This window comes from Hermetia illucens, chromosome 1 (genome assembly GCF_905115235.1).
Source record: "Hermetia illucens chromosome 1, iHerIll2.2.curated.20191125, whole genome shotgun sequence".
Taxonomy (NCBI): Eukaryota; Metazoa; Arthropoda; class Insecta; order Diptera; family Stratiomyidae; genus Hermetia; species Hermetia illucens.
The window spans coordinates 146,785,147-146,856,992 of NC_051849.1; the positions used below are offsets into that span (position 1 = coordinate 146,785,147).

General features: G+C 43.4%; 4 protein-coding genes across 4 annotated transcripts in view; 1 reads left to right on the top strand and 3 right to left on the bottom strand.

Moving 5' to 3' along the window:
• The window catches only part of LOC119646827 (farnesol dehydrogenase-like), an 11,885-nt gene extending 293 nt beyond the window's left edge, over positions 1–11,592 (top strand). The window contains exons 1-3 of the mRNA XM_038047446.1: positions 1–317; positions 11,356–11,493; positions 11,551–11,592. The exon at positions 1–317 is cut by the window's left edge and continues 293 nt beyond it. Of these exons, the coding sequence (XP_037903374.1) occupies positions 1–317; positions 11,356–11,493; positions 11,551–11,592 (497 nt within the window). The remainder of the gene's footprint in view (positions 318–11,355; positions 11,494–11,550) is intronic.
• Positions 11,593–21,838: 10,246 nt separating this feature from the next.
• On the bottom strand, positions 21,839–22,920 carry LOC119661382 (farnesol dehydrogenase-like). Its single transcript, XM_038070700.1, has 3 exons — positions 22,297–22,920; positions 21,952–22,089; positions 21,839–21,899 (listed from the first exon to the last, which is right to left on the bottom strand). The coding sequence occupies exons 1-3, from the start codon at positions 22,867–22,869 to the stop codon at positions 21,858–21,860; spliced, it is 753 nt and encodes a 250-aa protein (XP_037926628.1). The 5' UTR covers positions 22,870–22,920; the 3' UTR covers positions 21,839–21,857.
• Positions 22,921–43,864: 20,944 nt separating this feature from the next.
• On the bottom strand, positions 43,865–53,291 carry LOC119658440 (farnesol dehydrogenase-like). Its single transcript, XM_038065846.1, has 3 exons — positions 52,699–53,291; positions 44,102–44,236; positions 43,865–44,036 (listed from the first exon to the last, which is right to left on the bottom strand). The coding sequence occupies exons 1-3, from the start codon at positions 53,263–53,265 to the stop codon at positions 43,980–43,982; spliced, it is 759 nt and encodes a 252-aa protein (XP_037921774.1). The 5' UTR covers positions 53,266–53,291; the 3' UTR covers positions 43,865–43,979.
• Positions 53,292–63,477: 10,186 nt separating this feature from the next.
• LOC119653441 (farnesol dehydrogenase-like) lies at positions 63,478–67,995 on the bottom strand. The gene is made up of 3 exons (XM_038058034.1): positions 67,306–67,995; positions 63,618–63,755; positions 63,478–63,566 (listed from the first exon to the last, which is right to left on the bottom strand). Exons 1-3 carry the CDS (start codon positions 67,876–67,878, stop codon positions 63,525–63,527), a joined length of 753 nt encoding a protein of 250 aa, XP_037913962.1. The 5' UTR covers positions 67,879–67,995; the 3' UTR covers positions 63,478–63,524.
• Between the last annotated feature and the right edge of the window lie 3,851 nt (positions 67,996–71,846).

The following is a 71,846-nucleotide window of genomic DNA, read 5'->3' on the forward strand; positions in this document are numbered from 1 at the left end:
ACGTGCTCATCAACAATGCTGGAATCATCTGCCGTGGTACAAATTTAAGTAGTCTTGACAGCACTAAACCTGCTCGTGATACACTGGACACTAATGTTATGGGTGTTTTCTATTGTGTTCGGGAGGCGTTTAATTCCATGAAAAAGCGTAATTTTGATGGTCATGTTGTCATTGTGAATAGCATTGGTGGACATAAAGTTCCTATAATACCTGGAATTTCGTATAATATGTATTGTGCAACGAAGTATGCAGTGACTGCTATGGTTGAAACCTACCGTCAGGAGTTCGCGGATGCTGGAACTAAAGTTAAAGTGACGGTAAGTTATCCTTGAATTCAGAATCAATCAATATCATTCATTCGTTGGTTTGGAGCTTCTTGTGGTTGCTAATGAAAATGGCGAACGTAGAGGCAGATTCATTTCAGAGTATTGTTTGATTCTAAGCTTTTCTTACATTGTTCTTAGTCTCTAGACAACCCTTTATTACTTAAAAACTGACCTATAACTCGTTTGTTTAGACCAAACCTGTAACAAAGTTATCATGAAAAGGAGTATGAAAGGGATATCATATATTGTCGTCTTTTGACAATTCCTTTATGCAGAGAAACTGTCTCCATTTCATACCTAATGAAAGTCGGGAGTAGGGAAAGAAAATTTAGAGTGAATTCACTATCAATAACCGCAAAACTAGGTTCGATCGCCGCTCTCAGGGCGGAGGGCGGATTTATTTAGGATTTATTAATTTAGTGGACGGCAACAAAAATCTTTTAACACTGAAAATGAAATTTAATATTTTAATCATTTTGAATCTTTCACGAACATTAACGTTTTCCGGACGCAATGCTTTTATTATTATACTTAATGTGTTATGTTCCCCATTATCACAAATTTATGAGCGTGGTAGCATTGCCCGCTCGCGAAGAGGGGGAGTGAGTACTGCCTTACAGTCTTCAGCCTAGTCACTTCGTGCTTACTGCCTAGTCATCTTCCTTGATATTGAAGAAGAAGAGGACGTATCAGTATCTACTTTCTGGGAAATGATGGCCCAAAAGAAATGACAATAAAGATTGCGGAACTGATGTAGTCACTCAAAGCGGTAGTTTGTCACACAATTATACCGTTGCGGGGCTGGATCAGCTTTTAACTGCCGCTCATTAACGTTCCCTCCCTTTTTTGTTTTTGTCGTAGTTCTTCCTGCTTAAGCTGTTGGTGAATAGCTTTCAGTTCCTTTACAACCTGATTCCAAGCATCCGTTGACTCCAGCATGAACTTCATAGTATTTTCGGGTGTTAAGCGCCTGCCTGCGACCGCTTCTATTCTTGTTCGGTGCGCTGTAAACATGGGGCAATCAAATATGACATGCTCCGCATTCGCAGCCACATTACCACATCTTGGGCAGCATAGTGACTCGTTATGACCAAATGGATGTAAATTAGCACGGTAACCCCCACGTCTACTTAAGAATTGCGTTAACTGATAGCTCAATTCCCCGTGGCTTCCTTCAAACCACCTTCGAATATTCGAACTGATGCCAACGACCAGTTTGTGACTCGTCCCATCTCTTTTTCCACTCTTCGATAGATTCCCACCGCGCTAGCTGCCGTCGAAATACGCTAGACTCCCCAACTGCATACGTTTTGTCGTAGATCCACCGGCCTTCATTCGCCAAGATGTCTTTGGGGAGGACCTCTATTAGTACATATGCTGCTTCTCCTGATGTTGTCTGATACGCACCCGGAGTTCACGGAGATATAGCATTCCAAATTTCTTTCAGTTTACTTTGTTCCAGAACAGTTGGAGCTACGTAGAGAAGCACGGAGTTGACTACCCTAGAAAGCAGAAGGCATCGACTTTGTCATAGATCATTAATGTTTGGTAGTATCCTTGAGATGGTTGCAGCGATGGAAGACGCTTTAGTTGTGGCGCACTCGATGTGTTTTTTGATGCAATGCAATGCACTTTCGTTGCAATCCACGATTAACCAACGTCTGTCAATTTGTCTGTCTGTCTGTCCGTCGCTCGCATTTTTCTCGGAGACGGTTATAGCGATTGACATCAACTTCATTGAAAAGGTAGGAAGTGTAAACTCTCACGCATACAGTGGCGTACATCATTCTACGTCGAATTTAAGGCGTGTCCCGCTACATGCAAAAGGAGAGTGTAATTTTTTTTTTCGCCAAGTGTAGCCATGTGGGGTATTAAATGAAAGGTCTCGGTTAATACTTTCTTCCGACTACGGTCTTAGTTTTGACATTTGTTGGAAAGTAGGGAGTGCGTGGGGTCCAAAGTGATCATTTCTTCAACGGACCCAATCAAGAGGCTTTCACTATATGATGCCTAGGCTCCGAAATAGCCTCCATACCAACATCTGTTCAAATAAAGTTAATAATAGTAAATAAATAGTATATGTCCTATAATTTTTAGTAATTGGCTGGAAAAGCCCCCTTAACTTCATCATAGAACCACGAAGCAGTATTGTAGGCTGTAACATATGATTCTACCAGGCTTGGTGGTTGCCGTATTATAAAACTCTATCCACTTGTTCAGTAACAGGTTTTTCCGGAACACCGACCGCAACATTTAAAGCTAATCATCTCGACGCGTAAAAATATCGTTGTAGACCTTTTCATTAACGCTAAATACGGTAGCTAGCACCTTTCCTAGCATTCCTCTTCTAAACCTAGTTGGTATGCTCAAAAGCTCATTGGAAAAGACATTTTTGTTGAAAAGTCAGATGCTTCGCAAGTTTACATCGGGTGGTTTAAGTTAATGCCGCGGTGTCGGTGCAGAATTCCAAGTTAAATACTGAGTCCATATCCTGATGGTCCTTCAGTATAGCCTCAATGGAAAAGTTGACATCCATCCTTGACCTACTTCATATGACTCTCACTTGATCTAGCTTTTCAACGTAGTACCCAGAATTGATTCTACATATTCGCTCGTAGTTATGTTCTCAAAAACGTCTTCCCAATCGACTCTAGTTCAGGGTTGTTAAATTAAGTAAGCATCGTGCTCAGCTGTGGATTGCCGTCTTAATATACCACCATTCTGGTGTTTACCTGGGATATAATTACTTTAGGGGGTCATGCCGTGTGAAGGCCGTTTTTTCGCTTCTTTTAGAATTTTTTTGTGAGGATTGGGATGAAAGTAAAAATACGAATTGTTCACCATATATTTATTAATATCTTGAGGATGCGTAGTAGCTTTTGCAGCTCAATAGCATTGTTCAATACTGAAATACACAGCAACTTATACACCCATCTTCAAAAAAGGTGTTTCTCTGCTGCCACGCCAGAGGGCACTGTGACTATCTTAAAGAAAAAATGTAAACAAGGTGGTGCCAGCAGATTTTTAACATGCAGTTTCGATAAAGACGCATTTAAAAAGTAGAATGCGATTTTCAACCATAAAATCTTAACGCAACGTTCCAACATAGCGAAGGGATCACCGTGTTGTTGGGAGCCTATTCTAACTGTTTTTGTTTGTGAACGAGGTATGTGGCGTTGTTGTTGTCGCTGGTTAGCGGTATCAGGATTAGCGAACCAATATCGGCTGATTGGATAGGCAGCTGATCAGCTCGACAGGGGATTGGAGTTGAGTGGTCAGGGAGATCGTTTTCGGCTGTTGAAGGAAGTGGACCGATTCGGGGTGGTGATTGTTGAGGAGATGATTGCTGACAGTTGAAGAGATGTTGCCGTTGAAAGACAACCAGAAAGAAGATAATAACAAAATAAGTGGTGAAGGTGAATTGGGGTGAATTTGTTCAGGAAAAATCTCCGCACACGAGTTTAGTTGATTGCGAGTGCATGTATTGACAAAAAGTGACTAGATAAAGGTTTTCACCCAAATCGAGAAGAAATCATTGGAAATTTATCTAGTTAGGAACTAGGCGTAAGTAAAAAGAGATCCACAGATCATTACATAATGTCTGGCGTGCAATATCGTGTTTTTGGATTTTCTGATGTGGTAGCGCCAGCACCCTCACTCTGAATCTGTTAGATTTGATCCGAATTGGGTTCGTTGCGAATGACTCACGAACGGCAGTTGTCCCGGGTTATCGTGGCTTGACATTTCGTGAAAGAGGAAAGAGGTCTTTGGTGATTTTGGGATGTTTGGGGAACCGTAAGCGTCTAGGAACGAGTTGTGTTATCTGTATAATAATGACAATAGTTTGAATACAAGTAGGGAACGTATTTTCATAAAACGTTTAGACGGAGTTATTATAGAATTAATACGGTCGTATACTTAGAAGTACTGGCATTAAAGACGTTTTTTGACGATTAATTTGTTAAGCAATCTTGGAACCCTGAGGTAGTACTTCAAAGCTTTTTTTTCTCTATTCTTTGTTTTTTTTTTGTTGATTAAAATTTAATTTATTTCACTTCCTACATTATTTTCGATTCTTTGATTTTTTTCTATTTATATTTCGTAAATTTTTTTCATATTTTTTTTTATTTTCCTTTTTTTCTTAATATGAATAATTGTTTTCCTTCATTCTGATTCTATCATATTTTATTACTCTCTTGTTTTTCTTTTGCTATACCTAGTACATAAGTTTTGGGTTTCTTGAAGAAACACATGCAAAGCATTGACGTCAAGTCTTATCATTTGAGCGAATTCATTCGAACATCATTTGGAACGATAAATACGCGCTCTCTTACAGCGATCGACATAATCCTGCCATGTGACATTTTACCTGTTTAACACTGTAACGACTCCGAATGTCAAAAAATCGCTTTGGTTATATATTCTACACTATATCTAGATAAAAGTGATACAAAAAAAATCGATTCCTCGGATCTGACACACGGGATGACCCCCTTAATTAACTTGATCGCTGCGGCAACCGCCTTTTCTATTTCTAAACCATACGCAAATTCTTCAATAGCTGGAATTATTTCCGTTTCGCGAAGTACACATTTCAGGCGCCTTTTAGCTAACTTCACGCCTGCCACCCAGAGCCTTCTGAAATGTGGTGTGCCTACAGAATAAAATTTACAGGTTATACGTCCTTTGTAGACATGGCTGCCCCAGTTACTACATCGGATTCTTGCTTCTGTTGAAGCATAATTCCGGACAGTCGTAACCCCTCCATGCAGGTTATTCTTATTCGACTCCCCAATTACTAACAATGTAACGTTATGACTCCTAAGCAACAAAATTGAGTCTTTGTGATAATTTGGGATGTCAGCTTTATGCAGCCTACCTCCTAAACTTAGTGGGCCCTGGTAGGCCGTTTACTGAAGGGCGGGTGCAGGTTTCGCACTTTCTTCTGTACAGATTTGGACTTTCCTTTTGTGATATCTTCAATTTCTTAGGTAAACGCCGTCCTCTTTGCTAATTGGAGTATCCGATTTCGACTCTAATCTCTAATTCTGGAGAAATCCGACCTCTTGAAAGCATAGTGATCCAAAGGGTGCAAACTCTTACCAGCTACGAAATTTTGAAAAACGCTCCAAACGCATTAAAATTAAATTATTAATAATAATGAAGCTGGTGATCTCCCTAGTCATCTCCAAATCTAGTAGTCGTTGGAGACATTTCTACCCTAGTGGATGCAGATGATGCGAGAACTTATGCCTCTGGAAGCACAATCTACTGAGTTGGCCTTTGACTTGACTTGATCCAAATTCAGGAATATCTACGAGGCCTTTCTAGTTAAGCTGTGGCGCGGCAGGATTCGCAGCATTCGAAATTTATTTCGATTTCGAAATTTATTTCGATTTCGAAATTTATTTCGAATGTTGCGAATGCGAGCAAATAGATGGCGCGACGAACTCTCTCCACTATTTAGAACTCGCCACGGGTGTGGAGGACTAGCGGTGAGAAGGTGCCGTTGGTTGGGACAGGAAAAGACCGCATGGAGATGAGCCGCTCTCTCCTGTCTTGACCACCGGCAAGTGCAACAACAAAATTCATCGATTATCCAAACTGAAGTATTCTTTTAATGTGTAGTGGTTTTATAAAATCAAGTTCAATTAAAATTAGTAACTAGCTAAATTCGATGTATCGTTTAATTTAAACCAAAGAAAAAACAGACGTAGAACTAAATTGAAATTGTTTAACAATTGATCTCAACTATAACAAAGCAGACAACGTGAAACTTTGTTCTGCCTAGCATTAACCGTAAAGGTTCATGAAAGATATTTTGAAAACTACGACCAAAGTGGTTAAATTACCAGCTGCGCTCGATGCGAAAGTGGAATTGTTACATTGAGGTGACACAAAGCATCTTGAAATTTGATTTTTGTATGAGCTGCCAAACGGCCAGCGAACGAATACTAATTGGTGATATTCCTTTTGCATAATAACGTTTGAGCTGAACGAGCCTGGCCCCAAAACTAGTTGCGTTGCGAAGAATAGCTAAAAAGCCTTATGCTCGCCGACATCTTTATCCAGGTTCGATAGGGCTTAAAATTAAATTAGCCCGAAACTATCGTTACCAGGTTCATGAGCTATGCATAAAGTAGCCCTTGCCGTATTCATCAATTGTCCTGCTATTGATGACCGCAGGATACTCTGATTCCGAAGCATCACAAAAACTAACTCGGACCACTTGATTTTTGCATAATATAATGATCCACTTTACAATACACATAAATTTCAGTTCTGAAGGCTCAACTTAACACCTTCTCCACTGTCCCAGAGTATCTGAGATGAACGTGGGAGGAGTTTTACCCAACGAAACTGTTGTGAAGACGTATTCTTGAGTGGTCATATTCTTTTTTGGAACATCTTCGCGATATTCGGTGAGAATCGGTATTGGCAATTTTTTCACGTTTTTCACCTATTCAACATTATCGACCCGAAATCATCATGCAATTTGGGCCCGATGTATAGATGGTCATTCAAGGTAATTTCAGTCGAAGTTTTCATCTGGGCTGTAATCAGCTGATCATTCTACTTTCGTTTTTAATGACCGATTCATGTGCAGATTAATGTACATCTTGTCGCGAGTTTTGTATGCCCCACATGTATTCCTATATCAATAGGCTATCTTCAGCTCCATGATCTTGTCAAACCGCTTTTCCAGCTATCGTAAACTTATTAACTCCTTATTACGAGAGTTTCCCTATTCCAGTATATTAGGATAATTTTTGAAGGGCAACGTAACTGCATGTGTTCCATCTGCTCCGTGACAAACTGTACTCTCATTAATAACTACACACTTATTAACAAACAGTGTCTTCTGGAACGTTTTTCGACTTGAAGAAGCATTTAAGTGCCGTGCTTCTCCTTGGCTTAAACAAATATTGCGGCTTCTGAATGTTGCCTAATGTCTGGTTATAAGCTGGTTGTAAGAATAATATCTGATTGAGGAATTACGGAAATTGCACGAATGGATACGCGATATAGCCTCTTCCGAACAGAGTACTCCAGATAAAGTTCCTACTGCCGTCGTCAAATTGCTTCTCGAAATCGATGGACAGTTAGTGAAATACATTCATGTCTAATCTCCATAGAGTACTAATGTGGTTGTTACAAGTCCCTGCAAAGCCAGAGCGAGAACTAGTCTGCTTCCTATCTGTGAGGTTTTCGGAATACGTTTCGATCTGTGCCAAAATTACCCTGATTATAACGTCTATGGAATGCCAGAATTTCTTCAACTGCAGGAAGAAGTTCTGTGTTGTGTTTAGATAACTGTATTTCTACATTTTATACAAGGCAGCAAAATGGTTTTTCTTCTGTTTGGAGGAACAGTCCGTATAACCAAATTACGATGGCTAGCCATTTCACCTACTTCACCGAGTGTGATACGGTTAACATGTGCGAGCAAGGTGTTGTCACATCACCCATTCACGATGACAATGTTATCTTTAGGAAACCTCTTCTGAACTGCGTTTAATTGTTCGTAGAAAGCATGTTTCCGCACTATATCAGAAATCTCGGTTGGTGCACAGCACTGTACAATTGTGATGCTCCTTAACCTAGAATCTTAGAGTCAGAAGTCTGTCAGAAACCGGATCCCCGGTGAAGAAAGCGCGGCGCCAAAAGCAAACTGAAACCGAATTCGCCTTCGCTACCACTCGGCTTTCTAGAGTACAAAACCGCATTGCCTCAAGAGAGAGAGAGAGTACTCTTTAGCGTTCTACCATCTCACTCTGCTTCGCCCCAAAATATCCAACTTATATCGTTGAAACTCTTGCTCGAGTTTGAGAAACCAAGCATTCTGGACACCCTTGTTACTGTTGTTGAGTAGAGATTTCTGATTCTGTAAGATCGGTTTTACTCTGAAACCCTAGGAAATCATCATCTCCCTAAAACAGTGTGCAATGCGCTGGATGTTGGATATTGCGTGTGACAGTGACGTCCATCCAACAAGAATAAATAGGGGTAGTGAAAGAGAGTCACGAAGCGATTTTAATACACCCGCCACACTTCGAACTCTCCTGTTCTGCGTACCAATTCTTCTGGCACTATGGAACGTGTTGCCGCAGAGCAATCCATATGAGTTCGTGTAGCACTCGGTCAAACGCCAACGCCCTCTCTAGATCCTGGAATGCAATGCAAAGGAAGGCGATGTTTCTCATAATGTTTGTCCATGAGTAACCGCCCAGCGTGTATTGTGTGAATAATTCCGTAGTTCTTGACAAACCTTGCTTGATTCACGGTTATTTCAATGAGTTCTTGAATCTGGTTGTCGAAAATTATCATTATCATCAACGACGCAAAAACCGATATTCGGTTAAGGCCTGCCTTAGTAAGGAACTCCAGACACCCCGGTTTTGCACCGAGGGCCACCAATTCGATATCCCTAAAAGCTTTTTGGCGTCCTGACCTACGCCATCGTTCCTTCTCAGGCAGGGTCTGCTTCATCTCCTTTTTCTATCGTAGACTCTCCGGGTTAGATCATCCTGATTCATATGGATTGAATGACCCGCCCATCGCAACCTGTTGAGCCGGATTTTGTCTACAACCAGACGGTCATGGTATCGCACATAGATTGAGTCGTAGAGGGCCAAAAATTAGTCGAAGGATTCTTCTATCGAACGCGACCAAGAGTTTGAAATTTTTTTTGTTTAGAACCCAGGTTTGTGACGATTGGTAAGATCATTGTCTTGTACAGTAAGAGCTTTGACCCTATGGTGAGATGTTTCGAGCGAAGCAATTTCCGTAAGCTGAAATAGGCTCTGTTGGCTGCCAACAACTGTTTGCGGATTTCATTGTCGTAGCTGTTATTTTCGGCCCTAGATAGGAGTAACTATTAATTGTCTCAAAGTTGTAGTCTCCGATCTTTACCCTTGTCGTTTGAACAATGCGATTTGATGTCGTTGATTAGTTGGTTTTTGGTGCTGACGTTGCCACTATGTACTTCGTCTTGCTTTCATTAATGTACAGCCCAAGATATCGCTCCGCTTGCTCGATCTGGATGGAGAAAGACTGTACATCTCGGGTTGTTCTTCTAATAATTACAATATCGTCAGCGTAGGTTGAACTTGAAGGGGATGGTGCCGCTCGCATTTATGTCTGCACCGCGGTTCACTTTCTCGGGGCCAGGTTAAAGAGGACGCATGATAGGGCACCCCTTGTTTTACACCGTTGATGATGTTGAATGGTCTTGAGAGTGATCCTGCTGCTTTTATCTTACCTCGCACATTGGTCAGGGTCAGCCTAGTCCGCCTTATTAATTTCGTCGGGATAAAGTATTCTCTCATGGCCATTTTACCCTGGCTATGCTGTCATAGGCGGTTTTATAGCCAATGAAAAGATGGTGCAGCTGCTGTCCATATTCCAACAGAAAATCTGATCTGTTGCTGATTTGCCTGGAGTGAAGCCCCTTTGGTATGGGCCAATGATGTTCTGGGCGTATGGGGCTATCCGGCCTAGCAAGAAAACGGAGAATACCTTATAGATGGTACTCAGCACCGTGGTACCTATAATTGTTGCACTGCGTGATATCCCCCTTTTTATGTATGGGACAGATAACGCCTCGTTGCCAGTCGTCAGGCATTGATTTACTGCTCCACACCTTGAGCGTCGGTTGGTTGTCAAGAATGCGTTAAAAATTTTTCATGGTAAGGGACAGTAACCGGACGGTCAGTAATTTGGACATTCTGTTGGACTATCTTTCTTTTCCACATTGGAACTCTGGTATTTTCTTGCCAGTCAAATGGTGTTTTACTTTCCTGAATAACCCGATTGAAGAATCCATTGCGCCATAGGGTTGGGTCCCTGGTCTTTGCTTTCCAGAGCTCAGACGTGATGTGATCTGGTCATGTCGCTTTCCCCAATATGATTTGATTAATCACTTCCTCGACTTCAGTCTCACTGACAGTTGTAATCACTCCAAATGGCAGCAATGCTTGCGGGAGTGGAGGAGAAACAAATTCTTTGGTTAAAATCTGCTCGAAATATTGTATTTTCGCCATCTATCCCTCGCTGCTCTACGGTCGGTAAGCAAAGTATCGTTCTTGTCATTAATGCAATCTAAGTGTTCGATATCCGATCTCTCTCGCCATCCCGAGAATCCGTTTTATCGTAAAAATCTTTGGAATAGACTACTCGGTTAATAGCGATCGCTTTCTTTGCTTTCCGATTGGCATTCTTGTAAATTTGCCAATTGCCCGGCGTTTTGCTGTCGAAAAACTTATGGAAGAAGCAATTCTTTTCAGAGACCTTCAATGCCAAGTATCTTAGATGATGAACCGCTTATCTGCCTTGGTGACCTCGAGGATTGCATAGGCCGCTGTATTGTGCTTTGTATTGTGCCTATGTATTGTGCTTTTTACTTGATTCCACGATTCTTTGAAATTCGTGGTGATCGACAATCGCTTAAATTTCTCCATTCTTTTCACGAAATAGCCACCATTTAATTCGCGGCGGGTCAGTGGGTTCCTCATGCTGTTCTATCTGCGGCTCGTTCCGCAAGACAGCAATCAATGGCCGATGTTGGGGGTAATGGTCTCATAAGGGACGGCTAGGTAGTCAGTGGTGGTGCTAAAATGTCTGCGTCATGCGAGGATATTGCCGACTTTGATTTTATTGTTCCCGCTATAGAATATGGGAAGAGGAAGCAATCATCCCACAGAGGTAGTAATACCAACACCATATTGAGTATGTGGCCTACAAAATAGAGAAATGTGTAGTCATTTTGACCGTCTTGGCAGTCTATGTAAATGTACATGGTTCTTGATAAATAGTGCACAATTGAATTTTTAACTATGTTCTAGTGTAACTGTCATGCACTCGAGGTTCATGATATGAGGAAACACAAAAGCTTTCATACGTGAAGCATCCAATTTCCGGGTTTCCGAATTATGTTGGAATTGGTTTCCTAAATTTAAATTATTGTGAACATTGACCCGACTTAAAAATATTAAAGCTTTTATTTGGTTTCTCATTATTTACTTTTCAGAGTATCAGCCCTGGCATAGTTGACACAGAAATAATTAGGAACAAGGAAGCAATGAAAAACGCCGGGGTTCCTTTTTTGAATCCTGAAGATGTCTCCAACGCTATTTTATATGTTTTGGGTACGCCTCCGCATGTTCAAGTAAGTGGAGAATTAGTGGAGATCATAGCAATATAATAATTAATTATCATATTTTAGGTGCACGAATTGATGATAAAACCTGTGGGGGAGACGTTTTAATGAATCTAAATATTTTGTCACTTTCAAATAAATCTTAGGCAATTATGTAATATTCGCCGAAATGCATATGAATATCTTTTTTGAAAATCGTTATTGTTGCGACTGTATTTCAGTTTTTTTATCATCACACTAAACGTTAAACAAATGATGAGCCTACAGCAATAGAAGAACACATGCTTGACGAACGGGGCTCCGAACCCGTGGTATCAAGATCGAAAAGCTGACACTCAACCTACTCCACCATCGCGCTGTCCTTTCTCATCTCATATTTCTAGTTTACAGTCCCTCAGGCCTTTATTTTATGATTTTTTGATGATAAAAAACAACGGGTCAACCCTTTGCAAAGAAAACGCCTTCCCACAACTGCTCGACACAAGGCGTGTGCCGTTCCCGCCCATAACTTTTTGGTTTTTCTGAGTGATCTACATGGTCATGTTGATGAAAATATTGAATATGATGTCTGAAGATGGCTACTAAACCTGCCCGTCTGAACGCCGATTTCTGATTGTTCCCATCCGTCTAAGTACCATAGAATTACGTAGCATTAATTGCTCGACTTGGGACATTAATGGTAGGTTTCTTACCCAGGACGATGTGTTCTGTGTATCCCTTATGGCCCCAGCAGTTTCTGCCTGCTGTGGGAGGTGCAGGAAAGGCGAAACTTTTGACCACTTAGATCCTAGTCGTTCATTGTATTCGATCCCCCCATCCAACAGAGTATCACCGATTCACAATGACCGGTTATCGAGGGTTGTTCCACCGTGTTGAATCTAGAAACAAAGCTCAATCGGTTTCTACATTCGATAACAGTTTTTGAAGTACTCAAAGGACTGGTCAACGCCCTCAGTGCAGCTTGACTATTGCTACAGATCGCGATGCGTCGGCCCTTAAGAACGCAAACACTTTAGTCTGAAGGTTCGTTGTATATTGCCCCAAGGGAAAAACTCACTCCTTGTTTTTATTCGAGAGGTAGACGCCTGCTCTAAAACTGCTCTGTTTCTGAGTCATCGCTATAAGAAACATCAATATATCCTACAAGACATTCTTCGGGTTCGCCCCAGTATTCTTTACGTTTGAAGATAGCTTCATATCTCCCAATAACTATTCCAGTGCTCTGTGCACTCCTCGTCCATTGTTTCCACATAGATCTAATCGAATTAGTCTATGAGTTGCTCTCATTGCAGTGCTCTAAATGAACAAATCCAAAGGGGTGCATTCACTAACGCATTTGGAGCTACGCCGGATGTCGTGCTTATGGCACCGGTAATACCCAGACACACAGTTATTTGCAACGTTACGTTAGTTTACAGCGAAAATTCTTTTGTTTCGCCATAACTCACCACGCTGCGGATGCAGCCCAATAATAGCAACAGATATCCACATTGCTACCTGAAGCCTGAACCTATAAGCTGCGAGATCTCGTTTCATCTTTTTCTCAGATGCTTCTTCCAAGGAAGCTTCCTGTCTAGAATAACTCCCAGATATTTCACTTCTTCGAAGAGTTGTACCCCACACCTGGGGGGGTATTATTTACAAAAAAGAGGAAACTCTTTTTTGTAAATATTATAATACCATTGTGGGTTAATTTGCATTTACTGAAATACCAACTGTCAATCAAATCAAAGGCACATTGTATATTTCCACACACCGTTTGGATGTCTGTTCCAACAACTAGTACGGCCACGTCATCCGCATAAGCTTGAGTGCAGTCAACATACTCCGTAGAAGTTACGATAGCACACCACCATGGGGCCAGCCTTTCGTCGCTTCCGTTGTTATGGATCTATCAACACCCACTTTAGCACACAGCAATATCTACGTTAGCATAGCATAAATCCACTTAAAGAAAATTTCATCAACAGTATGTTCTCTGGCGACATAACAGAGTTTTTTGAAAGGCGAGCAGTCATTGCCTCCTCAAAAGTCCATGAACACTCCCATCACGTCCTCCATCTTTGAAACCAAAGACTGAAGAACAAAGACTCACTGGACTTTCCACAATGGTAAGTACGTTGGCTTTTATTTAGTGGGTGCGTCTCTCTAGATTTTCATCATCTTCCCCGGGTGTTGGTATGGAGACTACTACTATTTTGCCAAGAGGGAGGAACGTAGCTTAGAGCAAAACATTCTCGGAAAACATTTCGTAGCAGTTGCTCTGAGTGTTCTATACCCTTCTCTAGCATCGCTGGATAGAAGCCATCCATGCCAGGTGCTTTGAAGTGTTCAAAGAATATGTTTGTATAGCAGCTCTTGCCTATTCATTTGTCATAACCGCTCCTACAGTGTCCTGATTTCTCTTGCAACATTGTAACACATTCGTGTTGAAATGCTTGCAAAAACTGTCAATTCTCCCTCTTCCACTACCGTCACCTATTCTCTCGAGTTGTTTACTTTCAACAGAGGCTATATAGATTCAACTCTAGAGTTCGTCAAATTTTCATCTGGTTTTGTAAGGAAGTCCAACTTGGCTGGCTTATCCTTTTTAAAGATTTTGCATTTTTCTAGTTCCTCACAGAATGCTCTAAACCAATCTCGCTTCGAACCTCTTACGAACGTCTTACATTCACTATGTGAGTTCCGAAACATTAACTAGTCTTCGTTCTTATTGTTTTTACTTGCGGTTCACGTTTAGTTGATTTCCTGCAGTTCTCAGTTTCATTATGGAACCATTCTACCGCCTTAGCCTCAAGAAATAGGATAAGCCTCTTTAAAGCAATTTACAAGTGTGCCATTCACAGTTTCCAATTAATCTTCTATCAACCAAGAGGTCGTTAGTCGCCTAGTCCTAGTCCACTTTGTTATTAGGGTTCTTCTAGCACTCGCCTTTTCTGAAGAGATCAAATCAAACAATTTCTCTCCTCTGGGATTGTATTTATTACTGTCCCAATAAATGTGCTGAGCGCTTGCATCACAATCTATTATGAGTTCAAAGTCACTTGATTTTGCATAGGTTACCAGATCCCTTAGCACTTGCGTCATCGGAGGACACAAAGAACCATAGGGTAACTACCGTTTCTCCTCTTCCGAGTGTCCTGCATGTCTCAGCATGGTTGCCTACTGATCGAATACCGCAGGTTTCATTAAAAAAACCTAATGAAGTAGGCGCCTCTACGGAAAGAGCGGTCTATGTGGTCCAATACATCGAAAAGGATCTGACGCGTCCATGCCTAAGAGGTACTCACTCCCCAGTAGAAGACCAAACTACTGGGGAAATGATGAACTGACCAGCCTTCGATCAGCCTGCCACCGATACAGAAGAGCGGCTCAGAGGGCGGTATGTAGAGTCGATCAGGTGCAGGAAGAGTGTGTTGCGCGAGCACGCGGTATGTCCTGGTGCGTTAGCGAACGCTTCACCCACAGCGATTACCAGGGAATCTTGTTTGAGGTATGTGTCGGGCCACAGGAGAAAGACCCACCATGACCGAAACCGAGAAAGATTTCAAGCAGGTCTGCAAAAGCTTTGAACAAAAGCCTCATACTCGCCATCCAGCGAACCATGAAGAAATTCTTTAAGGAGCTCTGCTCAGAAGCGGACGTAAACCCGTGGAGCAGTGCTTATGATGGGATGATTCAGAGGCCGTTTACCTCTGCAGATCGCGTGTCCTACCCTGTTGCTGAAAATCATCCAGGCACCGACACATTCCAGCCACTTGTGAATATGACGGCATTTCCGCCAGTCACCAGAGACGAACAGCTGGAGACCTGCGGTAGAATAGGAGACAGTAAGGCAGCCTGGACGGAGTACCGAATAAGGCCCTTAAGTTTCCCATGAAATCCAGACCAGACATGTTCGCTGAGTTGTTTGAAGCGTGCATGTCCAAGGGCATATTTCCAGCGGCATGGGAGCCTGGTAGACCTCCAGGTGAACCATCCTCATACACACACGTTTATATCTTTTAGATACTGTGGGAAAATGTTAGATCGGGAAAATGTTACTCCCTGTTGTTGAGAGCCAGATCGGCAGTATGGGTTCCATAAAGCCAGATCAACCATTGACGCCATCAAATTGATTACTGACTTGGCCGAAGATGCAATTCATGGAAATATTTCCTAGTAGTAACCCTGGACGTGAAAAATGCATTCAATTCACCCAATCGGAATTTAACACAAAAATCCCTAGCAAGGGTTGCTATTTGCGCCTATCTCGCTGCTATCGTTGGTAGTCATTTAGCTGAAAGGAGGCTCTGGTATGACACCGATAATGGACCTCAGGAGTACGTTGTTTCGGCAGGTGTCCCACAGGCCTCCCTATTGGGTCCACTACTGTATAACATTATGTCCCAAATATGATTACAGCGTCTTCTAGCATGGCAGCAAAAAAAAACCTTTTTTTGGAGATCGGTGGATAAGTTGCTGTGTATTTCAATAACGAACGATCTAATCATGCTGGTACTACGCATGCTCAAGACATTAATAAATTTATGGTGAAAAATTTGTATTTATATATTTATCCAGTTCACCACAAAAAATTTCTAATAAAACCGAAACGAAACGACCTTCACACGGGATGACCCCCTCAAGTATTTTATAACCTTGCTTAACTGCCAAGGCTACCACCCATGTGCCGGTAATTTGCCTTTTACATTACATTTACTACAAAGTGGGAACATTACATTTGCTACAAAGTGGGAACTATAATTTATTGTTATATTTGTTAGGTAAAACCAGTTAGAAGAGATTATCAGGAGCGAGAATAGAGCAAGAAATAAATCCATGCATATCTGAGTGAAATTATGCGGTGTTTCCAACGATTAATTAATTGAAATAATGAAAACTGGTTGTTTCTTTTTCGTTGGTGTGAATATCTTTTCTTGCAAATACCGATATTTCGGGAACCACTTGTTCCCTTCATCAGTGCTAACAAGTTTGCAAACTTGTTCCCTTCATCAGTGCTAACAAGTTTGCAATTTCAGAAATATTTATTCTTGCAAATACCGATATTTCGGGAACCACTTGTTCCCTTCATCAGTGCTAACAAGTTTGCAAACTTGCAAGACTAAATATTTCTGAAATTGCAAACTTGTTAGCACTCATGAAGGGAACAAGTGGTTCCCGAAATATCGGTATTTGCAAGAGTAAATATTCTCACCAACGAAAAAGAAACAACAAGTTTTTATTATGTCAAAATCCATGCATTTCTAAAATTTCAGAAACTGGGGGAGTTTGGTTTCTGAATATTATAGGATGCCCAATGGGATATCGTGCGCACTTATTAATCTATGGATAGAGGCTTGTAAAATCTAAATAACGAATTACTTCATTATCACCATAAATTTTTGCATAAGCCCTAAATACTTCCGTTCTCCCTCCATAAACGGCGTCGTGAGGACTCATAGGTAAAGTAAAATATGCGAGATCTTCGGTTATTTGTTTGTCCTTTTTAAAAAAGGCTTTGAAATCACATTCCCAAATGTATTCCAAATTATAACCATTCTTCCTAACAGGGGACATTTTTTCATGGTGCTTTCGTACCTCTGATTTAACGTGTCGCACTTACTACCTTCAATGATATCTGACGAATTGAAACAGTCTGGACAGCCATGGTAAAAACAACCAAAAAATTTGTAAACAGTGTTTGTTTTTGGGTTAAATTCATCGGCGAAGGGTCCGCCTTTCTCTAATTTCACTTCACCTGTATTTAGTGCGAATAAAATTTCAACTGCAATATTCATGCCTTTGAAATGTAGCCATTTGAGCGAAGCAAATAAAAACTGTTTTCCTTTCAAATAATTATTTTTTGACATTATAGTCCGGGATTAAGCTTTTAAGAATTTTTTTCGAAGTACCAGCATGCACGCTGATGTTATTGTAAAGCATTCTGTGAAAGGGTTAACTGCAGTTATTTCCAGAAATTCTTTCATAAAAGATAAGCATCCTAAACATGAAACAGTGACATCATTTAAGATTTCATTTTTACTATCAAACATTTCCGTACAATTTGAAGTGTACTATTCTAAGGATTCCCTTCTCTTTTTCCTTCATTGAATTGTAACCATACATTTTTGGTGTCGGATATTTCCCAATGTAATTAAAATTTTCCTTTGTATTGAAAAAGTATGGGTAGTAACCTTTATTATAATTTTCAAACCCAAACACATTAGATAATTTGAATAAAGGAAATGGCAGAAAATTTAAAAAATCAAGAAAACTAACTTGTCAGCTAAGTTTCATTATTTTAGTGCCATTCATTACAGGACCAGGCACCAAATACAACTTGACACTCCCAAAAGCACTTGAAAAAGGTCGCTATATCAAAAACAGACCAAAAACCAGCTTGTCGTTTCCCAAGACGCACATTAAAGCTCCATATCCCGAAAACACACCAAAACATAGCTTGGTATCATCCACGAATAAAACCAAAAGTACTTACTGCAAAAAAATACCAAATACCAAAATACCTCATAAATCACCTACCCAATATACAACCCCGTTGATGTGGTGCTCAAAGCGGAATCTCGGTAAAAATGACTGCAAACTTCCTTACTCTGGTGTCCCACGCACTTAACATAGTGTCGGCATTGGCATCTCTGAGGATTCCCGTGATGCCATTAAAGAAGCTGGATTTGGAAAAAGAGACAAGTAAAATTTGACTGAATTATTTACCAACAACAAGTCGGGAAACCAGAAGCTGGACACTTCAGGTAAAAAAGGTTTCGTGTTTCCCTTTGTGAGGAGCATACCGCAGTTCTCCATTGGCTGATAGCGTTGACTCGAGATATTTAAACTGCTCAATGCTGTCAGCTGCAGTAACCCCCTAGAACTGAGCGAATCAAATATCTCGGGTTATTGCTATCTGCCAATGGAGAACTGCGTAATGAAATTGTTTCACGCGTTAATGCGACCTTGATGAAGTGGCATTCCACAACCGGTGTTCTTTGTGATCGACGTATCAGCAAACGTCTCAAATCTAAAATTTACCGCAATGTCGTCGGCCTGTTGAGTGTTGGCCGACGATAAAAGGCAATGAACGGCGTCTTGCGGTAATGGAGACAAAGATGTTGCTTCGGACTGGTGGCGTGACATGTTTGAATTACATCCGAAATGAGGATATTCGCAATCGATACGGGGTTGACCCGTTCGTGGAGAAACTCCGAAGAAGGGGTCTTTGATGGTATAATCACGTAATTCGCTTTAACGAGAATTCACTTACCAAGATTGCTCTGAACATCGAAGTCAATCGTAAGCGACCAAAAGACCGGCTGAAACAACGGTAGGTTGATACGCTGGATGGGGATTTGAAAGCCTCCAAATTGCACCTAAATCAGGCGTTCGATAGAGTTAAATGGCGAAAGCGATCACGACGAGTCGACCCTGCTTGTGTACGCGACAAAAGCTGAAGAAAAAGAAGAAGATGTGAGGAGCGACAAGTGCATTGACAGCTCCGTAACACATAGTTAAAAATTTCATTGCCCTCTAGTTTTTAGGAAGTGATTTAAATAAATCATTTTATGGAAAGCCCTGTATTGATAATAGTCAACCTCATACGCTTCACACTCTCAGTTTAATATTATTAGCAAATGTGAAGAATTTAACTTACAACAGATACAAAAACGGGCTAGGGAGAAGTGATTCTGCATGAATGGAATTTTAATATTTCATTTGAATGTCAATTCTTCTCGTTAATTATGAAGTCAGTATCTTATTTGTATGGCTTGGGATGCGGTAAATTCGCAGGAAGTTGATAAGTTTGAACTGCTATAACTTTGACACTAACAGTCGGATTTCCATAATATGTGGCATGTGTATGCAGGAGACAGTCCTCTATATCAGTGCAAAATTTAGTAGGTTGAACTTAAGGGGGGGGGGGGGGGGGGGTGGTTCCAGTCAATTTTTAAAAGTTGTTAATATACCATTAGTGATGGGGCATCTTTCGAGGCTTAAATTATTTCACGCGATTCCTAATTATTCTCGTTAATTATGACGTCAGCATCATATTTGCATGACTTTAGGAGCAGTAAATTCGCGCAGAATTGCTACGTTTGAACTGCTATAGCTTTGACGTTTCATGAAATTTAAAACGTGTATGGAAAATTTGGTAGTCTTACGATGAACTCGAGGGGTTTTTTTTAAGTAAATTTCCAAAAGTTGGTAATATACTAGTTTATTTGAGCACATATTGGAATGGGACATATTTTGAGACCTAGATTTCATCAAATCGCATTATCCTGATTCTTTTTCAGATGTTTGGGTTGGATAGTTTCCGAAAATGAGGCCTGTCTCACCATAAGTGCGTAAATTTTGACTGCTTGCTCGCGCACTTTGCAATTCACGCCAAAACTAATGTCAGCTTCGGAAAGTGCCAATCAACACCTTTCGTTTGATACCCTACATGACTATATTCGGTGAAATTTTTTTTTAAAACCCCCCCTTTCCATGTATGGGGAGCCCCCCTTTAAACTCCACCCAAATTTATGTCATCCGCTGTATGCGTGGGATTTCATAATTCCCATCTATCCACCAAATTTCGTTCGGATCGGTTCAACCGTTTTTGGAGAAAAGCGCGTGTGATAGACAGACAGACAGCCAGACAGACGGACAGATAGTGAATCGATTTTAATAAGGTTTTGTTTTACACAAAACCTTAGAAACCAACCAAAGCACACATTTGATGTTTTATCGTACACTCCCTATCTGCATAAATGGCAGATCATCGAATCCGTTGATCAATTTGTATATCTAGGAGGCATAGCTTCTACCGACAATGCCACCGAACCGGACGTCACCTGGGGCATTAACAGTGAAACACTGCTAGGTCCGCTTCCACCGCTTTATCTAAAATGTAGATATGCATCTCGACACCAAGGTAAAGTTGAAATTGTTCTGCGTTAGTACTCTTTCTGTGTTGCCATAAGGGGATGGTATGGGGAAAGCGATCACCGCTGCCACTTGTAAGCTCGAAGCATTCGTAAACATCTCCCTTCCTACGTATCAGTGAGTATGCTTGCCTGATATTATTTCAACAAATAAATTGTTCAGCGCACAGGACTCTCACCTGTACGAAATGTAATCAGAAGGCGGGAGTGGCACTGGATAGGCGACAGATTAAGGTGGGGTCAAACATTGCAGACAGTAGGACCCACTCTCCCAAGTTGGCTGGCGAGCGGGTCGTGCTAATAGCACTTAGCGCAGAAGAGTGGAGGATGAATGCCGTCATTTCAGCACTTTGCAAGCCCCGAACGATCGCATGTAAGTGTAGTTAACGTGCTTACGAAAGTGATAAATAGCAACTATATATTAAAGAAGCTGAGGGATTTGATGGCCAGCAGTTGAAGCTCAGCTGACCGGACTATTCTTTTCCTTATCGTTTACGCCCCACCGATACTGGGTGAAACATAGAGGAGCGATGGCTCAAAATATGTACCAAAAAAGTGCAACAGGTCTCCTTCCCAGAAAATATGAAAAAGATCCCAATAGTGCATTTATTTAGAATCTGAGCCCCAAATTCCATCCCATTAGATATTTTAGAAATTTACTCAGAACCCTAGTTGTAAAAAAATTGGCACAACTTTGAAAATTTTTTAGCTTTTTTGGGCTTTTGGGTATCAATATTAATAAAGTGAGTATATTCTTTTTTTAATTACCAGCAACCTTAATGGTCGCTGTAATGGTCAAAGGGGCTTCACTCTAGGCAAATCAACATTAAATCAGATTTTCTCTTTTGAGTAACCGATGGAAAAACTGTTGGAATGCGGCCAGTTTCATCATATTTTCATTGACTTGAAGCCGTTTCGTGACGAAATTAATGATTCTGCTGGGCCGATAAACAGCCCCGCTTCATCAACAAGGGTTTAAGACAAAGAGTTGCTCTATAATTTACTCCTGGCTCAAAAACGTGTTCCATGATGCTAATGTAAATGCCAGAAGTACTACCGTATCGACAGTGGTCTCACCTATTGAAGAAATTGATTGAGCAAGTGCAGTAGAATCAAATGATGAAATGAACGTGACATCTCCTACCCAAATCAAAGCGATACTTAAGTCTGCGGAAAATTGAATCCCTGTAAGCAGTTCGAAAAGCCGACTATGATTTTCATGCGGAAACTTGGTTTCTCAGACTCTTTTGTCTTCAGTTATATAGGTATATTAGCCAGTTTCGCAGTTATCCATAGCTGCATGAATTGCTCTTAGTTACGCTGATTTTATAATAAGTTATGCTGTCAAGTCACTTTATAATTTAATTAGTGTGTTTTTTGATTTAGAATGCAGCTAATAAAAACGCTTGAAAGTTTTTATAAAAAAATATATTTTCACTTCATATCAGTTGCTCACAGTTTCTCCCCAACGGGCTTTATAGTTAACTCATGAACCTGCAACGGGTAGGTTTTTAATGGTGTACAGGTGAGGAGAACTTTTTCTTACCTGGACATGCGGAGGAGTTCTTAATACATATAACACCGCATTCGACACATCTTCGGAATCCAGCATTGGATAATTCTCCATTTTACTAACTTCGCTGTTTTGAATTATTTCGGTTAGTACAGCTCCAGGACTGATGCTCTATAACAAAATTGAAATTGGGGTCGTTTTAAAGCTTTAGATGCTTTACACATAAAAATACTTCTAATTTATACTCCGAACGTCTTTGAGCAGACGAGAAAAACTTATCTTAATTTATGGGGATAAGCTAGATCGAACTGGACGAAAACGAATAATCATTCTAGTTTAACAATTTAGCATAAATTCAATATCAGAGGACACCCTCACCGTAACTTTTACTTTGGTTCCAGCATTCGCAAATTCCTGACGATAGGTCTCAACCATTGCAGTCACAGCATACTTAGAAGGAGGATAGATGTTCAGAGAACCTACGGGGGTCACGGGAACTTTGTGGCCAACAACGCTATTTATGATCACAATGTGACCATCAAAGTTGCGCTTTTTCATCGAATTGAACGCTTCCCGGACGCAGTAGACAACACCCATAATATTCGTTTCTACGGTATTTCGAATAGACTGAGTATTATTTGCGCCCGATAATTCCACCCCCAAAGATATAACACCGGCATTGTTAACAAGAACGTCAGTGCCTCCGAATTTAGTGTCAATCCAGACGAAAGTATCTTTCACTTGATCTTCATTGGTAACATCACATTTTCTGTAATGGTACCGGGACTGCAGATTTGCCGGGAGTGCGCTTTGATTTTCCTGAAGGCGTTCCACACGTCGAGCCAGGGCGACCACAATGAAACCATTTTTTACTAAATCCGTGGCGATTGCAGCACCAATGCCGGCACTCGCCCCTGTTACTACAGCCACTTTGTTTTGCCAGCGTTCCATTTTATTTCCTTAAAATTTTAGCCCACACTCTTCAAACTGATCTGAAACTTACGATTTTGTTAGTTAAACTGAGCGCGCTACCTCTAAAAACCTTCTTAAGTAGCAAACGGGAAAGCAAGTCATGCTCACTAGGCATCAACAAAAAGCTTTCAACGATTAAGACATGTCTGAAATTCGTGGGGAGTGGGTGCAGAATTTTATCTGTCTTAGAGCGGAACTATACCGATTACCGCGTTAGACGATGAGCTTAATAAGTACGTTAGATTCGAGTAAATAAAAAAAAACATCGTTTGCTCTGATAAGAAGTATTCGCGCCCGCATTTTTAGGCATGCGAAATATATTTTCTCATAAGAAACAGCTAGTTACCTAGTTTCTATCATATCTGCCGACTTTATTTATAAAATAGGTTTCCGAATCTCACCCATAATACCCATACAATAATCTGTTTGTAACACTTATAACGTTCCTAAAATAGTGTTACTGCATTATTTATGTTAAAAGCATTGCAACGCGCTGGTCTCCCGACATGCAACTCTTACGTTTTCTTTGCTTTCTGGCGCCGAGTTGGAGGAAATTCTTCCAATCACACTCACACCCACTGGAAGCTCAGCATGTTCACCCATGGGAGAAAGAGCGGCATAATCAATATATAGGCGAAAGCTGACAGAGCCTTTACTTGCAGAAACATCAGGAAAAGGAGTGTCCAAGAAGAGAAGCGAAACGCCCTTATCACAGTTCAACTCGCCCACGAGCAAGTATCACGTGAAACATTCAAGAAAGGAACAAGCAGTTCTCGAAATGTCCGTATATGCGCATTAAAATAATAATAAAACGAAAAAAAAAAACGGCGACTACGAGCTCCAACCAAAGCAAGGTTTCCGAAGAGAAACAAATTAAATAACCACTAAAAAATCATTAAAGTGAGACCAGGGCAGGCAGGAGAATAGAATCAAAGTCTGCCCTACTTGACGGAAAGGCGACTAAAAGGAATACAGTTTTGTGCGATGAAAGTTTGCAAATTTTCAAACTTTATTGCTACCGAAACGTCAATAATGCCTCGGATAAGGACTGACCCCACGGCTACAATATTTAGCTATCAAAAGCGGATCATGATTGGTTTCTGGAATGTGCGCACCATCCTCAACAACAGTAGCGATGGGGACCCCGAATGTGCACTTTCTTCAGCTCAGCAATGTCAATGTCAGGTTGCATCTGACGGCAACCGCAAGGCGCACTATCCTGAAGTAGGAGTCGGTTTCAAACAGACTGCAATATTCCGATCCAGGTTAAGCATCATTATAATTGTACAGTGCTATCAACGGAAACTCTCGATAACGTGTAGAAATCTTTCTCTTTTTACCATCAACTATATGCAGTTCAGGGGAGGCTTCCTAAAGGTGATATTGTGATCGTGATGGGTGGTCTGAATACCAAGGTGGATTCCGATAACATTTTGCTCGGACGTGCGATGGGGAAGTACGTTGTTGGCGATCGTAACGATAATGATGTCAGGTTTGTGGATTTCTAAAATTTCCACCGCCAGCACGTTGTTCGAGCATAGAGTCTGCCATAAAGTGAGTTGGGTTTTAATTGACCGACATCACTTTACGCTCAGCAGTAGATTTAGCTGAGGCTGAGGCTGTCGTGCGGAAGGTCGCGGTTCAAATCTCGCTGGCGGCAGTGGGATTTGTATCATAATTTGACGTCGGATACTAGTCGACTCAGCTGTGAATGAGTACCTGAGTCAAATTAGGGTAATAATCTCGGGCAAGCGTAATGCTGACCACATTGTCTCCTACAGTGTTCTGTAGTGTACCGTTACGGTCTTGAATGAAGTACTCTAACACACTTCAAGGCCCTGATCCAATATGGATTGTTGTGCCAACGATTATTATTATAATTATAATAGATTTAGTAGGTGCTTCCTGGGTGTGCATAACAAAAGAGCTGCTACTATTCGCCCCAAATGCAATAACAACCTGATGATAGCTTACGTTTGTTTACGTGCTGTGTCCGCCACTATACCAGAAGGCTAGAGACCTGTGGCTCCCCAGGTTCAAAATCGACGGCTTAAATGACTCGACAGTGGGAGAGTCATCTTGTTGATCGAACGGTAGACACATTATACAACCAGCCTGAGAATACCGATAAGCATTGGACTACCATAAAAAATGTTATTTTTTCGGGAGCTACGCACGTCGTCGGACTCGTCTGGAAAGGCGTCATGAAGTCTGGCTGGCTGCGGAACCGTGGAAGCACATCGATGAATGGAATGGGTTGAACACTCCCTTGACCATTGCGAGCGATGCCAGCATGACGTGCTTGAATTCCGATACAGTACGCAGTCTCGGGAAAGGAACTCGTTATTGTGCTATTTAGGAAAGCGGAAGATGCCGTAGAACGCAATGATTTCAGAATTGCATCACGAAATAATTTGCATGTGACCGGAAATCTTTCGATGGTCCTGTGAAGAATGTTAACGTTCAACTTATCAGCCACGGTGACAAACAACTGAAGAGATGGGAAGATCACTTCACCATGGTTTAATATCCGGCGAGGTTCCGCCCCTTGTGGATGAACTAGTTAGTCAACGTCACATGTTGATATGGACTGTTACTCCAAGCAATTGAGAAATCATTTCTGTTACCAATGAACTCAAATTGACTATTGCTCGGCTTGACGGTCTCCTCGCAGAGCTATTTACCGCTGCAACTGCAGTTACTGCAGATCTGCTTCTTCAACTCGTCCAGAAATCCTGGGAACCCGACACCCACGGAGTGGAAGAAGGAAATAATCGGCTCAATAACATTTTAAAGAAGGGCACCAGTTTCGAATGTGACAATTGGAGGGATATCTGCGTGCTCCTTGCTACTGCAAAGATAATAGCTAAAATAAAGCTTGAATGTATCAAAGAACATCTCGAAAGCTCTAACGACACTTTTGAACAGTGCGCAGAGTTTAGATCGTCGTTGCACTTGTTCTTCATCGATTTCAAGCAAGCTTTTGCTAGCGTGAACTGAAAGTCTATGTGGAGTGGTCTATGTAGGAGGGACATTCCGTGGAAATTAATAGCCATTATCGGAGCAAAATATCATCATCATCAACGGTGCAACAACCGGTATCCGGTCTAGGCCTGCCTTAGTAAGGAACTCCAGACATCCCGAATTTGCGCCGAGGTCTACCAATTCGATATCTCTAAAAGCTGTCGCGCGTCCTGACCTACGCCATCGCTCCATCTTAGGCAGGGTCTGCTTCGTCTTCTTTTTCTACCATAGGTATTGCCTTTAGAGACTTTCGGGGCTGGATCATCCTCATCCATACGGATTAAGTGACCCGCCCATCGTAACCTATTGAGCCGGATTTTATCCACAACTTGATGGTTATGGTATCGCTAATAGATTTCGTCATTATGTAGGCTACGGAATCGTCCATCCTCATGTAGGGGCCAACAATTTTTCGGATGATTCTTCCCTCGAACGCGGCCAACGGTTCGCAGTCCTTCTTGCTAAAAACTCAAGTCTCCGAGGTTATTCCTCGAGTTATTCCATGAGTGCTGGCAAGATCATTGTCTTGTACAGTAAGAACTTTGACCCTATGGCGATACGTTTCGAGCGGAACAGTTTTTGTAAGCTGAAATAGGGTCTGTTGGCTGCCAGCAACCGTGCGCGGATTTCCTCATCGTAACTGTTATCGGTTGTGATTTTCGACCCTAGATAGGAGAAATTATCAACGGTTTCAAAGTTGTAGTCTCCTATCTTTATCCTTCCCGTTTGACCAGTGCCTGACATTGCCACCATATTCATTGTCTTGCCTTCATTGATGTGCAGCCCAAGATTTCGCGCCGCCTCTTCGATCTGGATGAAGGCAGTTTGTATCTCGGGTCGTTCTTCTCATGATATCGATATCGTCAGAATAGGCCAGCAGTTGGGTGGACCTAAAGAGGATCGTACCTCTTGCATTTACATCAGCATCACGAATCACTTTCTCGAGCGCCAGGTTAAAGAGGACCCATGAGAGGGCATCCCCTTGTCGGAGGCGATGTTGATGTCGAATGGTCTTGAGAGTGATCGTGCTGCTTTTATCTGGCCGCGGACATTGTTCAGGGTCAGCCTAGTCAGTCTTATCAATTTCGACGGGATACCGAATTCTCTCATGGCCATGTACCGTTTTACTCTGGCTATGCTATTATAGGTAACTTTGAAGTCGATGAACAGATGGTGCAACTGATGGCCATATTCCAACAGTTTTTCCATCGCTTGCCGCAGAGAGAAAATCTGATCTGTTGCTGATTTGCCTGGAGTGAAGTCTCTTCGAAGTGGGCCAATGATGTTCTGAGTGTATGGGGCTATCCGGCCTAGCAAGGTAGGGGAGAACATCTTATAAATGTACACAGCAACGTGATACCTCTATAATTCCTGCACTCTGTGATATCTCCCGGAGCGAAATGTGTCGGAAAATGTCATATGTTGTACCAATGTAAAATTTTGGAGGATTTTGAGATCCGAAGCGAAGTCTGTCAAGTTTGCATCTTGAACCAGATATTATTCCTTCTTTTTGTCGGTGATGTTCTTGATGCTGCCTCATCCGGAGGTCGTGGAGGAATTAAATGGACTATGGTACCATTCCTCAAACATCTCGGCTATGTTGATGACATCTGCATACTCTTTCACCACTCATGTCATTGGATGCCCCTCTTTCCAAGGGAATGGCTGTCAGTCTCAAGGATCGTCAAAAACTTCCTATCTGCATTAGCAGAGCACCATGTGACCGTGTAAAAATGTGCTTCTACATCCCAATTGTCGCAAACACTCCAAACAGTGTCGGGGCGGTTCTAAACTACAGAGACAAAGATTTTAAATGGAAGACAATGCAAATCTGGACTGAAGCCCACTAGGTCGGATTGTTACCGGACAGGACACTTCGGACTATAGCACACGTTACAAGGATTGCCGCTTTTTGGATCTCCATGTATAGTCCAGCCCTAAGATCGAGCGTTTTATCTAAATTTTGTGGGGCTAATTGCGTCGCTGAAATCACGACTGTGACTAATTCGATGTTTTGTAGTCTACAAGTCTGCAAGGAGGCCATAGTCTCGGATTTTTTTTTTTTGTTTCTCAACAGTGTTCCAGTCCAACAGTACGGCTACATTGATTATGAAGCACGCTCGTTCTTCCTTGAGAAGCAGAACTAGATCGGGTCTACTGTGATTAGCACTGTGGCCCGATCAGCACTAGTAAGGTTGTCGGGAAGTTATACTTCAACGCAAGTTTTTAAGGTTTTGTTTGTAAAACAAAACCTTATTAAAATCGGTTTACTGTCTGTCTGTCTGTCCGTCTGTCAGTCTGTCTGCCTGTCTGTCTGTCTGTCTGTCCGTCACACGCATTTTTCTCGGAGACGGTTATAGCGATTGACGCCGAATTTGGTAGAAAGGTGGGAACTGTGAACGCTCACGCATATAGTGAGTTACATCCTCTTACGACGAATTTAAGGGGGGGTCCCAAACATGCAAAAGGTGGGTGTAAATTTTTTTTCATCAAATATAGTCATGTGGGGTATCAAATTAAAGGTCTCGGTTAGTACTTTTCGAGGCCGGTATTAGTTTTGACTTTTGCTGAAAAGGTGGGGAGTGCGGGGGGTTGAAAGTGGTCATTTTTTTAACGAACCCATTCTCAGAAACTACCCAACCGAAATATCTGGAAAAAATCAGGGGGCTGCCACTATATGGTGCCTAGGCTCCAAAATACCCTCCATACTGATACCTGTTGAAATAAAGTGAATAATAGTACATTACTATAATTTTTAGTAATTGACATGAAAACCCCCCTTAAATTCACCCTAGAATCACCCTAGAATGCGGCAATATAGGCTATAGTATAGATCATGATTCTGCCAAATTTGGTGAAAATCGCACTATCACTAACAAAGTTACACTAGGTCAAAACTGTCGCTCCTCTGCAAATTCAAGACTATGAATGCCAATATCACTTGAAAGTGGCTATTTTCACATAATATAAGCATATTTTACGTGCTACATGCTAATGGGACAAATACACACTCAGATCTCTTTATAAAAGAAATACACAAAACCTTTCATACCTGAAGCGTCTAGCTTCCGGTTTCCCGACTTGTTTTTCTTCCGGGCGGAGTTGTGATGATAATACTGCTCAAAATCCTGCACGCAGATGTTATATGCTGGATGGTTTCCTCTTCGCCGTTGCATAACTTACAACTGATGTTGGTGATTGTAGACCCATAAAGGATATACCGTTTGTAATTTTTTGTTAGGTGCGAAGCAACCTGAACTGAAGTTAAAAATGCTTTGTTCTTATAAAATAGTACACCGTTAGACAACCATTTATTGGAGGCTTCGATGTCAATGCCTGGCAACAACGAATTTTTGATATGACTTTCGTGTATGAGTTTCTCTTTCCACATGTCGACCTTCTGTTGGACTAAAGTAACATCCGACATGGAATTCCATTCTCTGCCTATCAAACTCAAACGAAACGATTTTATATCTGCCATGACGGTAGCCAAGTGTAATTGGGAAGAAGTTTGTTTCTCAAACAAACATCCACAAAAAGAATGCACTTGATTGTAGTGCAATATGTTCAAAGCAAGTACCCCCCTTCCTTGGTGAAAAAGTGTGGAAGCAATTTCGGATCGACAATCATCTGATTAAAGTAATTTGCCAATAACTTATGAGTGCCAAGCATGGTCATTTCGGAGAGGACCTCGCATGAACGCATAAAGCGTTGGATCCATGGTGCTTCTAGGCTGCCTCCAAATACTTCTCCAGAAGTTTTCTGCCTAATCAAAATGGAGTGTTTGGGAGCCCTATAATAGGGCGCAGGTCGCCCCAAGTCCAGCCCAGTATTAAACTCGGCGCGCTTACTTCTTGGGAGCGACGGTCTCCCGGCCCTTTGTCCCTCGCTGTCGAGTAAAGCTGTTGAAAGATTAAAAGTGACGAAGTTAAGATCTTACCAATTGTTTGCAAGTTCCGCAGTTGTAATAAAGGAACAAATACTCTTCTTTTCTTTAACTAACACTTTATTAAATTTGGTAATACTAGACTAATTTTTCCTTATATACAATTTATTAACTCGCCTAGATACTCGACCGCGCGGGATTACTTCTTACCAGACACGACCGCTACTCCTTACTAGACACAACCGCTACTCCAATTTCGAATACTCCATTACTCCGTAAACTCGAAAACTCCTAAATTCCAACCCATTTCCGCCTCGCGGCAGCTTAAATACCCTCGGTCACCAAGTCCATTCGGATCTTACATTATTGCTCAGGTCAAGAAGCTTTGTTTGTAAGTTCCGATCAAACAAAAAACAGTAAACACAACAGTCACCCGATGGGCGATGTCGTCAGAATATACTTATGTCACAGTTAGATACTAGACAGCTACCACACCTTGCCCCTCAAGGGGGGAAATCAGTGGGAGTATGCACAAGGTCGCTATTGTTTGTTGTGAAATTTGACCATTCAGCAACGTACGCTGACGTTGCAGCAATCACTGCCGGTGATTGCTGACGATGTTGACGCGGACTTAGGCGGTCGATGGCTTGTGGGAAATCGCTCAAACATGGATGTTACTTTCACGACCTGGGTTATTCAGATTTTTATAAAATGCCCTTTGGTTCTGGAAGGACAAGGTGTTGGCTGTCCTTCGCTGAAAGGGTTTTTGATACCTAGGGACGCGAATGGCGCATACAGCAAGTTTATGCTTCAGCACCTTGAGGATTTCTTGGATTTGCATATCATTGGAGACGAAGCAATTCGGTACCAGGTCTAACATTTCGGGATTTCAGGAACGCCGACTCGAAATTTACAGGGCTACAATCAACTACGCGGTTTGTCAATATACCAAAGGAATTCAGAAGGCGTTTATAACAACATTTGCTCTCCACATCCTTAATTTCACCTTTCTCCGGGGCATCCTGTAAGACATATATATGCTCCGAGAAAGAAAGGGAAGAACAAAACCATACGGCAGGGACTGTTTAGAAATAGATGTTTTCGCTATCAATCTTCCTTTTGGCGAATTCTTTAAGTCACATGCCTTTTCGGGTCTAATAATATATAATATATAGGGGAGTGAGGGCAAAAGGTATGTGTATGTAAAAAGTCTCTCTTTTCTCAAAGCCTATCCAACCGAAAAATTTGAAAAAAATCACAATGGTACATCCATAGAAAACCTAGGCCTCAAAATACATAATAATAACAATAATCTTTGCCGCAACAATCCATATTGGATCAGGTCCTTGAAGTTTGTTAGAGCACTTCATTCAAGACCGTTACGGCACAGTATACTGTAAGAAGCAATGTGGTCAGCATTGCGCTCGCCAGAGATTATTACCCTGATTTGACTCAGGTACTCATTCACAGCTGAGTCGACTGGTATCCGACATACAGCCACGATAACAAATCTCCCCACCACCAGTGAGATTTGAACCGCCGCCTTCTGCTCCGACAGCCCAGTGCTCTAACCACTTGCGCCATCCGGACACACTCAAAATACATACCATTCCCATATTTGTTGGAGATAATAATCGAGAAATTTACCCGAAAGCCTCCTAAGGGATGCTGCTGAATTTCCACTAGTTTCATTCACTAACCCCCCTGTTTCGGGAGTCGGTTGGTCCCTTAGAAGGTGCGTTATCCAAAAGATGGTCGGGGGTGCGAATCCATGGAATCAGCATCTGTTTAAAAGGTTACCTGCTAGGACTGCCCTTTTGTAGAAAGCCCGAACACCTTTATACTGTTTGACATTTTCTATTAGAAAAATGGAATAAGTTGTTTCTGACTTTTAGTGGTTTATGGAAATGCTTAACGTAAACAAATCGCTGTTTTGTTTGTCAATAACACGCACCATTGAAGACCTTGAAGACATGAATTAATGACTTCAATACAACTGGAATGTACAAATCAACCACCTTTGACCATGAAGGGATGGTTTTCCGCTCTCTTCTTATGATATGGGGTGCAAATCTTAAAAATGTGTATAAAAGCCACAGCTATTAAAACGACCCACACTCTCTCCTTTTACCACAAAGCATTACACTATAAAGAAGATCGCGCGTTAAAAGTTCTCCACCTTTTTCACTGAGTTTTCCTTATTACATTATATTGTGGCGCGGCAGGATCTGCAGCATTCGAAATTTATTTCGGATGTTGCGGATGCGGACGGGTAGATGGCGCTGAACGTGGAAACTCTCCACTCACGCGTTTTCAGAACGCACCGGGGAAGTGGAGAGCCAGCGGTAAAAAAGTGCCGTTGGTTGGGACAGTAAGGACCGCTTGGAAATAAGTCGGTCTCTTCTGTTCCCAACCGCGAGACAGATCACTTCAGCGCGAATATAAAAAAATATTATTACAAGAAAAGGCTCCATCGGTCAGTCTCCTAGAAGTGCGGGAAAAGTCTATTACTAAAGTTGTTCGTTATTTTCTTATACCGTTTTTGATATTAAGACTGAATGTGCAGAGACTGAATTGGAAGTGTTATTTCATTGATTTGATATTATATCTAGTCATAAATATGTTGACATTTAAAATTTTCATTTACTAAAGTGGTGACCCCGAAGAACAGCATCCTTGGGAACTCCAGCATCAGCGATCCCAAATAAATCGTTCCCACCAGTTGCTCCGCAACAAACAACAAAGAAAGGATCGCAGTGTTTTCCCAAAATCTCGATCTTCAGCCCGGTGCGCGTAGCACATTCAACGGATTGGCACTTTTCTCGCCCGAAAACGAGTCTTGCTTTCGCTGCGTTGCTACAACGTCGGGGATAGTACGAAAACATTTCGCTCAGTCATCGCATCGCGAGCTAATCACCCAGCGCGCCCAAGTAGAGCCGAGCGCGCCCACGGCTCGAGCTGTCTAAGTGCCACCGGCGGACATTTTCGTCGCCCTTTCCTCGTTGCTCGGCCGGTCAAGTCAATCAACTGTCGAATTGCGGAACTGGGAACTCACAGGAAGGAAACGGCAGGTAGAGTCACGTAGCAGGGACAGGAGTAGCCGCGGCAACGATCAGCAGTAGCGACTGCTTATCGCATTCACGCCAGCCCGAGCCGGGAATCAACAGATCGGAGAGCTGTCCGGCCGTCATCCGCCCAACTTAAGCAGCAGCGGAGCCAACGCATTCCGGAACTCTTGCTTCCTTGCAGCCGAGCGGAAAATCGATAAATTTTCAATTGAAGAAGTGTTTGCGTATTCTCATCAGCCTCTGTCAAAATAATTGTTTGAAATTGAAATATTATTTAAAGAAAAAGTGACAATAAAATTAAAGCCGCTGCAAGAGACGGCGTTGAGGTGTTTCAAATCGCAAGTTCTCGGTTTTCCCGGTGTTTTTGGTCTGCGCTGGAGAGCGTCCGCTTCGGTCGTCGTTTTCTTTTTCTCGTTTCGTGCGTGCATTTGTGGGTGCGGCCTGCCGTGTCGGTGTAAATTTCACCGCGTTTCAGTATAAACTCACCGCGTCTGCATCACAATCTCGTACTTCTCGGTAGGAAAATGTCGTTTGACAATAAAGACGCGGCAGGCCCATCGGACCCACAAGTGACCGCCCTCGCCGTACGCGTTCCTCCGTTTTGGCGTCGGAACCCCGAGCTGTGGTTCGTGCATTTGGAAGCACAGTTCCAAATGTCCGGTATCACATCGGACGCGACCCATTTCAACTACGCGGTGGTCGGCCTGGACGAAGAGTCCATACTTCTGGTGTCCGACGTGGTGAAGTCGGCATCGTACGCTCAGCTCAAGAGCGAGTTGATCAGGCGCCTGTCGGCAAGCGAGTCGGCAAAATTAGACCACTTGCTGGCGGGTTTAACGTTGGGTGATCGAACTCCCAGCCAATTGCTTCGTGAAATGAGGCAATTGGGTGGGAGCAAGATCGGCGACGACCTGATCAAGTCGCTCTGGCTGCGTCGGCTCCCGGAGGGCACCCAGGCGATCCTAGCCTGCGTCTCCGGTTCCTTGGAGGAACTAGCAGCAACGGCCGATCAAGTACAGGAGGTGTACGTTCGCCCAACCATAGCGGCCGTTCAAACACCGTCGGACGAGGTCAGCGACTTACGGCGCGAGATCGCGGCCTTAACTGCCAGCGTGGCCGAGATGCGGGCGACGTTGGACGCTCAGCGTTCGAGTGCCAGGCCGCGAGCTCGCTCACGGTCTGCCACACGAAAAGGGCGTTCGGGTAGCAGGTCGTCAAGACAGCCTGCGGACCAGGGTATTTGCTGGTATCATCGTAACTTCGGAGATAAAGCGACAAGATGTACGCTACCTTGCAAATTCGCGCCTACCACAAAAAACTAGGTCCGCGGGGGGTCTTGGCGACGGCCACCCAGAGCGCAGCGCCACGTCGCCTAACTATTTTCGACCCCCTCAGCAGGCGCAACTACCTCGTCGACACGGGTGCGGAGGTTTCGGTTCTTCCCGTACCCCAGCATCATCGACTATATCCACAACCCCTCAAACTGGCGGCAGCAAATTCATCCCGCATCAATACATACGGGTACAGGCAAGTGGACGTGAGTCTTGGCTTGCGTAGGACGTTTCCGTGGCGTTTCATCCTGGCGGATGTCAGCTTCCCCATATTAGGCGCAGACTTCTTGTGTCACTATGGGTTGCTGGTGGACTTGCAAAATAAGTCCCTTATAGACCCCACAACCAAACTAAATTCGTCGGGCCAAATGGTATCTCACGCTGACAATAACCTTTCCGTTCTTTTGGAAGACATCTCCGACTCTCGTGTTCGGACACTCCTCCAAAAGTTCAGCCAGATAACTACCGAATGTAGTCTCTCGAAACCAGTAAAGCACAATGTGCAGCACCACATAAATACTACTGGTTCCCCGATTTTCTCAAAGGTGCGTCCTCTACCACCCCAGAAACTGGCTATCGCGCGGAAAGAATTTGAACAACTTGTTCAACAGGGTATCTGCAGGCCCTCAAACAGCTGTTGGTCTTCCCCTTTACATATGGTCCCTAAGCCAAATGGCGAATGGCGTCCCTGTGGGGATTACAGAAGGCTAAACGCACAGACTGTTCCTGACCGATATCCGATTCCACTCATCCACGACTTTGCGCATCACCTCGCGAATTGCCGCATCTTTTCGACCTTGGACTTAGCCAAGGCATACCACCAAGTCCCAGTAGCTCCTGAAGACATTCCAAAGACGGCAATATGCACACCCTTTGGACTCTTCGAGTTCACCCGAATGACTTTCGGATTGTGCAATGCGGCGCAAACCTTTCAAAGGTTCATTCACTCAGTCCTGCGAAACCTCGATTTCTGTTTCGTCTATTTGGATGATGTTTTGGTCGCTTCTTCTACTGAGTCTGAGCACTTAGCCCATCTCGAGTGCATTTTTCAACGTCTCCTTGAGGCCGGTTTAGTCTTAAACGTTGAGAAATGCAAATTCCTTCAAAAACAGGTGAGATTCCTCGGCCACTCCATTTCCTCTGAAGGAATACAGCCCGACCCAGACAAGGTGCAAGCAATAACAAGCTTCCCGCGTCCAAAAACAGTGAGGGAGTTGAGGAGGTTCTTGGGCATGCTAAACTTTTACCGTCGTTTCCTGCCCAAGGCCGCCCATCACCAGTCCGTTTTGAACGCGTACTTGTCTGGCCCCAAAACAAAAGACACACGAGAGATTGTGTGGTCTGAAGAGGCTGTCTGCGCGTTCAATAAATCCAGACAGCAACTGGCTGACGCTACACTTTTGGCATTTCCTCATCAAGATGCACCCCTAGCCGTTTTTGTTGATGCCTCTGACATCGCAGTAGGTGCTGCCCTTCACCAAAAGGTGGACCAAGTTTGGCAGCCGTTGAGCTTCTTCTCGAAGCAGTTGAATCCCGCTCAACGGAACTACAGCACCTACGATCGCGAACTGCTCGCCGCATACCTGTCCATCAAATACTTCCGTTTCTCCCTAGAAGGCAGGCCGTTCACAGTGTTCACGGACCATAAGCCTCTCACGTTCGCTTTGAAACAGAAGCCCGACAAAGCGTCCCCTCGTCAGCTTCGACACCTGAGCTTCATAAGCCAGTTCACGTCAGACATCCAGCACGTGTCCGGGAAGGACAACATTGTTGCTGACGCTTTGTCTCGTGTCTCCGAAGTCAACATCCCCGCCTCACTCGATTTCTCGGCTATTGCCAAGGCGCAAGAGGATGACGCAGCACTTCAGAGCCTCAAGTCCAACCCCAAATACAAATTTCGGGAGTTGCCCATCTTCGGCTCAAACCTCTCGCTCTGCTGCGAAGACTCGGAAAAGGGACCTCGGCCATACATTCCGGCCGCATTTCGCAAGGAAGTGTTCCACGCAGTTCACGACTTGGCGCATCCCGGCATCAGGACAACAAGCCGGTTAGTCACCGGAAAATACTTCTGGCCCTCCATGAACAAGGATATCAATTCCTGGGCCAGAGAGTGCATCGCATGCCAGAAGTGTAAAGTCTCCAGGCATGTAAGGAAAGAAGTGGGCTCATTCCCCCGCACTACCAAGCGTTTCCACACAATACACCTCGACATAATAGGGCCTTTGCGAGACTCGCACGGTTACAAGTATTGCCTCACAATCATCGACAGGTTCACGCGGTGGCCTGAGGCAATACCTCTGAAGGACATTACGGCGCAATCTTGTGCCGAAGCCCTCTGCCGAGAGTGGATACCTCGCTTTGGCGTCCCTGCAGTGATCATCACTGACCAGGGAATGCAATTTGAGTCCACCCTTTTCTCCGAGTTAGGCAAACTCCTGGGTTTTAAACGCCAGCGGACTACTGCATACCACCCGCAGTCCAATGGGATGCTAGAACGTTGGCATCGGACGCTGAAAGCCGCCATTATGGCACGCGACGACCCGTCCTGGACTCAAGTCTTGCCTCTCGTCCTACTCGGCCTTCGAACAACCCGCCGAGAGGAATTTGCTGCCAGCCCCGCGGAGCTGGTTTACGGGGAGAACCCAAGACTCCCAAGCGATCCGGTCTTCGACAAGAGATCGGGTCTCACGGAGTCGGGGTTGGTGCGTCTGCTGAGGGACAATCTCCGACGCATCAAAGCGCCACCACCCACTCGACACTCGTCCATACCTGCTTGTTCGCCCAAGGAACTGGACACATGCACGCACGTGCTGATCAGGACGGATGCCGTCCGGAAGCCGCTGCAGCCTCCTTATGAGGGCCCGTACCGCGTTCTCGAGAGGGGAGAACATTTCTTCCAGCTCGAGATCGGTGGTCACAAAAAGGCGGTCTCTTTGGCCAGGCTGAAACCCGTGTGCGCCCCGAAGCAACGTCGTGTCCGCTTTGTGGATTAACGGCGAACGAAGTTCGGGGATCCGTCGCCGAAACCCCCTAGGTTTCGTCTGGGGGCGGAGTGATGTGGCGCGGCAGGATCTGCAGCATTCGAAATTTATTTCGGATGTTGCGGATGCGGACGGGTAGATGGCGCTGAACGTGGAAACTCTCCACTCACGCGTTTTCAGAACGCACCGGGGAAGTGGAGAGCCAGCGGTAAAAAAGTGCCGTTGGTTGGGACAGTAAGGACCGCTTGGAAATAAGTCGGTCTCTTCTGTTCCCAACCGCGAGACAGATCACTTCAGCGCGAATATAAAAAAATATTATTACAAGAAAAGGCTCCATCGGTCAGTCTCCTAGAAGTGCGGGAAAAGTCTATTACTAAAGTTGTTCGTTATTTTCTTATACCGTTTTTGATATTAAGACTGAATGTGCAGAGACTGAATTGGAAGTGTTATTTCATTGATTTGATATTATATCTAGTCATAAATATGTTGACATTTAAAATTTTCATTTACTAAAATATTATTACATAATTTGTAAGTTTTCTCCGAAACCCGGAATCTCGGGATAATGTTTTGCTGGTTTATACTGACTTTGGTATTATTTTAAGAGCTTTTTTTCTGGGTGAAAGGAAGAGCAGTAGTAGAGCACGGCATGTTTTGGGTCCACATACATATAACCACATTCAGGACACTTGGTGGAAATACCACGTCCAGAAATTGCGTCAGCTTATAGTGAATTTCACAATGCCGTCATTCAATGTAAAGTTAAACAAGTCGAGAAACCGGAAGCTGGGCGCTTCAGGTATAAAATGTTTTATGTGTTTTTTTTTTAAAGACATTTGAGTGTGATTTTGCGCCATTAGTACGTAGTACGTAATATATGCATATATTATGTGCTATTAGCCACTTTCGGGTGATATTGACATTCATAGTCTTAAATTTGCAAAGAACCGACAAATTTGAAATATGATATTTTTGTTAGAAACAGTGCGATTTGCATCAAATTTGGCAGGATCATGCTCGATATTATAAATTACTGCAAAATTTCGTGGTGCTAGAGTGTACTTAAGGGGAGTTTTGCAGCCAATTATTAAAAATAGTAATATACTATTATTGACTTTATTTAAAAGGAAACTGATATGTAGGGCACCATATAATGCCTCTTGTGTTTTCCCAGATTTTTCGGCTGAGTAGTTTCCGAGAATGGGCCCGTTAAAAAAATGCACTCCCCACATTTTCGATGAATTTCAAAACTAAGATTTGATATCCCACATGACTATATTTGGTGTAAAAAATGTGCACCCCCATTTTGCATGTATGGGAACCCCGTTAAATTCGACGTTCACAGTTCCCACCTTTTCACTAAACTTGGTGTCAATCGCTATAGCCGTCTCCGAGAAAAATGCGTGTGACGGAAAGACAGCTACCAATAAAAAAGCGAAAGGAAAAGCAAAAGTGCGAACTCCTCCAGGATGTTGTGTGTTGTTGTTATCTCCAGTAAGGGCAATCTGCCCTACGCGGAGATACTCAGAAAGATCAAAGCTGATCCCAACCTAAAACACCAGAGCAGAAATGTGAATCGAAGCCGATGAACTCAGAAAGGGTATCTCATGTTCGAGCCGAAAAGATCCAGGCTAGGCTAAACTGATGAGTTTCGCACTAAAGGCAAAAATTTACTTAGGGAAAATGACGCAGTGCGTGCCCAAAAACATAAGATCTACATACAATATAGAGATCTTGATGAAATGTCATCGAAAGGAGAAATTTGCACTGCTCTAAAGGAGCAATTCAAATTGGAAGAACTTACTGAGGAGTCTGTTGTGGGCTTACGAAAAGCCTATGATGGTACTCAAACGGCCACAATACGAGTACCAGCGGAGGCAGCGCAGATGTTGTTGGCTGCCGGAAGGGTTCGTATTGCATGGGTTGTCTGCCGTTTAAGAGAACAAACTTCACTAAAGAACTGCTTTAAATACCTCATGTTTGGGCACTTCGCGAAGGTATGCACCAGCAGCATTGATCGATCCGATCGATGCAGAAGGTGTAGGGAGAAAGGCCATATTTCCAGATAGTGCAATAGGACCCAAGTACCCATTGTGCGAAGTAAAAAAGAGACAGGATAACCGGCATATAGCCGGAAGTAGTAAATGTCTGGAATTTAAGAAGGCGCTCACTGCAATGGGAAACTCAGGTCTATTCAAATAAATCAGTGTCGGGTCGCTCGGGATTCTGAGGAATCTGAGATGGAAATCGCCATCACAAGTGAACCGTATAGAAACCACCACGGTGGCATATGGGTCACAGATTCGACTGGTGGAGTGGCGATATGGGCTTGCGATGGACAGGCCATACAACGTACTGCAAGTTAGGCAGCCAGTGACTTTGCGTGGGTAAAAATAAGTAGTGTATATGTTATGTACATGCTGCTAAGCCCCACTAAGTCAGACACTGTCCGAATTCGAGGAAATGCTTGATAATCTTATTCTTTACGCAAAGAGACGAAGTCCAAAGGTGATTGCTGTTGATTTCAACGCTTGGGCCCTAGAAAAGGGTAGCAGAAAATCAAATACCAGGGACACAGTTTATTAGAAGCTTTTGCGAAAATGAACATGATATTGGCTAACGAAGGTGCTGTAAACACTTTTCAGAAAGGGGGTCAGGCTCGGCTATAGATCTGTGGCGCAGCAGGATTCGCGGCATTCGAAATTTATTTCGAATGTTGCGGATACGACGGATAGATGGCGCACGGAACTCTCCACGCCTTTAGAACTCGCCACGGGAGTGGAGAGCTAGCGGTGAGAGTGTGCCGTTGGTTGGGGGCAGAAAGAATCACATGGAGAGGAATCGGTCTCTTCTGCCTCCAGCCTTGCGATAGACGGTTGTTTTCGCGGCCGTGCAATTAGAACTACGTCCTAACTGGGTGAAATTACCAGCTGCGCTCGATTGGAAAGTGGAATTGTTACAGTGAGGTGACACAATAATAATAATAATCGTTGGCGCAACAATCCATGTTGGATCAGGGCCTTGAAGTGTGTTAGAGCACTTCATTCAAGACCGTAACGGTACACTAGGAGGCAATGTGGTCAGCATTACGCTCGCCCGAGATTATTACCCTGATTTGACTCAGGTACTCATTCACAGCTGAGTCGACTGGTGTCCGACGACAAATCACGATACAAATCCCACTGCCACCAGCAAGATTTGAACCGCGACCTTCCGTACGACAGCCGACAGAGGTGACACAAAGCATCTTGAAATTTGATTTTTGTATGAACTGCCGAACGGCCAGCGAACGAATACTAATTGGTGATTTTCTTTTTGCATAATAACGTTCGACCTGAACGAGCCTGGCCCCAAAACTAGTTGCGGAGCGAAGAATAGTTAAAGATCTGACCTTTGTCAGCCCTGTGCTGGTGCGTGGTATGCCCTGGTGGGTCAGCGAATGATACATCCACATCTCCTTTTAGGTATTTGTCGAGTGACTGGACAAAGCCCCATTATGCCCGAAACCGAGAAAGATTTCAGACAGGCCTGCAAAAGCTTTGGATGAGCAGACCTTCATAGAGGTGTGGTTAGATCAACCTGATAAAGCTGGTGCCTCTACGGAAAGAGCGGCCCATGTGGACCAATGCATCGTCAAGGCATGTAACGCGTCTATGCCGAGGAGGTGCTCATTCCCCAGTAGAAGACCAAACTACTGGTGGAATGGTGAACTGGCCAAGAGCAAGAGAAGCAAGAGGAAATGCTTTAAGGAGCTCTGCCCTTTAGGCAGTGCTTATAGAATCGTGATGGGGATGAGAGGCCGTTCACTTCCGCAGATCACGTGTCCTATTCCATTGCTGAAAATCATGCAGGGACTATTCCCCCAGCAAGAGGAGAACACCGACAAATTTCCGCCGCCTCTGAATGTGACGCAATTCCTCCAGTCACCAGAGACGGGCTGCTAGAAATCTGTGATAGAATAGGAGATAATAAAGCGCCCTTAAGCTTGCCGTGAAATCCTCCCGGTTGTTGAGAGCAAAGGCGACCTTTCAGAACGGCAGTATGGGTTTCGTAAAGCCAGGTCAACTATTGATGCCATCAAATTGATTAATGGCTGGGCCGAAGATGCAATTCACAGAAAGGGTAGCAAAAGCAGCAAATGGCAGGAACCCTGGACGTGATAAATGCATGCAATTCGGCCAATTTGAATCTAATACGCAAATTCCTAGCGAAGTTTGCTATTCCCCTCTATCTCGCTGCTCTCCTTCGTAGTTATTTAGCTGAAAGGAGGCTCTGGTATGACCCCGATCACGGACCCTAGGTGCACGTTATTTCCGCGGATGCCTCACAGGGCACCGTATTGGGCCCCCTACAGTGGAAAATTATGTACAAAGATGTACTTGATTCTCCTCTTCCGGTAGAAGCCACGATGGTGGGTTACGCCGACGACATAGCGCTGGTTGTTGTCGCAAAACATCTCGAAGGTGCTGAGTTATACTCAGGCGAGGCAATCAGTGCTGTCAAAAGTTGGCTAAAAAGCTCTGGTGTGATACTTGAGAAGGAAAAAAACGGGAGCGGTCCTCATCACTAAACGCCGGAACAGAAATAACGCCTGTATTAGAATCAGAAATCACTTACAACCCGACCATCAAATACTTGGGGGCGATGAAAGACAGGAAGCTCAGTTATAGGTAACACGTGCAGTATGTGTGTGACAAATTATCAACTGCAATTGTGGCCCTGGCAAGGATGATGCCGAACGTGGGAGGGCCACGGTATACCTCTAGGTTGGTTATAGCCAGGGTGGTAACCTCAATCATGCTCTATGCGACCCCTGCTTGGAGGGAGGCGTTGCGGATGTCAGGTAACACTAACAAACTGAGTGCAGTCTATGGGAGGACAGCCCACCATTCGTCATCTCTGAAATGATGCCGATTGACATCTTGGCAGATGATATGGCGAACATACACAATGCGAAGCAAATCTCTCCCTCATCGCAGATGAAAAACGCTCAAAGGGAGAGATCCATAAATAGTTATCAAGAGCTCGGGAAAGGGTCAGTGAACTCACAGGCGCATTGCTTCCATCAAGGAGTGGTTAGAGAGATGACAGGGTGAGATTAATTATAATCACGGGGCACCGAGGATATCTCCCAGTACCTGCACAGGTTGAAACTGGGGACCTCACCCGATTGTCAACTGCATGATCGTATCTATCCAAAACAAACTGCGGAAGGCCGAGGAGAGGAGAAAACGCGGCTACATGCACCGTGTATAGAAGAAAGTTGACTAAGCTAGAGTGTGTTGACTTCGCCCCGTGATGTAATACATTATGGCGGTTCCGCGGGGGAGAGAGGGAGTTGGGGGTGGTGGTAGTGGGTAAAAATTCCACACGCTGGTGTGTCTTTTGAAGATTTCTACCTTCTCAAAAAAAGGCATACAGACAGATACACAATAAACTGATTTTAATAAGGTTTTGATTCAAACAAAACCTTAAAAACCATGATTTATCCGCCATTGTCATTTTCGCCATTTTCCAATTTTTGTCTTGCCACTTTTCGATGTTCTGTATCTTTTCTCAGGTGGATTCATTTTGTTCCCTAACAGGTAGCGCGCCTTATTTACCAGGAGAGATCAATAATTTTACTGGAAGACGCAACACGATTATTTTCGAACGCTTACACTTCCTCGCAGGAGAGGTTTATGTAAAAGGATTGTGTGAACCATTCCGACCATGAGTAATCTGGGGTACTATTTCGTATCCGTGCTTGCAATGATTAGTACTTGACGCTTTCTGGAAGTCATAATGTAGGTATGAGCGAAATTTAGCTCCGAATACTATTCGTATTTCTTTCAATAAAATTGGTGAACTAGAACACCTCCGCCTTTTATTCCACTACTTCAACCTCTACCATTTCCGGTCAAGTTGTTATGACATTAGTTATCTCAACATGTTTAGGTAGGTTCATCACATGTAGCACCATATTTTTTCAGATATTGGGGTTTCGTAGTTTCTGGAAACAGCTTCTTGCAGTAACTGACCCATCTCAGACCCCCGCCCTCCTCTCGTTTGCAACCAATGTCGAAACTAATAATCTAAGTCTTTCGTTTGGTATCCCACACTCTCTTTTGTATATTTGGGGACCCCAAAGTAGAACTATGTTACTCACTGCATACAATAGAATTCAAAGTCCCACCTGGTTACCAAATTTCGTGTGAACAGGAGTAATCGTTTCTGAAATAGGAGATATAACTGACAATCAGACCGACGGACGGACAGACAGTAAAGCGTTTCAATAAAGTTTTGTTTTACACAAAACATTAAAACAAACGAGTGATGATAGAGCCAACTAACCAGATGTTGCCTCGTCCTTTTCCTGGAAGCAGAGGGACCGAGAGGAGCTACAAGGTCCTATCTTACATACTTCACCTCATATAGGGGTCAATAGCAACCGCATAATTAAGCAAGGATACAAATCAGTTACTTCCCTTTGTTGCCCATTCCATAATATACGTAAGCTAAAATGCTTTTCTGCTCCTGCATCGAATCTCTTTTGGCGAGTGATATTTCTTTTATCGGTGATGATCTGAACATGGAATTCCACACCAATATGATAATGTTGCTTTCTACAGTAGCCGAATGTCCTCCCGAGCAAAAGCCCTACTCCGTGACGCTTGAATTAAAAGATAATGAACAGGATACGTCAACATTTCCAGTTAACTCTTTATTCCATTAAGGTCACTTTCGGGCAAATCAAACCACTTAAGTTAATCTTCAATGCAGTTGGGCCTCCTTCCTGGCGTGAAATTCAAAGTTAATTTTACTGTTGCGCTTTCGACATCTGTGAGCCCACTGGCTCAATCGTCAATTCATAGACCTGAAATTTTAGAAAAGAATTACTTTGCGTTATCTTTAACATAAGGATACCTTATCTGTACTCACTTGAACATTGGGTGGAGTAGCAATCGCGTACAGTATGGCGTTTGAAATGTCTCCCGGACTCAAATAGGGAATTCCCAAGCTATCTAGCAGTCCTCCAGGAACGAGCTCCGTATCGACAGCACCAGGACTGATACTCTGAAACATGATATCATATTATAGGTAGTCCAAAAATCGAGATGCCCCAATTGCGTATATAGTGGAAAGATAGGAAAGTATCTTCTAATTGGTAGAGAATACGTGAATACGCATTCTGCGAATTGGTAACAGGCTGATTTAATCTAGCTCCATGGAGGGTATTTCGCACCAGTGGCTATGGTCCAGATAAATCTGCTGCAGAAAATTAAGATTCAAAAGTTGTGAAGAACTCACTATAGAGGACTGCCCGGTACTTTTCATTTTTCCAGAAGATTTCTCACATTTTCCAGGAAAATCGGCCATGGAAGTATCTACGCGAATAAATATCTATCCGGAGTCGACCCATATCCATAGTCAGAAGCGATCCCAATTAAAAGTGAAGTGCTAGGATATCAACTCGTGCGTGATGTACAAACCCAAATATTACTTCTGAAACCAAAAGCTATTTAAATCCTCATAATTTTGTGGGTACACCGCATATCCAAAATTACTGCAGTATGCATTATCTGCTTGGAGGTAACTAGACGAGTCCTATGTAAACTTAGAAAGATTTCCTAGCACATGACGTCTGTCATGAACGTATTTGTGACATTGTGAAACTTAGAAAACAAGTATTCAGGGCAGAAAACTTCCTGGAGGCCATGGATAATATTCTAGACACACGGCCGAAACACAACGCGCGCCACTACATTAAGGCAATCATCGGAAATCTGCACGTCTCCTACAAAAAGTCCATGGGTGAACTGCAGTCGACGACAAGGGTTGTAGTAAACTTCCATATAAAATAAACCCCACCCGGGCCACGGCTGTAATCGACAAGAAGTATGACCTCGTCTACGCTAAGATTCTGCGGAACGTCAAGAGGAATTCAACAGCCCGTGCGACAATGTTAGCAGAGTCAGAAGAATGCAAAAGGGCGAACTCCTACTGGAGTTTCGGACGACGCAAAAACAAACGACGCTCAACTACCAGAACGTGGTGGATATTTCAAAAGAACTGGTGAGGCAATTGATCTGGAAGGTAACTGTGGAGTGAACATCGACAATTATTAGTGAGAAGTCTTAGCACAGTAAAGAACTTGCAAAAAGCATATGACGGCACGCAAACTGCATTCATCAACTGCCCAGCTGTTTGGCAAATGATTTGTTGGAAGCTGACAAACTCAAGATGGGATTGGTCGCCTGTAAGATTGGTGGGGAAATGTGTCCTGCTATCTGTTTTAGATGGCTCAAGTATAAACATACAGCTAGATCTTGCCAAAACCAGTCCGATAGGTCCACTCGATGCAGACGCTGCGGCGCGAAAAAAGGCAAGGAATTGCGGGAAAGGCCATAAATCCATCTATGTTGTGCTACGATGCCCGATATGTTGGTAAGGGTTACGTAGAAGCCGATAGCACAATATGGGGTTAATCCAGATAAACCTCAACCACTGTGAGACCACACACAATCTTTTAGGCCAGCCAGTCCACTATCGAACCATGCAGAGGGAACGACAATGCTATATTAGCACTTACTAACGTGAAAACTACGCAATCTGAACGAAATGAGGATACCTAATCCAGCCAAAATTAACGGGGTTGTTTTCTGTAGCTGCTATCCTCCAATTAGCGCGACGAGCATGGTATATAAGCGAATGTTACATGAAGTGTCTTAGAAGTACATCATTATCATGGCGAGGGATTTAGCCACATGGTGTAGCGAGTGGGAAGATAGGTTTCAAATAATAGGGAACCGAGATTGCTTCGTTGCAGAAAACCGTGCTTGTTAACATCGGAAAAACCTACATCTTACGCAAAAGGAGCATAGGTTAAGTGAGAATTAAGCGGAAGAGTGGCATACGCTTATGTAGGATGAAGCAGTGGAGTTCAAAGTTGTTTGACGCGGAAATGGTATTTAAGTAAAGTTCTGGAAAATTCGTTTAAGGAACTGTGTGAAGAGGCCAACTTTAATCCATAGTGAGGAGTCGGCTCATAGAAGGCATGTCTAAACAGCGAACCGAGTTAAACAAGGTTTCAGTTTCTGCGAAATTCTATAAAAGACTTGGGCGGAGCACATTCAATTCCTAAAATGAGCGTGGTAGTCGTTTAGGTAGTGCATCTCCTATTACTACTGTGGTTGAATTGCCATCAGTTCTAAGTTACTAGTTACATACTTTTTGCTTAGGCATCACCATATTGTTTATTTTTCCTTTATCGGGTTGTACTTTTTTATCTATCAGCGCTACAGAAGTTTAAGCGAGAATCAAATGAGCAATACAAGAGAAAACAACAAGATCTGCGAATATTGCGGTTGAGATCTGACTTTCCCTTGAAAAGTTCTGATTGTTACTTCAATTACATTAACATCGTTGAAACCAGTCAACTAAGCCGGCCAATTCAAGAACTAAGACCCCTTCGTTGTTTTCAACCGCATTTTCATACGTGACAGCCAACGTTCAGCACCCTTCACATTGTTCTGCAAAGATAATGTTTTTTGAGTGTATCAGAAGAAAGCTGGACCAGGGCAACAGACCCAAGTTTGAAATGATGCTAATCAGTGAACAGTATCGAAACAATAGTTTAGCGATGTACACCGCTCTTACCTGGGTACGCGGCGCGTTCTACTTCAAGTTTGGCCCAGGGGTAAGGACATGGCTCACACTTTATAACACCGAAAGAGACGCTACCGAACATTCGACGCTCTACTGGTACTCTATAGTCCACCGTCTTCAGCACAGACGGGCAAATCCTGGTTGGGGGAGATACCAGGTTATTTGAGATTGGCATGCCTCACGCTGGCTTCAAATGGAAATCATATAAAAAATGGCGACAAGAATGGCCCTCGTAGTTTTAAGCATCACACTCACATTGACGTTTTGACACCATGCTGGAAAGAAAGCATTGCCGCCATAACCTTTACATCGTAATCTCTGGTGTCATCGGTGAATGGTTGGCTAGTTTTAGAAAACTAATTTATTACTCAGTAACCGCCAATCAATACATTGGGTAAGCAGTGGTTGAGGGCGGACACCAATGGGAGTGATGATGTTGCAGCTGACATTGTTGTAAACTCAGGTATAAGCCTAATAACAAATGTCTACAGGGCTTTTGTAGCCCAAAGGACATTCAATCGTGAAAAGCCTTCTAGATATTGATAAGACGGCAGAAATTGCCGATTTGCGGAAGGGGTGTCACAAATTTTCTAGGTTTGCAAAAAAAATAAATGGCTTGCGGGGCATCCACCACAATGAAAGAGTAGTCAGCTGGAAGGAGACTTCGTAGCACTTTAAAAGAAAGAAAAGCTAATTCCTAGCAGGAGCCACAGCGAGGTGAATGGATATTCGTGGGACTTGCTTTTGAAAATGGTCATCCAAAAAGTCGGAAATGCTGCTCATTTAATACCGAATGAATCCCGTTCAAGTTGACGCCCATAGCGTGGAAGACACTGTGGCAAGTTACCTCTTGCGGGTATTGAAGGACTTTATCACACAGAGAGCTTCCAGGACTATGAGACGCTCGATAGCCAGGGGGGATAAAGATTACCTAGGGGTTCGCACAAGAAACAATCCCGGGGCCAAACCTCTGGACCGCTTCCTACGATTGTCTGCTATCAATCGACATGCCAGAATATTCAGATCAGGTCGATTATGGGCTTTTTTTAGCAGTGTTCAGGAATGGGTTAATGCCCCTTGAAAGGAGGTGTATCATAAACACCCTGCACACATACAAAGACGGTGAACTTTATGGGTGGTATTGGGATACCGCCCTGCCCCAGAACCGCTTGTCACGGTGATCCTTCTTTCCTTATTGACAAGAAATATAAAACGCATACGTTATACGGTGGTTGCCCTTGAAGAGTGCTATCATATATAAAATGCATGACAACTCTCTTGAGAAAACGAGCTTGGAAGCTTGCAGCTTCCAAGCATCATGGAGGTTTTTAGTCTTACATGAATTAGATTGGCACCTAACAATATGTTCTCTAATAGGATGAACGGAGACAATCCATCTTTTTTCTTGAGGAACTCGGAATGGGATTCGTGAGCAACTCAATGCAGATATATAAAAGCCCGACCGGTAGAAGGGAATAATGTCGAGGGTTTCTTAAAACCAACAGATTTCCATTGTACCTCTATTTATACCGATTCGTCCATAGGGTTTGATACCGTTGACCACAATATTCTCCACTCCAAACTTCATCTAGTCAACCGGCGCTAGGTGTGCCATTCGCTTAAAGTCTCCTCCACCATCCACTTCCTACTCTCTTGGTGGGCAACCCCCCTCTCTATTGACTTCCAGGTGTGGGTGTAACCTCCAATGGCAAACTTCGTTTCAATTCTCACCTTGTTGACATCATCAATGAAGCTTTCAAAATATCTGCCCTTATCCTACGTTCCTGCTCCAACTTTATCTCAATCCAGCACTTTCAACTCCCTTATCGAAAACATCCTTGAATATTACTGAGTAGTCTGGTTCGCCTTCCCTAACCGTGATAAAGAGAAATACAAGCAAATTCACCTTGACCCTCTTCTTCAGAAAGGGCCTTCCCCATGTAGATTATCCGTCATGGCTCTGCGCCCGAAATCTCCCTTCCCTACAACAATGCCCCATATTATCCCTGTGTGCCTTTTTCAAACTCGGTAATTGCCTGGTGAACTCCTCAGCCAATTGCGATATTATTTTCCGCATCGCCTCCCGTAGTAGACAGCTCGACATTTACTTTCACTCTCCGATCCTGAGACTATGCTGGTCCTATAACCTTTACAGCTTGCGTCCTTTGGCTGTTTCTACTTCCTCCGTCTTAAGCGTAAGTTAAGCTATTTACTTGTCCCTCCCTCAGAGCACAATATGTAACTAGAAGTTTACTTTCTGTGTATTGTTATTAAATAAATATAACTAGGTATGATCAAAACATTATTTTTGACAACTGATGTTATTACAACTGACATGATCACTTTCGCCTAAAGCGCCAAAATGATCTAAAGAATTTCATGGTTCAAATACAGAAGCAGATCAAATTGGCAACATACAAAGTAACGAGAACCACGAGACTCAAGGCCTGGTGGAATAAGGACCCAAGTTCTCATCTAAGAGAAAAAAAGGAAGCGATGAGGCTTTTGAGACAAATTTCAAACTATGGGCATTTCCGTAGGACCAAACAGGCAACTAAAAGATGGAAGAAGGAAATCAGGAGAGCAAAAAGAAACTTCTGGGATAACTTATGGGAAGAAATGTCGAACCAGACCAACACCAAACAGTTCTGTCTAAAGATCAGAGGTTTTAGAAACTTTCAGGAAGAGTCCACGCAACTTACATCATGGGATCAAGACAAGAAACAAAAATTTCTCACAGAAATAGAAGGTAATTATTGCAAAAATCTATACGCCTACGTACCATACCTTATGCCTTATGCCTTCAACGCGGATGATCTGAACAAAGTTCTTGCTAAGCACAAGAGACAGTTCACTCCAGGGAATGACAAGATACTGTACTCTGGCTGAATGAGAAACCGATCTTCACTTTCTGAGCGCGTTTAATGGGGCTTGGAGGCCCTTCAACTACAACCAGATTGATCTGAATACTACCATGAACTTTGGACCTATCTCCCTAATAAACACTTTCGCCAAAATTCTAAACGGTATAATCAAGGAAAGACATTCCTTCTTCCTAGAAACAAAAAACATGCTTGCGAAGCATTGTTATGGGTACAGAAAAGGAAAATCGACCACGACGTGCTTCAACGGCCTATTGCTGAAAATGTCTGAAGCCGAGAGCAAGGGCATAGTTGTGAAAGCTGTGTCGTTTGACATCAGCAAAGTCTACGAAAGAGTGAACCTACTCCTGCTTGCCGAAATTATAAGAGGAAAGACGCGTCATCTAACATAAACTCTTGCACCCTGCACTTTCTAGAGCACAGCTGGATGCGTGATCGTAAACAGTGGCCTACCCCAAGGAAGTGTTTTAAGCCCTGTGCTTTTCAATCTGTACACAACCTCGCTTCACTCCAAACCCAACGACTCATCAACTGGAATCCACCAATATGCAGATGACTCTATCATCCTTGCTATAGGGGCAGGAGATAATCAGGTGGATAGGCTACTACTAAAGCAGGTTTGTGAACAAATGTGATGCCCTGAAACAAGAAATAATGACAAACCGTGTAAAATTCTGGTACATGACTCCCCTCTAAAACAGGAAACGGAGATAACATTTCGGGGTAGGGGAATTACGAAATCCCAATTCCTGAAAGATCACGTCAATAATACAACCATAAAGGCGAAATAGGCAATAAATTTTCCATAGGTTTCTCGTAGGGATTAAAACCTGAGAGAGCCCTAAAACTATTTAGACCATAGTGCTGTTTCCTCCACCCCTTTGTTGTACAACAGGCAACAGAATAGGCACGATTGTGGCATCTCAATTGAAAAGATACTTAGGTTTAACTAAGTCTTCACCGCAACATGAGGCTTATGAGCTGGCGGGTGCTCTTCGAACATGTTGCGCCTACCGAATAACATCTTATGAGGCAGTATGCGTGATTGCGAAGATGATCCCGGTAGATATTCGAACCGATGAGGCAAGTCGTCTGTATGAAAATCAGGAAGCAAGCCTAAACAAGCAAAGTGAGCGTTTGTGGTCACTGGCTGCATGGAAAACAGTATGGGACCAGGCGAAGAATGGCCGGTGGACATACAGGGTTATCCCAGACATAAGCATGTGGACTATGCTGAACCACGGTGAGACGAGTTACGATCCGACTCAGTTTTCAACCGGACACGGTGGATACAGGAGTTACCTTTATAGGTTCGGTTTAGATAAATCACCCGATTGTCCTACGTGTGAAGAAACAGCCGAAAATGCAGAAAACGTTTTCTTCGCCTGCCCCAGATTTAAAAGCTCAAAGAGAAAGCTTGAAACAGAGCTAAATACCCGTTTAATGGTAGAAAATCTAATAAGGTACATGGTGCAATCAAATATAACATGGGACGCGGTAGTTGTAATTGTGAAACGGATCCACCAGCAACTACACGCAACAGAAGTACAGCGGAGACATAGAAGGGAAGTTACTGCAATTAACGCCACGCAAAGCGGCAGCAGCGCATTTAGAGTGATTGGCTAAGAACTGAACAGCCCCACGAAGCAATACCGAAACGGTGGTCCCGCAGGGAGAGCGTGGAGAAAATATGGGAGGTTTTAGTCGGTAAGAGTCCGGCGTGCGTGCCCTAGATTCCAGATGCGTACCTATGATGGATTTTCCCCAACCAAAAAAAAGACAGACAGACGGACAGATAGACATCGACTCGATTCTAATAAGGTTTTGTTTCACACAAAACCTTAAAAAACGGTAACTCTGTCAAACTTGTAACATGTGTTCTGCCTGTTTGGACAGTCTCCGGCACGATTGTTCTAACAAGTGTTGGCACAAAACGTATTGAAATATATGTGGGTTGTCTAACCTACAAAGAGTCTGGCAACACAGGGTCCAGTGCCCAAAAACCGTGAGACAGTTGACACTCATAGACCGAAGACCTGGCCAAGTCTCATCCCCACGTGCGATCATTGTGGGCCGGACTAGATAGCTTAGTTCTCTCTGTTAGCCAACCGGGGCATCGTGGGACAAATAAAACCTACAACAACAACAACAACGACATGATCACTGTCAGCAACAGTGACTTGCCCAGAAAGGAGTGGCGTAATTAATTTGGATTAGTCACTGAATTGCTCCATCTAGTTGATCCATTAGTCACCGCAACTTGGATGAAGTAGCACCCCACAACTGGCATTCCTTGCGGTCAACAACCTTCTCAAAACCAAAATCTACCAGCTAGGTTCGTCAAGCCATCCTCTATGATTCAGAGCTGGGCAGTATCAAAGGCCAAAAATGTCACCTCGTGGCAACAGAAACAGCGAGCAATATTGTGCTAGGCCAGTAGCTTAGTAGGCTGTGATGATGCCGGAGATGGGGACATGCACTTCGATTTTAAGGACATATAATCTGATCTGATTGGTCTAAACATCTAAGTTAATCGTTTATCACAAAAAATCCACCGAAACGCAATAACTTATGATCCGAATCTGATCTGAGAACCTTTTGACTCTCCCTTGACTCTCTGATCAACTGAGAAGGGACGAACTAGATTCGGGCAAACCAACTCCTTTACGGGGCGAGAGAAAGGAAGAAGAAAAAAGGTACTTGTACATCAATTTCCGTCTATATCAATATGGCATTTAAGTCGAATTTTTGTCGTAGACCGCAATTGTCGCGTCGTTGGCTCCTACATTTTAGAAGGGCAAAGTTTGCGAAAGACACCGTAATCGCAGTGCGCATTTGGAACAAACAGTGCCACTTAGCAACACAAAAACTTGAAAGGGTTGAACTTACACAGCTCTTTCATTCTAAAATATTGGACGAGCAATCCTGGAAAAGTAAACGCCTGTGAATATAAAAGAAATTAGCGGAATACTATTAAATAAAACTGACCGTGATTTTGACTTCTGTGCCAGCATGTGCGAATTCGTGACGATACGTTTGAGCCATAGCGGTGACAGCATACTTAGAGGGCGGATAGATATTCCCTCCAGGAATTCGCTCAGTAGTGTGTCCAACAACGCTATTGACGATAATCACATGCCCATCAAAATTTCGCCTTTTCATGGAACTGAAGGCTTCACGAACGCAGAACACAACGGCCGTAACATTTGTATCCAGGGTCTTACGAATTACTTCCGTATTGCCAGGGTCAATCAGGTTTTCTCCATAATGAAATGTCCCCGCGTTGTTAACGAGAATATCCGTTCCACCAAGAACTTCATCCACCCACGCGAAAGCCTTCTTAACATCGTCCTCGTTGGTAACATCACACTTAATTGGATGATATCGTGGTTGCAGGTTGGTAGGCAATGACTTTTTATTTTCCCGCAGTTTGGCTTCCCGGCGTGCCAAAGCGACCACCACAAGTCCGGCCTTGACCAGGTCCGCCGCGACAGCAGCTCCAATGCCGGAGCTAGCCCCGGTTACAACCGCTACTCGACTTTGCCACCTTTCCATTGAAATTCAACTGACTAAACGAAGCAAACGAAACGTTTGGTAAATTGTTTCGATTTCGGGGAGTATTTATGCATAGATAAACAGTGAACAGCATGAGATAGCAAAATTTTATCTTTATCTAGGGTTGATTGATAAGCACCCTGTTCACTTGCACTACATATTTCATCACTTGAATCATTTGTTGAAGCGTTATCTATGGCGTTTCTGATAAAACATTTGGCAGAGATATCCCCATTCTTATTTTGATTAAATTCGATAGATTTTTTGTGCTGAACCGCCAGTACGAATTAAGTACAATCTTTCTAATTTCGAACTTTTTAATGGCAGTTTGAACGCTAATTGTAATTCAGACTCTTGCAATTTATTTAATTAAATGTCAAAAACGTGCCCAAAGTGAATCGACAAGGGATGGAAAAAAGTCATCATAGTGTGAACGAGTAAATACCTCTATCTGCTGACTTAAAAGATGAACGAAACCTAGAGATTTGCTTATAGTTTATAGAGAACACAATCCAAACTCTATTTCCCAGTTAGTGGCAATACTAAGTTACGGGTCTTTTTCAACGTTTCAGCGAAGACTTTGCGAAGGTCCCCACATAAGACCTACACCAGACGAACTATTGACGATTATTGCGACTTTGACTGCCAGGTGGTGAAAATATTCAACTTTAGCCTTAAAATATAATGAACAGTGTACTGTCGTTTATGGAAATTCATCGCCACAATACTTAGCTTGCATCTGAATAGACAGAAACCATCCATAGAGTGGCAAAGTCGCCCTCTAGAAACAGAAAGTTTTAAGTTTCGGTTCCAATCAAAAGAATCTGCTAAGGGAAATCTCATCCGAGGTGAAGAGTCAATAAAAATACTAGAGCTCATGTACCAGGCAAAGTCCAACGTACTCCAGATTAAGGACTCTCGTAGAACAGCGCAGGACCTGAGGGCACTCAAATATGAGCTGTAGACACTCAACCGTAGAAAAGGGCTATTCCGTTCAAGCAAACACGATGGTGTTTATATCGAAAAGGTCTGCAAAGGCTCGAAAAAATGAAATCCCAGGATATGTGCTTGCTTAGGATGTGCCAACGGCAGTATAAATAAATACATTTGTCAATGCCTACGAAACGCATATGAAAATGCAACGCATGTGAGCTCCATCGAGGGCGACATGGCCTTAATAATAGTCAAACTAGTCAAATTCCAGCATGACGATCTGACAAGCGGACCTTAACATACGGGTGCGGGCTGCTCCTTCATACAGAAGCGGTTCAGGAACTTTAGCCAACTGATTTTGGAGACAGAGATACGCAGAATTGTATTGAATGTGTCATCATCATCCTGGCCTGCCTTAATAAAGAACTCCAGACATCCCGGTTTTGCGCCGAGGTCCACCAATTCGATATCCATGCAAGCTGTCTGGCGTCCTTGCCTACGCCATCGCTCCATCTTCGGCAGGGTCTGCCTCCTCTTATTTTTCTACCATAAATATTGCCCTTATAAACTTTCCGGGCTGGATCATCCTTATCCATACGGATTAAGGGACCCGCCCACCGTAACCTATTGAGCCGGATTTTATCCACAACCGGACGTTCATGGTATTGCTCATAGATTTCGTCGTTATGTAGGCTATGGAATCGTCCATCCTCATGTAGAGGGCCAAAAATTCTTGGGAGAATTCTTGTCTCGAACGCGGCCAAGAGTTTGCAATTCTTCTTGGTAAGAACCCAAGTCTCCGAGCAATACATGAGGACTGGCAAGATCATTGTCTTCCACAGTAAGCGCTTTGACCCTATGTTGAGGCGTTTCGAGCGGAACAGTTTTTGTAAGCTGAAATGAGCTCTGTTGGCTGACAACAACCGAGCGCAGATTTCATCATCGTAGCTGTTATCTTCGGCCCTAGATAGGAGAAACTATCAACGGTCTCAAAATTGTATTCTCCTATCTTTATTCTTCCCGTTTGACCAGTACGGTTTGATGTTGTTGGTTGGTTGGTTTTCGGTCCTGGCGTTGCCACCGCTATATTTTGTCTTGCCTTCATTGATGTATAGCCCAAGATCTCGCGCCAATTGCCACCTGCTCGATCTGGATGAAGGCAGTTTGTACGTGTCGGGTGGTTGTTCCTATGAGGACGATATCGTCAGCATAGGCTAGTAGTTGGGTGAACTTAAAGGGGATTGTACCTATTGCATTTACCTCAGCATCACGGATCACTTTCTCGAGGGCCAGGTTAAAGAGGACGCATGATAGGGCATCCCCTTGTCGTAGACCATTGTTGAAGTCGAATGGTCTTGAGAGTGATCCTGCTGCTTTTATCTGGCCTCGCACATTGATCAGGGTCATCTAGGTTAGTCAGTCTTATCAATTTCTTATGGATACCGAATTCTCTCATGGCAGTGTACAGTTTCACCCTAGGCGGCTTTAAAGTCGATGAATAGATGGTGCAACTGTTGTCCATATTCCAACAGTTTTTCGATCGATTGCCGCACAGAGAAAATCTGATCTGCTCCTGATTTGCTCGGAGTGAAGCCTGTTTGTATGGGCCAATGATGTTCTGGGCGTATGGGGCTATTCGGTCTAGCAAGATAGCGGAGAATATCTTATAGATGGTACTCAGCAACGTGATACCTGTATAATTGCTGCACTGTGTGATACTTCCCTTTTTATGTATGAGACAGATAATACCTCGTTGTCAGTCGTCAGGCATTGATTCGCTGTCCCATACCTTGAGCACAAGTTGATGAACCACTTGATGTAATTGGTCGCCTCCATATTTAACCAATTCGGATGTAATTCTATCAGCTCCTGGCGACTTATGATCTTTTAGACGATGAATTGCAGGCATTGTTTCTCCTATACTTGGTGGTGGCAGTATTTGTCCGTCGTCTTCAGTTGGCGGGATCTCCAACTCGCCGATGTTCTGGTTGTTCAGTAGCTCATCAAAGTACTGAACCCATCGCTCCAAAATGCCTGTCTGTCGGAAATCAGCAGGATGAACATCGAGGTGTATAAGGCTTCATCCTGCTGACTTGTTGGTAAAACTTGCGCGCCTGGTGCGATTGCTCTATGTACTTCTCTAGTTCATAGACTTTTTGGTTCTCCCAGGCTTCCTTTTTCCGTCTGTGAAATTGCTTCTCCGTTCGAAGGAGTTCTTGATAAATCTCTGCGCGTAGCCGCGTTCTTTAAGAATGCAACATTACTCGGTAAGCGGCATTCTCCGATTCCGTTACTAGCTTACATTCATCGTCAAACCAACAGTACCGACTCCTTTTGCGGCGGGGGCCAAGTATGTGTGTGGCCGTATCAATGATAACGTTCTTCATGTGGTTATGAAGATCATTTGTTGAAACTTCATCTCCAGGTACTCTGTTGATTGCAGTTATGGCGGCATCTATTTCCTTTTTATTGGTGTTGCGGAAGGCTGTGTTGTGGATGGCTTCAGTGTTAACTGTCACCTGATTGTCAGAGGGGATTCTGGGTGGTGTTGTTATTCGAGCTCGGAGCAGCATGCCAACGAGATAGTGATCCGAGTCTATATTGGCCCCCTATATGCTCTGACATTCATCAAGGCTAAGAGGTGGCGGCGTTCGATCAACACGTGGTCAATTTGGTTGAAAGTGGTCCCGTCTGAATAGGCGCACTTATATTTATGGACCGCTTTCCGGGCAAACCAGGTACTTCCAACAACCATTCCGTGTGATTCTGGTAACTGAATAATCCGCAGTCCGTTATCATTGCTATGCTTATGTAATCTATGGGAGCCGACGTATCTCCTGAATACGAGCTCCGTGCCTACTTGACTGTTGAAATCTCCAAGTATGATTTTTGTATCATACTTGGGACAGGCTTCGTGGGTCCGCTCAACTGCCTCGTAGAAGGTATCTTTCTCCGACTCTGCAGTCTCCTCTGTTGGGGCGTGAACGCATGTGAAGCTTATATTTCTAAAGGTGCCTCGCAAACGCAGAGTACATACCCTTTCGTTTACATTTTCAAAGCCGATAACAGCAGGTTTCATTGTTTGGCTGACTATGAAACCTACTCCGAGTACATGGTTTACTGAATGGCCACTAAAATATATGGTGTAGCGGCTCTTCTCCAGGATACCGATCCCTGTCCAACGCATCTTCTGTAACGCTGTTACATCAGCCCTATATTGGGACAGGGTATCGGCAGGCTGCTCAGCAGCATTCGGTCTGTACAGAGAGCGCACGTTCCGTGAGAAAATGCGCAAATCCTTTATCCGTTGTCGTTGCCGGGTTCGTCGTTTTGAAATCTGTCCTGTCCGAGGCTCCTTCCGCGGCTTCGTAACATCGGTTTTCCATGTAGGGTTGTTAACCCAATCCAACTCCCAACCAGGAAAACCAGTTGGTACATTTTGTCCCGTTTTTAGGCGTGAGAGTCGCCTTCATCATTCTCCGTCTGCAGTTTTCATAAAGAAAGAACTTCCAGCGATCAACACGTGGATGTGGAGATAGAGTTTGGTAGTAGAGCTGCTGGTGTTGGTTCGGCAAGCGTTTCCCAGGTTTTATGCTCCTTTGTGGGACCTATAGTACCTTTTGACCGCCGACTTACACATGTCAAAGTTTAAAATGAGTTTTCCGATCTGTTGCCGGTGCCACCCAGATCCATTTCAAGATCTCATGTAGCAATTTCACGATTAACCCCTGGAGACCGGCACTGACATTATCCAATACGTCGATGAGACATTTGTCTTCCACTCAAATTTTACCCCAACAAGACCAACGGCAGTATAAATAAATACATTTGTCAATGCCTACGAAACGCATATGAAAATGCAACGCATGTGAGCTCCATCGAGGGCGACATGGCCTTAATAATAGTCAAACTAGTCAAATTCCAGCATGACGATCTGACAAGCGGACCTTAACATACGGGTGCGGGCTGCTCCTTCATACAGAAGCGGTTCAGGAACTTTAGCCAACTGATTTTGGAGACAGAGATACGCAGAATTGTATTGAATGTGTCATCATCATCCTGGCCTGCCTTAATAAAGAACTCCAGACATCCCGGTTTTGCGCCGAGGTCCACCAATTCGATATCCATGCAAGCTGTCTGGCGTCCTTGCCTACGCCATCGCTCCATCTTCGGCAGGGTCTGCCTCCTCTTATTTTTCTACCATAAATATTGCCCTTATAAACTTTCCGGGCTGGATCATCCTTATCCATACGGATTAAGGGACCCGCCCACCGTAACCTATTGAGCCGGATTTTATCCACAACCGGACGTTCATGGTATTGCTCATAGATTTCGTCGTTATGTAGGCTATGGAATCGTCCATCCTCATGTAGAGGGCCAAAAATTCTTGGGAGAATTCTTGTCTCGAACGCGGCCAAGAGTTTGCAATTCTTCTTGGTAAGAACCCAAGTCTCCGAGCAATACATGAGGACTGGCAAGATCATTGTCTTCCACAGTAAGCGCTTTGACCCTATGTTGAGGCGTTTCGAGCGGAACAGTTTTTGTAAGCTGAAATGAGCTCTGTTGGCTGACAACAACCGAGCGCAGATTTCATCATCGTAGCTGTTATCTTCGGCCCTAGATAGGAGAAACTATCAACGGTCTCAAAATTGTATTCTCCTATCTTTATTCTTCCCGTTTGACCAGTACGGTTTGATGTTGTTGGTTGGTTGGTTTTCGGTCCTGGCGTTGCCACCGCTATATTTTGTCTTGCCTTCATTGATGTATAGCCCAAGATCTCGCGCCAATTGCCACCTGCTCGATCTGGATGAAGGCAGTTTGTACGTGTCGGGTGGTTGTTCCTATGAGGACGATATCGTCAGCATAGGCTAGTAGTTGGGTGAACTTAAAGGGGATTGTACCTATTGCATTTACCTCAGCATCACGGATCACTTTCTCGAGGGCCAGGTTAAAGAGGACGCATGATAGGGCATCCCCTTGTCGTAGACCATTGTTGAAGTCGAATGGTCTTGAGAGTGATCCTGCTGCTTTTATCTGGCCTCGCACATTGATCAGGGTCATCTAGGTTAGTCAGTCTTATCAATTTCTTATGGATACCGAATTCTCTCATGGCAGTGTACAGTTTCACCCTAGGCGGCTTTAAAGTCGATGAATAGATGGTGCAACTGTTGTCCATATTCCAACAGTTTTTCGATCGATTGCCGCACAGAGAAAATCTGATCTGCTCCTGATTTGCTCGGAGTGAAGCCTGTTTGTATGGGCCAATGATGTTCTGGGCGTATGGGGCTATTCGGTCTAGCAAGATAGCGGAGAATATCTTATAGATGGTACTCAGCAACGTGATACCTGTATAATTGCTGCACTGTGTGATACTTCCCTTTTTATGTATGAGACAGATAATACCTCGTTGTCAGTCGTCAGGCATTGATTCGCTGTCCCATACCTTGAGCACAAGTTGATGAACCACTTGATGTAATTGGTCGCCTCCATATTTAACCAATTCGGATGTAATTCTATCAGCTCCTGGCGACTTATGATCTTTTAGACGATGAATTGCAGGCATTGTTTCTCCTATACTTGGTGGTGGCAGTATTTGTCCGTCGTCTTCAGTTGGCGGGATCTCCAACTCGCCGATGTTCTGGTTGTTCAGTAGCTCATCAAAGTACTGAACCCATCGCTCCAAAATGCCTGTCTGTCGGAAATCAGCAGGATGAACATCGAGGTGTATAAGGCTTCATCCTGCTGACTTGTTGGTAAAACTTGCGCGCCTGGTGCGATTGCTCTATGTACTTCTCTAGTTCATAGACTTTTTGGTTCTCCCAGGCTTCCTTTTTCCGTCTGTGAAATTGCTTCTCCGTTCGAAGGAGTTCTTGATAAATCTCTGCGCGTAGCCGCGTTCTTTAAGAATGCAACATTACTCGGTAAGCGGCATTCTCCCGTTCCGTTACTAGCTTACATTCATCGTCAAACCAACAGTACCGACTCCTTTTGCGGCGGGGGCCAAGTATGTGTGTGGCCGTATCAATGATAACGTTCTTCATGTGGTTATGAAGATCATTTGTTGAAACTTCATCTCCAGGTACTCTGTTGATTGCAGTTATGGCGGCATCTATTTCCTTTTTATTGGTGTTGCGGAAGGCTGTGTTGTGGATGGCTTCAGTGTTAACTGTCACCTGATTGTCAGAGGGGATTCTGGGTGGTGTTGTTATTCGAGCTCGGAGCAGCATGCCAACGAGATAGTGATCCGAGTCTATATTGGCCCCCTATATGCTCTGACATTCATCAAGGCTAAGAGGTGGCGGCGTTCGATCAACACGTGGTCAATTTGGTTGAAAGTGGTCCCGTCTGAATAGGCGCACTTATATTTATGGACCGCTTTCCGGGCAAACCAGGTACTTCCAACAACCATTCCGTGTGATTCTGGTAACTGAATAATCCGCAGTCCGTTATCATTGCTATGCTTATGTAATCTATGGGAGCCGACGTATCTCCTGAATACGAGCTCCGTGCCTACTTGACTGTTGAAATCTCCAAGTATGATTTTTGTATCATACTTGGGACAGGCTTCGTGGGTCCGCTCAACTGCCTCGTAGAAGGTATCTTTCTCCGACTCTGCAGTCTCCTCTGTTGGGGCGTGAACGCATGTGAAGCTTATATTTCTAAAGGTGCCTCGCAAACGCAGAGTACATACCCTTTCGTTTACATTTTCAAAGCCGATAACAGCAGGTTTCATTGTTTGGCTGACTATGAAACCTACTCCGAGTACATGGTTTACTGAATGGCCACTAAAATATATGGTGTAGCGGCTCTTCTCCAGGATACCGATCCCTGTCCAACGCATCTTCTGTAACGCTGTTACATCAGCCCTATATTGGGACAGGGTATCGGCAGGCTGCTCAGCAGCATTCGGTCTGTACAGAGAGCGCACGTTCCGTGAGAAAATGCGCAAATCCTTTATCCGTTGTCGTTGCCGGGTTCGTCGTTTTGAAATCTGTCCTGTCCGAGGCTCCTTCCGCGGCTTCGTAACATCGGTTTTCCATGTAGGGTTGTTAACCCAATCCAACTCCCAACCAGGAAAACCAGTTGGTACATTTTGTCCCGTTTTTAGGCGTGAGAGTCGCCTTCATCATTCTCCGTCTGCAGTTTTCATAAAGAAAGAACTTCCAGCGATCAACACGTGGATGTGGAGATAGAGTTTGGTAGTAGAGCTGCTGGTGTTGGTTCGGCAAGCGTTTCCCAGGTTTTATGCTCCTTTGTGGGACCTATAGTACCTTTTGACCGCCGACTTACACATGTCAAAGTTTAAAATGAGTTTTCCGATCTGTTGCCGGTGCCACCCAGATCCATTTCAAGATCTCATGTAGCAATTTCACGATTAACCCCTGGAGACCGGCACTGACATTATCCAATACGTCGATGAGACATTTGTCTTCCACTCAAATTTTACCCCAACAAGACCCCCAAAACAATACTATAATTGCTACTCTTTGGTAAGTACTTCACATATTAGGACATTGAGATAAATGAAGTGAAAGCTTAATTACGTATTTTCAGAAAAAAAAAATTGGATACTTAGCTTCTAGAAATGTTGATTATAAAACCCGGAGCTTGAAAATATTAAAATCAGACACACAATAGCGCTGTCTGACCAGATCACAAACGATTATATACTTGTTAGTTAAGTTTCACGCCCTCCTGCCTAGCCTGCCTAGAGGATACATCTCCTTTTTCGTAAGAAAATAATTCTTGGTGCTAAAGCCAAACTGCTCTCTGCACGAACCTGATAAGACCCATCATCTGATACGGAGCACCCATTTAGAGTGCCAGTTCTAACCATGCCATGCCTAAATGCGAAACATTCCAATGCCGACTACTAAGGCATTTCACCAACTGGTCCTGCATGGAAGACCAAAACGGTTAAAGGAATTTGAAATATACGTACATCCCAGCAAAAATGAAACCACTTTCGAGATAGGGAAATGTATCCACTTTGACCGCATTTTTCATCCCTCGCAAAAGAACACTTCCGATCCGGTAAAGATACGCAAAGATAAGCGCAGAGTTCTTGTCTTTTCCTCATAATATTTTTCTTGACTTTCCTTCTTTCTAACTCACGACCGAGGTTGCTGTAGTAAAGTTAAGCGGGGTTCAGTTGCTTGATAAAAAACCTCAAAGCCAGCCAGATTTGTTTCTCCTTTTGGAGAAAAGCAGCACTTACGCCAATTTATGAAGTATTGACGAATGGGGCTAGGAGCAAATCTTGTTGCGGGAATGCTAAAAATATTAGTCTCCACAAACTGTTGCTTGGCAGTCTGCAAAGCCTGGACAGCCTCCGAAGGCAACATAATCAGGTGGAACTCTTTGGTCTTCAGCCCAAACAGGCAAGCATTAAGAATCGATTGATAGTGGGTAACTTCAGGGGCACTAGAAGTTTCACATACCGAAGAGTCTTATCAGATCCTTAACTGGGTTCGGAAGGAGGAAACTAGAAATCGCTTGTACTTTGACCGCATTCGGTTCATTCTTCGATTCGAGTACTAAGACTAGCATGAAGAAAACGTTGGAAAATGCATTCGAGAGGCTCTAAACGCTCGGGCTCAGAGGAGGAAACGATTGGAACATCATCCAAATATACAAAATAAAAGTGGAGGTTTCTGCTATAAAGTAAGCAGAATCCTGATTGAGAGTGATCGGGTATCAGTCGATTGTTTGGGCGTTTAGACGTCTATAATCGCAATAGGACTCCATTCACCATTGGATTTATGGACGATGCAAAGTAGCGAAGACCAACAGCCGTCTGGAACTCTTCAAATAGTCTACTTAAGTTCTTCGAATTCTTTCCGGGCGACTGTGACCCTCTGCGTTGATAATGGACGCACCTTAAACAAGATAGGAGAGCGAGTAAAGTTCATGTCGTTTTGAACAACATGCTATATTTTTGAAGAAGTTCACGAATACCGGGTTCGGCAAGGCCTTCAAAAACCTTAGGCGTGGGGGTTGAAATTCTCCCTTATAACCTAAGGGAGGTTATGGGGTCAATCATGAATCTATTGCGCAGACCAATTATCAATGAACATACTGCAAGTCACTTGATTTGAATCCATGAAGAAAAACCTGCTCAGAAAGTATATGAAGGCAATAGAGCACGGCGCGGCCAGCGACAATGGAGGCCGAGAATTTGTTGAGAGTGACCGCAACTTTCGACTGCAATACGCCTAGACCGGACAACTATTGTCGCGCCTTGTATTGATTTTAGAAATATAAAATTACAAAAACAAACATTACATCGTATGCATATATTTACAGCTGGAAGACATGTTAATTTTTCAAATTTTTTCCCCAACAGGTTTGATAGTTAACTCATGAACCTGTAAAAAATAACTTTATTAATATCTTCCAATTCTTGATGGACTTTTTACCTGGACATGCGGCGGTGTACCCAAGACATATAATACGGCATTGGACACATCTTCGGAGTTTAGAAGTGGATGGTTTGCCTCTCGACGGGCTTCCATGTTTGGCATTATTTCTGTTAGTACACCTCCAGGACTGATACTCTGCAACAAAAAGCAACGGGTAATTTTACAATTGTTATCCTTTCTATTTTCTAAATCGTTCAAATGCATAAGTAGATCGTAAGCTCCGCGCTTCTGGTATAAAAGTGAGTACCACAACTGTTTCATTTTATATAGCTTATAACGTATACTCATTTGGTATGATATTAATATTCAATGTTTTGAGTTGCAGGAAATTTGCACAAATAAAAAACCAATTTGACCCATCATAATTTTATCAGAAAGAGTAGAATTTTCACAAAAGAGGCAGACAAACCTGTACTGAATTCCCAGATCTTCCATTAGACGCATCACTTAGGGCGTATGTCAATGCACTTATTTAAACGTAGGTCAGACAGGTAGAAGAAAGGCAGACCTGAGGGAAAAAATGGCTATGGGAGGGTACCCAGAATAGGAAACCTATTTGCAAGAAAAAGGGGATTGAAATTTACGGGCCAGGTATTCGGACGGCTAGTGTCGGTGGGTTTAGGAGGGAGGCAAGGAAGGCCGTCGATATTCTTCGACTGCGGTGCGTTTTGGAGGATTACTTGACCACCATTGCATCTACTACTATCTTGAAGGAGTAAATCACTCCGAGCGTGAGGCATCTCTTACAAAAGACACAGAGAGAGCCTTCACAGGCAGGATATCCTGGAACTGCAGCTAGTTGGGGGATATAACCGAGACGAGTTCTGGACCCATTTAAAAGATCGATAATCTTGCAATCTCGTCCAAAAATCGGCGAAAGGGGTGGGGCCCAAATACGGATGAATTATTTTTCATAAAGAATAAATGCAATGTGCATCCGGCGGCTGGTTGTTTTGAACTGATGCAATGTGCATACAGATAAAAAGGCTTCTCACCAGACAAGGAAAAGCCCACTAAAACAACCGAAATTGCAAAAGCAGCGACGCCGGTTTTAACAAACACAAGGGAGGTAACACCGAGAAAAAGGAACCCTGCCTGAGCCAATATCCTTTGAAACCCCATGCCAAATTATAGATTTGGAAAGGGATGGAAAAGGAGTTTAATGTTGGAGATTTAAAAGTCTCGCAACAACATTAAACAATTTAAAGACATTGATGAAGTTACGACGAGCAGGGATATCCGCAAGGCCATTGCAAAAAATCAAACCAGTCAGTTTTCAGGAATCTGCAATTAGGGGGCTCAGTTAGGCTAATGAAGGTACATAAAGGTGGTAACTTCAGTTCGCAGGTCGAAATTGCGGTAACTTAGAGAACAGGTGTCATCCCTTTTCCGGATGTGTTGAATTTAGCCAGGTGAAGAAAATACGAAAGGAAAGGTCATATATTCAATGGTTACTAAACTGACCAAATGCACGCTTTTCAAAGAGGTTAATTGCATCGACTGTCAGCTTGTCGAAGCAGCAGCAAATGCTCGGTATTTAGAAAAGCTTTGGACACAATGAAGAAATGAACAATAAAAATCAGTCTCAACTATTGCCAGGCAACGCAGGAGATACTCTCACGATCGAAATGATCATAATTACCAAGCCTAATCCTAATAATAGCACCAGGACCTAGGCTAGAAATATAGCTGACAAAGCGATAATATAGGCGAGCCGAAATCAAGCCATCCAAGAAGTGCGAGTTGGATCCGTCAGTTGCCACACTCCACCAAGAATAATAACACAATACGAGCAGATGGTAGGTATGCTATTTTTGGATGCAAGAAATCCAAACTAGAAAATGATAGTAGCTGATTTCAAGATGTGAGTTGTGGATAGGGATAATGGAACTGAACACCAGGAGTTATGCTTTGCTCGAAGCTTTCAGAAAGCTAGACTTGGTGGCTTCAAACTTCAGAAATGCATCCACTTTTCGAGCAAAGGATCGGGTTGAATAGTATATATGAAATATGTACATATGTGAGTATCACTTTGGTTATATTATTCATAATAACCATCAGGCAATTTTCCTTCGGAATTAGGCGGGACCGTGAAAATGTTTCAAGGAGATACGTTTGTCAAGATGGTATTAGGAAGCCATGTTGCTGAGAGTGCATGCATCGAGCGGATGGTATAGTGGATTGCTGTGGCGGCAAATTCTCGCATGTTGGTATTGACTTGTGTGTTGCAAGCTTTCAATCAAGATCCTAAAATATATTATATATCACCTGTGGGTGATGATTGCGCGGAGATTAGTTTGGAGAAGCACCTGGACTAAGCTTGTGAGAAAGTCGCAAATACCAGGGTATAGCTAGCACGAATAATGCCTAATATTGGCTCCCCAAAATGCACGCGGAGATTATTTGTGGTGGCAGCGGGTCGCTCTTCAGTACTACCCTAGCACCGACCTTGGAGAAAGCACTACTAGTGAGAGCAATCGGAGAAGGGTTAGTAAGATCTACCACTTAGTGGTGTAATGGGTACATCCTAGCAAGTGTGGTGTTCTGTATGTATGAAACTAGTCTCAATTCACCCGAAAAGCATAGAGAATAGTCAACCTAAGCACGCAAAACATCGTCAAGAAAAACTGATACGCCGCGAAATTCGAAATAAGCAGGATTCACATGGAACTGAGCAAAACGGAGTGCGAAGTACCGTAGGTTTCGGTTCGGCGAGGAAGAAAAAAGAGAAAGTTAAAGTGGTTTTAGTTGTGGATGTGAACCCCACCCACTGCTGCAACACAGTGCACCAGTATCTATCTATCATAAAATGTTGACAAAAGAAGACAGACAATCAGACGTATGGATAGGCAGACAGCAAACGGATTTTTATATGGTTTCGTTTTTCTCAAAACTGTAAAGAGTGTCACACGTTGTGTTTGCATAATTTTCACTTCGGATTTTCTCTCTACGGTTCTTGTAACAGTGTATATGAGTTTAAAATGTCAGATTACACTTTCGTACGGTACGGTTATTTTATGTATTCATAGGATACAATAAATTCACTTAAAAATAACTAACTTTGATCTATTAAGAATTTGTTAAAAATAGTAACACTACCTTCAAACTTTTGTGCTTTTCGTGACTGCAATTTGTACTTTAGTAAAAGGCGCAAATTTACTAACACACTTTTATTAGCTTTGTATCATCAAAAATCGGTACGAGATATATTTTAAGTTGTTCATTTTACATAAGGACACCATAATTTTTTTCTCATATTTTTCGATTGGGTAGTTTTTGAACTGAAATTTCAAATTTACACTTTCTAAACCATCTCCTTCCCTCTTCCCTGACAACAATACAAAATCTATGACCTGTTTCGTGAAGCTATGAGTCTACATTTGAAGAGAAGGAATGCTGAACCGCCCATGAACTCTACAGGAAATCGTGTCATTCGCTATATGCACAGGATTCCGTTTCCAAGAAAAGTACAAAAAACAGACAAACATCGAATTGATTTTAATTAGGCGTGGTTTTACTCCAAAACTTGGAACACTAGCCTTCATTAACGGAGATACTATTGGAGCTCCATAAACTTTGAATACACTTACATATCCTAGACTTCAGATAATCATCGTTAAATGGCACTGGGTAAAAATGTGATTGCTGTTAAGAGATTGGTTAGTTGATAAGAGACAGAACTCACCGTAACTTTGACTTTTGTTCCAGCATTCGCGAATTCCTGGCGATAGGTCTCAACCATTGCCGTCACAGCAAATTTGGAAGCTGGATAGATATTTAGCGAACCAAAAGGCATAATAGGAACTTTGTGTCCAGCGATGCTATTTATGATCACGATATGTCCATTAAAGTTTCGCTTCTTCATGGAATTGAATGCCTCCCGAACGCAATACACCACACTCATCGTATTCGTCTCCAGAGTATTTCGAACAGACTGAGTATTGTCTAGGCCTGAAAGATCCACGCCTCCAGATATAATTCCAGCATTGTTAATAAGAACATCAGTCCCTCCGAAGTTGCTCTCGATCCAGGCAAAGGTATCCTTTACTTCACCTTCGTTTGTAACGTCACATTTTCTGGGATGGTACCGGGATTGCAAATTTGCTGGAAGTGCGCTTTGATTTTGTCGAAGTCGCTCCTCGCGTCGAGCCAGGGCAACCACAATAAATCCATTTTTGACTAAATCCGCGGCGGTTGCTGCTCCTATACCAGCACTCGCTCCTGTTACTACAGCCACTTTATTTTGCCACCGTTCCATTCTGTTTCCCTTACAAACTAACCAGACACTTCAGATTTTTATGGTTAATTCAACGACTTTCTTTTAAAAACTGAAACATGGGTTCCATCAGCAAGTCAGGCTAAGCACTAACGTAAAGCCTACCGTATCTCTAACTGCCTATTGAACGAGTATTCAAACTAGGTGAGGGGAAAGGTTGCGAACTTTATCTTTATATTAACTAGAAATTATTGAGGTAAAATAAGATTCGTGAGCATATTTATTACAGGTAGATGACAGATAAAGTATCGTTTGATTTGATATCATTACAAAAATATTCGACCTTGCATATTGAGGCATAGAAAAGATATTGATTATCGGAATATATATACACTTTTAATTTAGTTGCTATCATATCTGGCGACATAATTTATAATAAGCAGCTGCAAACACGCACACACCAAGTTCTTATACTGGTTAGATGAGCTTAAGGAAGGTTTATAAGCAAATAGCCAACAATTTAGTTAGAAATTATTATTAACTTTATTTGCGGCGACATCTACATGCGGCAGATTTTGAGCCCTAGGTATCATATATAATGCTAAAGAGGACCTTGTCTTTAAATCTTCAATTTGCAACCCCCTCCCCACAGCCTTTCATTAACAATCAACACTAAATATCTGCAAAGTGTCGTCTCGTTGTTTAACCTGTGCTCCAGTTTGGTCCAGGTGCAATCGAAAGACTCTCAAAACCCCATTGAGGATACCAGGCCATCACGGTTTTATAGGAATTTCAATACTGAAGCCAAGCGGAGCTCCTAAACATCATTGCCGGGCAATTTCCTGACATAGTAATAATCTTATAAACCCACTTCATTCCGAGACACAATACAACGAACTCCTAAGAAATGAAAGGAGAAATAGTATAGTAATGGGGTGGTGGCACGCCGCCGCTACCGTTTTGAGCATATTAATAAGCCTCAATTCGAACCTTTGTGTATTTGAAGTATTTGTAGTTCAGCGTGCCATTATCCTACTGCATAGAGAGGGCAATCTATATATGATTATCATCTATGCAGTGGGAAATAACTAACCAAATTCGACGGGGGGTCCATTTCTTTTGAAGATACTCGAGTTAAGGTATGACGCTTGGAATTTCTACATTATCAAGAAAATAATAAAATAAACAACAAAATTATTTTTTAATTTGTTTTGTATTAATCAATATACGGTTTCTATGTGCAAAGTACACTCCTTGTAAAAACCGTGGCCTCACTCGGAGAAGCACACTCTGTCACAGTCCGAATTAAAAAAAAAATCTACTATTCTACACACTTGGGTGTTTGTGGGAGAGGAGAAATTACACCTTCTGAGCACTCAGGCCGTGGTGGTGGCGTACTCAATTCTATAGACTCGCTGAAATATACGAAAACTCAAATATGCATATATTTTTTAAAATCATCAAGGGCATCAAGGGAAGCCGTGAGGGATTTAGGTACAAATCCTGTAGCTGACAATATTATAGGAACTACAACCACCCGCTCGAGACGCCAAATTTCTTTCATTTCCCGAGCCAATGGCTCATAGTTCACCTTCTTCTCCAAGTACTTCCGTTCGATCTTGCTATTATGGAGGATAGCAACATCAATAATGTACGCTGAGCCACCCCACTTGTCAACTAACAGTACGTCAGGCTTATTATGTAGAGTATGGCGATCAGTCAGAACTTCCGGTCCCAATACATGCTGTAAGCAGAACTATCAAGTACTGCTTGCGGCTCATATCGGTAAACCGGACATGTTCCCGTGATCAGCCCATGTTTGTATGCAAGGTTTTGATGGATAACCTTACATACAGCATTATGTCTGGTGATGTATTGTACCGGTGCCATAACAGTACAGCCAGAAATGAGATGGTCCAAAGTCTCTAACGCCGAACCACACATTCTGGAACGACCAGTACTTTCATGATGAGCTTTTTATATGCTCGGGTGACGACCACGCCATCCTGAATGGCACACATGAACCCCTTCATCTTAGCAAAGACTTCCCCAGCACACAGCCATTTGTTCGACAAATGCAAACCGACAAATGGCTGCCAAAGACAATTCACGTGTTTACCGTGTATTGCCTTCGACTTCCATTCATCGATCCGCTCTTGGTCCGACTTCACCCCGCTCAAAGGATTTGAAGATCGATCCTTCAAGTTAAGTGGAGTCAGCCCACAGTCTGCTTTACAGATAGCCGCATGCAAGGGACTCGCCTGCTCCTTCCTGTAAAAATAAGAGCGCAACGAGTCGACTTGAGGATGATGTTGTGCCGCCACGTCAACTACGCCCCTACCTCCGATGTCACGAGATAGGTTCATCCGTTCCACGGCAGAGTTTGGATGATGCATTCGGAATTTGAACATAGTTGTCCGTATCCACCGCTGGACGTTTTCCAGAGCGGTCTTCGTCCACGGCAATATTCCGAATGCATAAGCCAGTGAAGGGATAGTGAATGCATTCAACGCGCTAATTTTATTCTTCCCCGAGAGATGCGATTTCAGCACCAGCTTTACACGTCGCAGGAATTCGGACAGCAGAGCATCCTTCAGATCACCAACTCGAGCATGGGTTCCTCGCAGAATTCCTAGGTACTTGTAGAAGTCTGCCTCGGTCATAGCTTCGATGTGGAGGTCACCAATGCTATGTCCGCATGCGGCTCGTGATGACCTTTGCCGATGGCTTGGATTTGACACTTGTCTAATCCAAATTCCATCCTAATATCACGGCTGAACATTTGTACTATTCTCAGCAGACTTCTAAGATGGTCGTCAGTACCAGCATACAGCTTGATGTAGTACATCAAGTGTGTCAGTTCGCACTTAGCACGTAGGCCACACTTTATTGCCAAACCATGCCGTCTAGCATCATTCAGTAGCCATGAAAGGGGGTTCAGTGCCATACAAAACCAAAGGAGACTCAACGAGTCTCCCTGGAAGATGCCCATCCGTATCAATCAATAAATCAATCAATCAAAAGCCTTGGCATAACCGATATAGCAGCTAAAGAGATTTCTTTGGCCTCTAGTTGCTTGTCCTACGACTACCGAGTCGATAATGGGTTGCGCTTCCCAACCCCTTGACCCAACTCGGCAGCCTTTCTGATCCTCGGACAGAATGGTATTGGTCTCGAGGTGCGCATTGACCTTTCCACTAATAATGGACGCAATGAATTTGTAGAGGGTTGGTAAGAAAGTAATCGGGCTTGTGTCTGCGGGGTCCTGTATCATGTACTTGTTAGGAATAAGGTGGGTAATCCCCACAGTGAGGAAGGGTGGAAATTCCTCCGACCGACTCATGACCTGGTTTATACTGTGCGCCAACCGACTGTATACGCTGGTAAATTTCTTACACCAGAAATTCTGCACCCGATCCAGACCTGGGCCCCTCCAGTTCTTGGAGCTGTTTATGGCTCATCAAACTTCCTCTTCCGTAACATCCGCAAAATTCGTGCCAGGCGTATTGGCATGGCGAGTGCCTTCGACGGTGATCCACTCAGCATCCTGGGCGGGTAACCCGTAAAGTCCACCCCAGTATTCTTTCGCTTCCGTTACCGAACACTGCACTGTCAGGATGCTCGCTTGGGATTCGTTGAGAGATCTGAAGAAGGTCCGCTGGTTCCTCACATATGTTGCATTCTGGACACGTCTGAAGTGACTTTCGCCATACCATCGTAACCGACTGTAGATGACAGAAAGTTTCTGCTTAAATGTGTCCAGAATTTCAACTGAGGGTGTCTCACTGAGTTGCACAGTTTCTGTAAACCCTCTGTACTTGTACTTCTCACCCGTTTGCTGGTGTTGCCAGTGCTGATCTGAGTCAATCTAGCAATGTCCTGCCTTAGTGAATCCCGCTGACGTTCCAGACGGATTTTTACATTGTGGATCTTTTTGGTTACTCAAACCAATAACACGAAAGCGAATCTTCTGACTGTGCAATCTGATAGCCGCAACTGCACCACAGTAC

Excerpts from the sequence above, each read along its gene's own strand:
- LOC119661382 (XM_038070700.1), bottom strand. The coding sequence starts at position 22,869 with ATGGAACGCTGGCAAAACAAAGTGGCTGTAGTAACAGGGGCGAGTGCC. Across the intron at positions 22,090-22,296 it reads GAACCAAAGTAAAAGTTACG|AGCATCAGTCCTGGAGCTGT; the intron begins GTGAGGGTGTCC and ends ATTTTGTTATAG. Across the intron at positions 21,900-21,951 it reads GAACTCCTCCGCATGTCCAG|GTTCATGAGTTAACTATAAA; the intron begins GTAAGAAAAAGT and ends TACCCGTTGCAG.
- LOC119658440 (XM_038065846.1), bottom strand. The coding sequence starts at position 53,265 with ATGGAAAGGTGGCAAAGTCGAGTAGCGGTTGTAACCGGGGCTAGCTCC. Across the intron at positions 44,237-52,698 it reads GCACAGAAGTCAAAATCACG|AGTATCAGTCCTGGTGCTGT; the intron begins GTCAGTTTTATT and ends ATCATGTTTCAG. Across the intron at positions 44,037-44,101 it reads CTACTCCACCCAATGTTCAA|GTCTATGAATTGACGATTGA; the intron begins GTGAGTACAGAT and ends CTAAAATTTCAG.
- LOC119653441 (XM_038058034.1), bottom strand. The coding sequence starts at position 67,878 with ATGGAACGGTGGCAAAATAAAGTGGCTGTAGTAACAGGAGCGAGTGCT. Across the intron at positions 63,756-67,305 it reads GAACAAAAGTCAAAGTTACG|AGTATCAGTCCTGGAGGTGT; the intron begins GTGAGTTCTGTC and ends TTTTTGTTGCAG. Across the intron at positions 63,567-63,617 it reads GTACACCGCCGCATGTCCAG|GTTCATGAGTTAACTATCAA; the intron begins GTAAAAAGTCCA and ends TATTTTTTACAG.